At 45.2% G+C, this 72,089-nt stretch overlaps 1 protein-coding gene across 1 annotated transcript; it reads right to left on the bottom strand.

Moving 5' to 3' along the window:
- Nucleotides 1-46,958: 46,958 nt before the first annotated feature.
- On the bottom strand, nt 46,959-48,942 carry LOC100382204 (putative cytochrome P450 superfamily protein). The gene is made up of 2 exons (NM_001174963.1): nt 48,045-48,942; nt 46,959-47,941 (listed from the first exon to the last, which is right to left on the bottom strand). Exons 1-2 carry the CDS (start codon nt 48,921-48,923, stop codon nt 47,303-47,305), a joined length of 1,518 nt encoding a protein of 505 aa, NP_001168434.1. The 5' UTR covers nt 48,924-48,942; the 3' UTR covers nt 46,959-47,302.
- Between the last annotated feature and the right edge of the window lie 23,147 nt (nt 48,943-72,089).

The raw sequence follows: 72,089 nt of genomic DNA, 5'->3' as shown, positions 1-72,089 counted from the left end.
TAACAGTATATTCCTATCATTCAAGGCATCAATCAATTCATTAATTTTGTCTACCTTAGTTCTATCTAATCCCTTGAATAAGCATGAGTAATCTATCTCATCATCATCACTAGACTCATCCTCACTTGAAGAAGCATAAGTACTAGTATTAGGAGTGCTTACTTTCTTCTCTCTTGCCATGAGGCAAGTGTGATGCTCGTTGGGGAAGAGGGATGACTTGTTGAAAGCAGTGGCGGCGAGTCCCTCATTGTCGGAGTCGGACGAGGAGCAGTCCGAATCCCACTCCTTGCCAAGGTGAGCCTCGCCCTTTGCCTTCTTATAGTTCTTCTTTTTCTCCCTCTTATTCCCTTGATCCTGGTCACTATCATTGTCGGGACAGTTAGCAATAAAATGACCAAGCTTACCGCATTTGAAGCATGAGCGCTTCCCCTTGGCTTTGGTCTTGCTTGGCTGTCCCTTGCGACCTTTAAGCACCGTCTTGAATCTTTTGATGATGAGAGCCATCTCTTCATCATTAAGTCCGGCCGCCTCAATCTGTGCCACCTTGCTAGGTAGCGCCTCCTTGCTTCGTGTTGCCTTGAGAGCAAGAGGTTGCGGCTCGTTGATCGGACCATTCAAGGCGTCGTCCACGTATCTCGCCTCCTTGATCATCATTCGCCCGCTAACGAATTTCCCAAGAACTTCTTCGGGCGACATCTTGGTGTACCTGGGATTTTCACGAATATTGTTCACTAAATGAGGATCAAGAACGGTAAATGACCTTAGCATTAGGCGGACAACGTCGTGGTCCGTCCATCACGTGCTCTCGTAGCTCCTTATTTTGTTGATAAGGGTCTTGAGCCGGTTGTATGTTTGTGTTGGCTCCTCGCCCCTTATCATTGCGAACCGTCCAAGCTCGCCTTCCACCAACTCCATTTTGGTGAGCAAGGTGACGTCGTTTCCCTCATGAGAGATCTTGAGGGTGTCCCAGATCTGCTTGGCATTGTCCAAGCCGCTCACCTTGTGATACTCGTCCCTGCACAAAGAGGCTAGCAACACAGTAGTAGCTTGTGCATTTTTATGAATCTGTTCATTAATAAACACAGGACTATCCGAGCTATCAAATTTCATTCCACTTTCCACAATCTCCCAAATGCTTGGATGGAGAGAAAACAGGTGAGTACGCATTTTGTGGCTCCAAAATCCGTAGTCCTCTCCATCAAAGTGAGGGGGCTTGCCAAGTGGAATGGGGAGCAATTGAGTATTTGAACTATGCGGGATGCGTGAATAATCGAAAGAAAAGTTTGAGTTAACCGTCTTTCGTCTATCGTGGTCGTCGTCGTCCTTTTGGGAGGAGGAAGATTCGTCGCTGTCGTAGTAGACAATTTCCTTGATGCGCCTTGTCTTCTTCTTCCTCCTGTCTTTTCTTTTGTGGCCCGAGCCTGAGTCGGTGGGCTTGTCATCATTGAGCTCGTTGACGAAGGTCTCCTTCTCCTTGTCGTTGATCACCATCCCCTTGCCCTTAGGATCCATCTCTTCGGGCGGTTAGTCCCTTTCTTGAAGAGAACGGCTTTGATACCAATTGAGAGCACCTAGAGGGGGGTGAATAGGTGATCCTGTAAAACTTAAAAACTTAAGCCACAAAACTTTGATTAAGCGTTAGCACAGTTAATTCCAAGTGGCTAGAGAGAAGATCTTGCACAATACGATAACCACAAAGAGTTCAACACAGAGAAGACACAGTGGTTTATCCCATGGTTCGGCCAAGTACAACACTTGCCTACTCCACGTTGTGGCGTCCCAACGGACGAGAGTTGCACTCAACTCCTCTCAAGTGATCCAATGATCAACTTGAATACCACAGTGTTATGCTTTTCTTTTCTTATCGCGTTCGCGAGGAATCTCCACAACTTGGAGTCTCTCGCCCTTACACTTGAAGTTCACAAAGAAGCACGGAGTAAGGGAGATAAGCAACACACACAAATCCACAGCAAAATGCGCACACACACGGCCAAGAATCGAGCTCAAAAGACTATCTCAAAGTTCTCACTAGAACGGAGCTCGAATCACTGAGAATGACAAACGAATGCGCAAAGACTGAGTGTGGATGATCAAGAATGCTCTAAGGTTGCTTGATGTACTCCTCCATGCGCCTAGGGGTCCCTTTTATAGCCCCAAGGCAGCTAGGAGCCGTTGAGAACAAATCTGGAAGGCCATCCTTGCCTTCTGTCGTCGGGTGCACCGGACAGTCCGGTGTACACCGGACAGTGTCCGGTGCCCGATTTCCTTCCTTAATTGGCGAAGCCGACCGTTGGCGCACCGGACATGTCCGGTGCATACCGGATAGTCCGGTGCCCCCTTCTAGCCGTTGGCTCGGCCACGTGTCCCGCGCAGATCGCGCGGCCGACCGTTGGCCCGGCAGACCGTTGGCTCACCGGACAGTCCGGTGCACACCGGACAGTCCGGTGAATTTTAGCCGTACGCTGTCGGCGAATTCCCGAGAGTGGCTACTTCACGCCAAGTCGGCCTGGCGCACCGGACAGTCCGGTGCTCCAGACCGAACAGCCTTTTGGCTGTACACAACCAACTTTTCTCTGACTCGATTTCTCCTGTTTCAAGCACTTAGACACAATACATTAGTCCTCAAAACAATGTACTAAGGCTTAGAAACATACCTTTACTCTTGATTTTCACTTTGTCCATCCATGGGTATAGATTCACATTTAAGCACTTGTGTTGGCACTCAATCACCAAAATACTTAGAAATGGCCCAAGGGCACATTTCCCTTTCAGCTGCACTGCAGCCACTAGACATCAACTAGGACACGCTGCGTGAAGCCCGAACTCAAAAGAGGAAGGCTACAAGTACAACCCCCAAGAGTAAGAACTGGACCAGGAGATAAGGGATCTCGAAGCTATCCATCAGCAGGTCGAAAGGAAGAGAGAGAAGATGCTTCGTCTTTCCGATCTTCAGAAGAAGATCGATGAAGCTGCTGAAGAAATACGTCATCTTACTCAAGACGACCAGGACCGAAGACCTCCACAGAGAGAGCTTCGTCAAGATAATTCCTACAATGATGATGATTGGTATGATGATTTCCATCATGGAAAATTTGCTTTTGATGATGCTTCTCCTTTATCAGTAGAACTGCAGGCTACCCCATGGCCCTCATCATACAAGCCCCCCAGCTCCCCATGTATGATGGGCACTCAGATCCGAAGCAGTTTCTGATGAGCTACGAAGCAACTATGTCTTCGTACGGGGGCAATACTGCAGTCATGGCGAAGTCCTTCATCATGACAGTTTGGAGTGTGGCCCAGACATGGTACTCCTCTCTCCGGCCAAGGATAATCACGTCATGGCATAAGCTTAAGAACATGCTGGTCACCAGTTTTCAAGGGTTTCAGACAAAGCCAGTCACTGCTCAGGCCTTGTTCCAATGCACTCAAGACCCTGAGGAGTACCTTCAGGCATATGTCCGAAGGTTCTTGCGCTTGAGAGCACAAGCGCCTACGATGCCCAATGAAATCGTCATTGAGGCCATGATCAAAGGTCTTCGGCCAGGGCCTACAGCTCAATACTTCGCCAGAAAACCCCCTCAGATTCTGGAGAAGCTGCTTCAAAAAATGGATGAGTACATCCGGGCCGACAATGATTTCCGCCAAAGAAGGGAGGAAGCTTACAGATTTTCTGAAATAACTAGGGGCTTCGGAGGAAGAATCCACCCTAGGCATGTCAGATCAATCCACAGCTCCAGTCCGAACGATGACAAAGGAGGCCAGTTTCAGAGGCCACAGCACGGCTCGCAGTCTTCAGGACAGTAGCAAAGCTTCTCCAGGCCACCTGCTCTAAGGGGCCGAGGCGGCAGGGGCTTCGGAGGAAGATATGGGGATCAGCCCAGGAAAACCTATTGCTTATTCTATGGTGAGAACAAGGGCCACGCTACAAGAACGTGTCAGATCACCATTCAGAAGCAAAAAGAGATTGCTGAAGCAGAAGCCCGGCAAAATCAGCCGAAGCAGGTCCTACATACTGCTTCATGCCACTCTCCCTACATACCAGAGTATGTGGGCAATCAACCTGCAGCTTCTATTGCTTCGACAAGCCATTCACAAGCTTCCTGGCCTCAGCTCCCACCACCACCACCACTGCAACCTACTTATACCTGAAGCCAGCAGCCAGAAGGGCGCCAACATTGAGAGCACCTAGAGGGGGGTGAATAGGTAATCCTGTAAAATCAAACACTAAATAGCCATAAAACTTAGTTATAGAAGAGTTAGTACAACTAAGTAGTTTTTAGGCGAGTCCTTATGAACTAGACAATCACAGAAAAAGCAATCACAAGAGACACACAATTTTATCCCGTGGTTCGGCCAAGTAACACTTGCCTACTTCCACGTTGTGGCGTCCCAATGGACGAGGGTTGCACTCAACCCCTTTCAAGTGATCCGATGATCAACTTGAATACCACGGTCTTTTCCTTTAGAGTATGTTTTCCCGTTTGCGAGGAATCTCCATAATTTGGAGTCTCTCGCCCTTACAATTGAGATCACAAAGAAAGCACAGAGTAAGGTTGGGAGAAGCAACGCACACACAAAACAAATCCGCAGCACACACACGCACACAGGCCAAGACTTGAGCTCGAAACGTAGCATAGAGAGTTCACAACTAGAACGGAGCTCAAATCACTAACAAAATTGATCAAATACGCGGAGGCAGAGTGTGGGAGTCTTAGAATGCTTAGTGAATGCTTAGATAACTCCTCCATGCGCCTAGGGGTCCCTTTTATAGCCCCAAGGCAGCTAGGAGCCGTTGGAGACCAACTTGGAAAGCCATCCTTGCCTTCTGTCGAGTGGCGCACCGGACAGTCCGGTGCGCCACCGGACAGCTACTGTAGACAGTCCGGTGCATGATCTCCTTCCAATTTTGGCATATCAGACCGTTGCTCCACTGGGCTGATTGGCACACCGGACACTGTCCGGTGCACCAGCTGACCGTTGGAGCAGTCCACGTGTCACGCGAAGATTGCGCGGCCGACTGGCGCAGGCGACCATTGGCTCATCGGACAGTCCGGTGAATTATAGCCACGTCGCCTTTCTTCATTCCCGAGAGCGACGAGTTCGCCGTGGATGACTCACCGAACAGTCCGGTGCACCACCAGACAGTCCGGTGAATTATAGCCGTACACCGCCGTCGAATCCCGAGAGCGGTGAGTTCATCGCAGACCAGCCTGGTGCACCGGACACTGTCCGGTGCACCACCGGACAGTCTGGTGCACCTAGACCGAGTTGGTGTTGTTTGGCTGCACACAACCAACACTTCTCCCTTTTCTTCTCTTGTCCTTTAGTCACTGTTTCTAGCACTTGGATAACATGTTAGTACATAAAACAATTTACCAAGTCTAGAAACATACCTTTTATCTTGATTTTCACTTCTCACTTTATTTGGCACATAAGAATTTAATTGAATGTGTTGAGCACTTAATCACCAAAACATTATAGAAATTGCCCAAGGGCACATTTCCCTTTCAATCTCCCCCTTTTTGGTGATTTATGCCAACACATCAAAAAGCAACCAAAATAAGTACAACATCAATGCAACTTAGGACCAAATTGTTTTTGCAGGCACATTTCTCTTTCTCAAAACAGACATCGGTTAGTCCTAACACATGATCTCCCTTTAGAAGCTTATGAAGGTTCTTCATCCCTACATGTGCTAGACGGCGATGCCAGAGCTAGCTCATACTAGTCTTAGCCATTAAGCATGCATCTAGATCAGCATTCTCTTTTGAAAAATCAACTAAATAGAGCTTGCCGTCTAATACACCCTTAAATGCTAATGAACCATCACTCCTTCTAAAGACAGATACATCAACATTTGTAAACAAACAATTGTAGCCCATGTGGCACAATTGACTTACAGACATGAGGTTATATCCTAATGACTCTACTAAAAATACATTTGAAATAGAGTGCTCGCTTGTGATGGCTATTTTTCCCAAACCTTTGACCTTGCCTTGATTCCCATCTCCAAATATGATTGTATCCTGGGAATCCTTGTTCTTGACGTAGGAGGTGAACATCTTCTTCTCCCCCGTCATGTGGTTTGTGCATCCGCTGTCGATTATCCAGCTAGAGCCCCTGGATGCATAAACCTGCAAGAAATTTAAGCTTGGGTTTTAGGTACCCAACTCTTGTTGGGTACTACAAGGTTAGTCACAATAGTTTTTGGAACCCATATGCAAGTCTTGTCTCTCTTGCATTTGGATCCCAACTTCCTAGCCACTACTTTTGCATTCTTACATGAAAGAATAAAAGAAGTGTTGCAAGCATGAAAAACAATAGTGGATTCATTGCACATTTTCCTAGGCACATGAGACACAACATTATTCCTCCTAGGCACATGAGACACAACATGATTTCGCCTGCTTCTACCATGAACAAAAGTAGAACTAGAGGCAAACATAGCATGTGAATTATGTGCATCATGATTATAACTCCTATTATAATAAGAATGACTACCAATTTTCCTATCATAAATAAAAGCATGGTTCCTTTTAGGGCTACTAGCCATAGGGGCATTCCCTTTCTCCTTGTTGAGAATGGGAGCCTTTTGACTTGAAAAGTTCTTGGTTTCCCTTCGAACCCAAGTCCATCCTTAATTGAAGGGTGTCTACCAACAGTGTAGGCATCCCTAGCAAATTTCAATTTATTAAAATCATCCTTGCAAGTCTTAAGTCGAGCATTAAGACTCGCCACCTCATCATCCAATTTAGTAATAGCAATAAGATGTTTATTACAAGCATCAACATCAAAATCCTTACATCTATTACAAATAACAACATGCTCTACACATGAACTAGATTTATTAACTTCCTCTAGCTTATTATTTAATTCATCATTTAAACTCCTTAAACTAGAAATAGATTCATGGCAAGCAGACAACTCAGAGGATAGCATTTCATTTCTTTTGACTTCTAGAGCAAGAGATTTTTGAACACTAATAAATTTGTCATGCTCTTCATACAAAATATCTTCTTGCTTTTCCAGTAATCTATCCTTTTCATTAAGGGCATCAATTAATTCATTAATTTTGTCTACTTTATTTCTATCTAAACCTTTAAACAATTCAGTATAGTCTACTTCATCAGATGACTCTTCATCACTAGAAGAAGTATACATGGGAATGTCCCAAATACATACCTTCTTTTCCTTAGCCATGAGATAAGTATGGCGTTCATTGGGGAAGAGTGATGACTTGTTGAAGGCCGAGGCAGCAAGTCCTTCGTCGTCAGAGTCGGAAGAGGAGCAGTCCGAGTCCCATTCCCTTCCAAGGTGCGCCTCGCCCTTAGCCTTCCTGTAGTTCTTCTTCTTCTCCTTCTTCCCATACTTTTCTTGTTCCCGGTCATTATCGTTATTGGGGCATTGAGCTATGAAATGACCAGTCTTACCGTATTTGAAGCAGGAGCGCTTTCCCCTTGTTTTGTTCTTGTTGGAGTACTCCTTGTGTCCTTTAAGCGCGATCTTGAAGCGTTTGATGATAAGCGCCATCTCATCTTTGTTGAGGCCGGCAACCTCCACTTGAGCTACCTTGCTAGGTAGCGCCTCCTTGCTGCTTGTTGCTTTGAGAGCAACGAGCTGTGGCTCGTAGATGGGTAGTGGACCGTTCAAAGCGTCATCCACGTATCGAGCCTCCTTCACCATCATGCACCCGCTCAAAAAATTTCCGAGTATCTCCTCGGGCGTCATCTTTGTGTATCTGGGGTTTTCACGGATAAGATTCACAAGATGGGGGTCAATAACTATAAATGACCTGAGCATGAGTCGGACGACATCATGGTTCGTCCACCTTGTGCTTCCATAGATTCTAATCTTGTTGACTAGAGTCTTGAGCCTGTTGTAGGTTTGAGTTGGCTCTTCTCCCCTGATCATGGCGAATCTCCCTAGCTCGCTTTCCACCAGTTCCATTTTGGTGATCATTGTAGCATCGTTTCCCTCATGTGAGATCTTGAGGGTGTCCCAAATTTGCTTGGCGTTGTCCAAGCCACTAACTTTATTGTATTCATCCCTGCAAAGCAAAGCTAACAAGACAATAGTAGCTTGGGCATTCTTATGAATTTGTTCATTAATGAATACATGGTTATCAGTGCTATCAAAATGCATCCCATTCTCTACGATTTCCCAAATACTAGGATGGAGTGAAAATAGATGACTACACATTTTATGACTCCAAAATGAATAGTCTTCTCCATCAAAGTGAGGAGGTTTTCCAAGAGGAATTGATAGTAAATGCGCATTTGTATTATATGGCATACGAGAATAGTCAAAAGAGTAGTTCTGATTAACCGTTTTCTTTTTTGATGAAGAGTCATCATCATCGTCGTCTCTTGGTGAAGATGAAGAGGCATCGTTGTCGTAGTAGATGATTTTCTTAATGCGCCTCTTTTTCTTCCCGTCCCTCTTCTTGTGACCTGAGCCTGAGTCGGTAGGCTTGTTGTCTCTTGGCTCATTGAGGAGGGACTCCTTCTCCTTGTCGTTAATCACCATCCCCTTACCCTTAGGATCCATCTCTTCGGGCGGTTAGTTCCTTAAGTGAAGAGTACGTCTCTGATACCAATTGAGAGCACCTAGAGGGGGGGTGAATAGGTGATCCTGTAAAATCAAACACTAAATAGCCACAAAACTTAGTTATAGAAGAGTTAGTACAACTAAGTAGTTTTGAGGCGAGTCCTTATGAACTAGACAATCACAGAAAAAGCAATCACAAGAGACACGTGATTTTATCCCGTGGTTTGGCCAAGTAACACTTGCCTACTTCCACGTTGTGGTGTCCCAATGGACGAGGGTTGCACTCAACCCCTTTCAAGTGATCCGATGATCAACTTGAATACCATGGTCTTTTCCTTTAGAGTATGTTTTCCCGTTTGCGAGGAATCTCCACAATTTGGAGTCTCTCGCCCTTACAATTGAGATCACAAAGAAAGCACGAAGTAAGGTTGGGAGAAGCAACACACACACTAAACAAATCCGCAGCACACACATGCACACAGGCCAAGACTTGAGCTCGAAACGTAGCACAGAGAGTTCACAACTAAAACGGAGCTCAAATCACTAACAAAATCGATCAAATGCGCGGAGGCGGAGTGTGGGAGTCTTAGAATGCTTAGATAACTCCTCCATGCGCCTAGGGGTCCCTTTTATAGCCCCAAGGCAGCTAGGAGCCGTTGGAGACCAACTTGGAAAGCCATCCTTGCCTTCTGTCGAGTGGCGCACCGGACAGTCCGGTGCGCCACCGGACAACTACTGTAGACAGTCCGGTGCACGATCTCCTTCCAATTTTGGCATATCAGACCGTTGCTCCACTGGGCTGATTGGCACACCGGACACTGTCCGGTGCACCAGCTGACCGTTGGAGCAGTCCACGTGTCACGCGAAGATTGCGCGGCCGACCGTTGGCGCAGGCGACCGTTGGCTCACCGGACAGTCCGGTGAATTATAGCCACGTCGCCTTTCTTCATTCCCGAGAGCGACGAGTTTGCCGCCGTCGAATCCCGAGAGCGGCGAGTTCATCGCAGACCAGCCTGGCGCACCGGGCACTGTCCGGTGCACCACCGGACAGTTCGGTGCACCCAGACCGAGTTGGTGTTGGCTGCACACAGCCAACACTTCTCCCTTTTCTTCTCTTGTCCTTAAGTCACTGTTTCTAGCACTTGGATAACATGTTAGTACATAAAACAATTTACCAAGTCTAGAAACATACCTTTTGCCTTGATTTTCACTTCTCACTTTATTTGGCACATAAAAATTTAATTGAATGTGTTGAGCACTTAATCATCAAAACATTATAGAAATTGCCCAAGGGCATATTTCCCTTTCAAACATCCACAACAGCAATGTGACTTCAGGGAAGAGTCCGAAGCTCGTATAGTCAACATCACTGTACCAGAATTGAAGCACATTTATTGAGGAATATCCTACTTTTTGAAATACCTTTGTCTTTTATATCACTTTACTTTTTTGTATGAATAACAAGTAATGAAAAATTCAGTTTCAACTTCTTATAATAATGCTTCAAATACCAAAATGAAATATCTTCTTCATAGACTTACGAAGCTCACAAGACGACCCTTAAGATAAAGCAGATTCCGAAGCTCAATAGTCGTTCCCAAGGGAATGCAGAGCCTAAAATGATGAAGCTACAAAAGTCATTCCTAAGGGAGCGCAGCGTAAGTTTTTTGCTCAAAAGCCGTTCTTAAGGGAATGCAGAGCTAAAATTGATGAAGCTACAAAAAAGTCGTTCCTAAGGGAGTGCAGCGTAAGTTTTCTGCTCAAAAGTCGTTCCAAAGGGAATGCAGAGCCAAATACCGCTGGAATATAAGGCGAAGAAGTTCAAAAGTCGTTCCTAAGGGGATGCAGAACTTATACCGCCGAAATAGAAGGCAAAGAAGTTCAAAAGATGTTCCTAAGGGGATGTAGAACTTATATCACCGAAATAGAAGGTGAAGAAGCTCAAAAGACGTTCCTAAGGGGATGCAGAGCTTGTGTGTTACAGTGTGGGTGTGTGGGTATGTGTCTTCGGTATCCTCATCATTTTGCATCATATCATCACATCATTTTGCATAGCATTACATCATACATCATACTGCATTACTGGCACAAGAATTGAATACGAAGCCAATCTTCGGAAAATGCTTCGTCAAAATGAGAATGTACTAAGGCACGAAGTAAGCTTCGGGAAATACAGTTTTATTAGGCTTGAGCCAATCTTCGGAAAATGCTTCGTCAAAATGAGAATGTGCTAAGGCACGAAGTAAGCTTCGGGAAATACAGTTTTATCAGGCTTGTCATAAGAAAGGACCTTTTTCTTTACGAAGCATGAAAAGAAGGGAAGGTGTTTTTTCGCCGAAGGCTCAAAAATGGTATGTGAGTAAATTTCATGCATCGCAAAGAAATAATTTACATATTCGATTCAATATCGCATATATCAAATGTTACACAGTTTCATTACAAAAAGAGGTCTAATCTTCCTTTATTAGTTTTATACATCAAGCTTCTCAAAATGATTATTACAATAAAACCTATTCTTCTCTAAGGACTTTTTCCGCAATTTTGTTCAGTAATTTGTCGACGACTTCGTCGACAATGGATTCAGCCATGCCTATGATATCCAATGATTCCTTCATCTCTGGATCAGCTAGGGGATCATACGGTTCCGGCGGTGGAGATAATTCAGCTGAAGTAGGAAAAATCGGTTAGTCCGAAGCCACAGAGCAAGTACTGAAGCTAAAAAACCAAAAAATAATACCTATACGCCTTTCGCGTTCGACGGCTTCTTCAGCTTGTCTTGCTTCTGCTCGGGCGTCATGGGTGTCTTTTTCACTCTTTTTTATAATTTCATGGGACATCTCTCGGCCACCATTCACCCAGACATCACTGTAAAATTTCCCGCCCATCAAGGTTGCTTCAGCTGAAGGATCCTTCGTATCATCTACGGAGAAGGCAGTTTCGGCCTGCGCTATGGCTTTAATGTGATCGCATCCTACCTTCTCCAAGATGGCTGAAATCCCCTGCGCACTGAAAAACGCGCAAACATCCCCGCGATCACTTAAAATTTCTTTGAAGGTTTCAGCCTCTCCACTTATCCATTCAATAACGCCTTCGGTGTCGCCTCGAATGAAGTTTTCTTCAGTAGAGTAGGCACCCACTTTGGTGAAGCTAGTTTTCAATTTCTTCACACAATCCAAGGACTTCTCGAAGCACCTTTCCTTGGATTAGCGAAGTTCTTCAACATTTTTCTCTAGATGATTTTTCCAATATTCGCTGATTTCTTGATTAGCTTGTGCGAGCGTGCAGTTTTCCTTAGCTTCGGCCAGTTGTCTCCGAAGGTCTTCAATTTTGGTTTTCTAGGCTTCGACCTGAGCCTTGAAGTTAGCTTCGTCTTCCTTTACTTTGTTCACTAGTGAAATTAAGATTTTGTCTTTTTCCAGAACTTCGTTTCTCAGTTCAATCACTTCCGAACGAAGGTTATTAAGGGCCATTGTATAGCCTTCGTCTTCAATATTCTTTTGCGTCCTCAGGGATTACTAAGAATTAAGCCCTGCAAAGAGGAGGAAAGAATTGAGCATGGCAACTAAAATACTCCATTCTAAAATTCAAAGTTAACTTCTATACCTTTATACTGTGTATGCTAGGCTGTGAGCAAGTTCATCCTTCGACAAAATCGAAAGGCCGTCTTCCAGCTTTGGGAATCCTATGCTCTTACCTATCTCCCGGCAAATGAATATTTCTTTGTTATTTGGGAGACAGTACAGAAAATCTTCTTCGTTACTACCATTGAATACTAGGGCCCCCTTCGGATATTTCAATCTTTGGGCGTAGTGTCTAGCTTCTAGAATTTCTTCCTGGGAGAGTTTCTTTCCTGAAGCATGACAGATAATGTAGTCAGTGTTTTTGTTCGAAGCTTCGGGAGCAGGAGCTTCAATTTTTTCAGGTGCAATCTGCTCTGTCGTTTCTTCCTCAGGCGCGACAGGCTCCGTCTCGGTAGGCACTGAAGGCCCAGCTTCGACTTTAGCCTGAGCTTGCGTAGCTTCGGCTTCTGCTTGCCCAGTTTCGGCATCAGCTAGCATTTTGGCAGCTTCAACAATTTTCTTTGTTGGAGCAGTGCTCAAGGCCTTTGTAGTCTCTAGCACAGCATCCAGCATGTTGGCCATCCTCCTCCTCTTGGGAGTTGTGGCAGAAGCCTTTTGCACCTTCGGCAGTTTTGCCTCTGTCGGAGGACTCAGAATTTTTGGCATTTTTATTATTTATTCAACCTTTAGCTCTTCAGCCTTATCAACCTTATCTTCGACTGACTCGACTGTATGCGTCTTCAGCATTACAGTTGGTTCTTCAACACTCTGTGTAATTGAAGCAGCTTGTCTTGCTTCACCAGGTGAAGAGGCTCCTTCAACAAAATCAGGCACCACGGCCGGTTCGATGTACCGCTGCGGGTGGGTCAAGACCTTCATCTTCTTGCCCTTCGGTACACCAGCGGTGGCCGAAGCTGCGGGGGCCGAAGCAATAGTTTTTCTTTTCTTCCCTTGACCCTGCAGCGGGTAGTGATAATCAGGGTATATAAAGCCTATGGCATTAAATACCCTGTTTAATCTTTTCTTTCCTCGGCCCCCGAAGGCTGTGGACAAAGCATTATCTTCGGTCTTACTATATGCCCCAAGTAGTTCGTCGCTGATAGCCTCAATACTTTTTAACCAATCGTCATTTGGCTCATCAAATCGGTCTCTAAACCTGAAAGTATATTTCAGTTCAATTAACCCACCTTCAGTTGATTCAGCAGTAGTATCCTTCGGCATATCCCAGTTTTCCACAAGTGGCCATACTCTGTACGCTATGTGCTCTTGAACAATATCCCTTGTGCCAATGAAGGCACAGACATTGCTAAAAGCCTTCTGGCAAGCTTCATCATTCTGACCAATTACCACCTTCGGCCTCCGAAGGCCGAAGCGAGACCAGATAGGACGTTGGATGATTTCCTTAATATCTTCCCTTTCAATTAAATCATTCTTAACATAAAACCACTCTTCCATCTAGGCTCCAGGCCATCTCTTTCAAAATATGGGAACTGGATGGCTTGCATTGGATCGACTAACGAATCCGTAACAACCGAAGTTGTTGTGATACTGCTCCTTCCCGGTGGCCTTCGTCTCGTACAGGAGCTCGTGCATGCTACAAAAGCTTTTTGCGCTGGGTTCCAACCCTTGGCTTCTCACAGCCCAAACAAACAAACCCATCCTGATTATAGCTTCAGGCATAAGTTGATGAAGAAAAATCTAAAATGTCTTTAGTACTTCAACCAAGAACCTGCTCAATGGAAACCGAAGCCCTGCTTTCAAAAAAGCTTCGGTAGATAACCACCTCATTTGCTTCAGGAACAGGAGCAGTGCTGTCCCCTCCAACCCTCACAATAGTCATGTCGCGGAAGTATCTTCCTCTCATAGCATCAACGTGACTCTGTTTGATAGTCGATTTCCCGAAGATGGTATGGCTTGGTCTCCACGGACGATCTTCAGAATCTTCGTCTCCACTTTCTGCATCATACTCGTCACTGTCGTCGGAATCCTCAGACAATTTAGCCAGTATTTCTCTTGTGATCTTTTCTGTGTTCGTCTTTGCCATGGATTCTAAAACCCAGAAATGAAAGGATCTGCAGCTTTCTTCTTTTCATAAAGCTTCTCTTCCTCAGTTATCTTCTTTTCCTCAGACATCTTTTCCCCAGACATCGAGCAAAAACACATCTTTCAACCGAAGCTCTAGAAACTTGAAAGTCAAGCAAGAGCTATTGAGCAAAAGCCAGAAATTTGAGAAAATAACACAAATAGCCGAAATAGCGCATCAAATGCCACTACTGTGGGTTCATATTTATACGCCCAGAGCCTTGCAACATGGCAGGTCTCGCCTGTCATTGACTATTGCTATTCTAGCAAAGGAAGGTGTTTTTTCGGACCTTCGGCTTAAGGCCTTCGTTCATGTCGCAGTCTAAATTCCTTGTTACAACAAATTAATACTACGAGGGGCTACTGTTGGGGGCCTTCGTCTTCCGAAGGTCCTCAAAACATGATTTAACAATGTTTCCCAAGTGTGACATATGCACAGGTACCTTCGGACTCGGAATAAAACTGTACACAATATGAAAAGCTTGGCCGAGACGAAGGACGATGCAGCTCCGAAGCTACACGCAAGGGAGCTTCGACTTAGTGGCAGAAAAAGGAAGCAACTTAAAGGGGAAAAGGCTATCTAGTCCTCGCTGAATTGTCCTTAAGTCAATAAGAAACATAAAGGGCATGAATGTAATTTTACACAGGCTGCGCCCTGTGCCTATAAATAGATGAACTGTAACACCCCTGGTGTTACTGCCACTAAAACATGAGCATAACATCATGAGCATTAGCATATCATGTGATTGTTACACCTAGAATGCATTCACTAGGCAAAAATTTCAAACAAGTTGTATTGATGTGACTAGTCATGGGTGAAACCCTAGGGTAGGGTACTTAACCCTAGACTGGGCTTCAGAGTGTCAATGAAGCCTAAATGAGAGAAAACTTCAAAACACATTAGAAATGGTCATAAGATATCACCATTAATGGACTTAAGTAGCACCCAAACCCTAGAAGTACCAAAAACCCTAAATAGACCCCTAGAAAAACCCTGGATTGAAACCCTAGGGGTTTATGTGTAAATGTTGCACACTTTTGGACCCTAGTGCAAAACCCCATGGAATTAGAGTACTCTAAAGCATATGATTCACACATGAGAGGATTTCCAAGTCAAAAGATGTGAAATGGGCTTATTTGCAAAAAGCCACTTAATTCCTCTCATGTGGCTAAGTCTGAAAATCAGTGAATATGGCTAACTTTGGAGCTTTGTAGATATAAAAGTACAAAGAATTTGCCTAGGGTTAATACATCAAAGGTCTAGAGCTACTTTAGGTGTACAACTTTGCTTAATTAATTAAGTCTTGTTGTTATACAAAAAGTGGAGTAAATTGAACCCAAAGTTGGGCTGTCAGTCGACCTTATGACTGAATTCTCATTAGCAGTGAAGTTGGATGAACTTGGAGCTCGGTTTTGAGTAAGATTCTGTGGCTATTTGCTGGTGGACACCATAACAAAGTTAGAAAGGGATTATAGGGCAACAATTTCCCTGCTAGACGAAGATCAAGTTGTTATGCAAAATTTGGAGAACGAAGCACTACAAATCGTCCTGTCAGATCAACTGAATAGTATTTGCGATGGTACAGTGTTAGGATCAGATCGCCATGTTCATGTGCCTCACCGTCGGTGACCACGCGCGCGGATTCATGCTATCGACGCGATTCACGCCCGAATTAAATGCGGATAACGATCACGGGGTGAAAGATCTTGCCTCGGATGAGCTTGGAAGTACTGTGTGCATGATGGTTCATTAGTGCACACCGGCGACATGGCCGAGCGGCTGTCACCGGTGTGTTCGCCATTCACCATGAGGGAGCCACGCCTTAGGAAGTTTATCGCGTCGGTATGAGCCGTAGTGACCATCCACCGTCGTAGTTCAGTCGCTTTGCAGTTGCCACGGTAGATCGTCGCCGTAACTCATTCCCCCCTCTCGGCCGCCAGCACAATTCTTCCAAATTAAACACCACCGCTCCCAGTCTCTATAAATTGAGCACGCCATGAGCTCCATAGGGTAATTACCCATCCAAAGCACCAGCACTTGCCTCCAATTGTTCACCAGAGACCACGAATTGCTCATTTCCCCCAAATTGGGTTTCCGCCACCGTGAAAAGGTCCTTGTCGTGGCTAGCTTGATTCAGGTCCAATCTTGTCCTCTGCTCTCTTGTTTTAGCACTCTTACATGCCACTGATGCTCCTCGACCCATTCAATTGAACTAAACTGCGCTAGATCACTAGGAACACTTCTGTTCACCCGTAGTTTGCACTGTCTCTATGGACAGAGTGATTTAGAGCTCGAACTATGAAATTGATCGAGGGGAACACTCGTTAGGTGTTGAATTAGGTCTCAGCCAAGTTAGGGCACTGGCCATTGCTTATCTTGGCCAGTACAGGTTCGCCGGAGTTCGGTTCGTCGCCGCTCGCCGTCGAGGACCTTGTGTTGTGAAGAGTTAGAGCGTGGAGGGCTTCGGTCTAAACGTCAGTGACTGAAGCAACAATGTCGCAGACTCTTTCGGATTGTTTAAAAAGCCAGGGTCTTCGATGCAAAACCGCCGTGCGGGCGCGTTCTGCCTAGGTTGGGCCGGCTCGGGCCAGATTTGGCCCAACACTATTCCTAGTTTTTCTTTTTCTTTTTCTGCCGGAATTAAAGAATTTCTAGAAAATTATAGAAAAATGCTAAAAATGCAAGACCAATTTTACTAGGTTCCTAATTTCCTATAGTATTTAATAAAAATAGTAGTATGATTTTTAGTCCAAGTAGGGAATTATGGAATATTTAAAATAGGCAAAACCCATACTCTTGGAATTTTAGAAATTGATCAATAACTCCAAAAATCACTAAACTTTGTAGATAAACTTTAAATATTATTTAGAAGCCATAGGTAAAGTTTGGTATGATTTGGACAATGTTTGGTACCTAAACCCCAAAACTTAATCTTCTAGTGATACCTGCCCTAAGAATTATAGTTCTGACTCCAAAAACCCTAGTTTCCTGGAGTCCCGTGAAGGAAAGTTGTACTCAAGTTACAACTTGATAAACCATTTCTATTACTGCATTTTCATAAGCATTACATAAGCATTCATGATTATATATGGTTCTTTATAGAAAACGAGGAAGAAATAGAAGTTGAAGAAGCAAGAGCTACACCACCACCACCTGAAGACCCACCTGCCGAGAACTACTTTTATTTTGACATCTGTGGAGCAGAGCCTGACTCACCTATAACACAAGGCAAGCCCCGGTGCATTAGCCACCTCCTTGCTATTTTAAAATCTTTCTCACTTGCTTGATGCATTAGGTGATAGGAGTTGTGTGCTAAACAAATTGCTGCATTCCCTTCCTTGAGAATTTGATTACCTTTCCTTGATCCCCTGTTTTATAAAAAGGTTTTTATTATGCTTAGTCTTGCTCTAGAAAAACAAAATGTTTTGTTTTCAACAAGAGATGATGCTTTAAGTGGGATGGGATGTTTTCAAAATAAAACTTGATGGTGGATCCATCATGGCCGTGATGGCTTCAACATCGGAAAAGATGTACCTCTATCAGGTACCAAACTTTGGGTTGAAATGATAAAGCTGAGACCGGGCGGTTGACTTGCACGAGGAGAGAGCCTCGGTGTAGTGTCTCCGTCTGAGTCGATTAAGGACCGTGTCGATGTGGGCCTACTGACCGAGGACCCTTTAACTGGTCACATGACTCATCATGGGTAAGCTTTGCCTCGGGTAGACTAATACCAGAATAAGATAACACACAATGGGAGTGGAGAGATGGTGAGAGTAGCGTGTACCCTCCATGGCAAGAGGTTGGACGGTGGTGTATCTGTGCTCTCGATGAACCTGGCTAACGAACGGTCCCCTATAACCGACAGCGAAGCCACCAAGGATGATAAATATTAGAAGTAGTATAGTTTAGCTATAATACTAATGTAAGATAGGCAGTCATGCTGTACAATGGAGTCTGTATAATTATATTTTGGTAATGTAAAATGATGGTATATGTTAGCATGGTATATTTATCCCAAATATTTCTTTGCTTCAGATGTCATCTAGAACTCGTGCACATGACAGCGCGGGAACATCCCGTGGTCGAGAGGATACACCCAATCCACCATTGGTACCGCCCACATTGGCCGAGGCTATCGCTGCCTTGGTCACCGCGACCGCTGACAACACCCACTTCCTAAGTGAAATGGTGGGACAACAACTTCAGCAACAAGGCGAGAGGGCTTATCCACAGGGACCCCGCAAAACTTCGTACTTGGATTTCTCGGAAACTCGTCCTCCACTATTCGTCAAAGCAGAAGATCCCCTCGAGGCTGACGAATGGGTTTGGGTCATTGAGCAGAAATTTGGACTCATCTGCTGCATGGAGACCCAAAAGCCGTTGTTCATGGCTCAGCAACTAAGAGGCCCTGCCAGCACCTGGTGGGGAAATTATGTGGCCATTCAGCCTGCCGGACATCAGGTCACATGGGACGAATTTAAATTGGCATTTCGTGAGCACTACATTCCAGAAAGAGTGCTCCATATGAAGCAAGAGAAATTCATGAGACTCAAGCAAGGAGGAGATACTGTTATGTAGTATCTCAACAAATTCAATCATTTGTCCCAGTACGCAATTATCAGGTCAATACCGACTTGAAAAAGAAGAACTGCTTCATGCGAGGCCTCAATGACCGACTACAACGAAAGATGGCCACCTGTCTTGATCTCTCCTACAGCAGGGCTGTCAGCACCGCACTGGCAGTTGAAGCTAAGCATGTGTCACACCCGGCTTTAAGGAACAAAGCTGGGTGCATCTCATACATGCGCCCAAGGAGATAACATATATAATAACAGAGTGCATAGAGAAAAATGTCACAATAAATTCAGAGTACTTATTACATAGCGGAAGTCTTACAAAAATAAAATATGAATATCGCAGGAACTAAAATTTATCATTGGTGCTAGAAAGCTGACTGGGAGACGCCACCTAGATCAAATCGAAAGCCTCGATGTTAGGCGGCTCCTCTTCGACCACCTTTTCTTCTCCTGTGGGGGGGGGTGTGAGACAGCAAGAGTGAGCTCACACATGTTCATCGCTCAACAAGTTGTGGGGAATATTGTGGCATGAACTCACCAAAGGTGGGAGTTCATGAAGTGTAAGGCTGATCAATGAAATAGAGGCTAAAGCTGAGCATTGCTTTTAGAAGTTGGTCAAAATTTTATTAGCAGTTACTAAGTGTAAGTAAATACCAAACCTTAGAAATAATAAGTAAAAGTAATAATAAAATAATCCCAAATGCAATGAAATGACAAATTAAGTTTAGGTTCCATAAGTTAATCATGTGAGTGTCCGAGGCGCTCATGACCGTGAGCACGACTAGTATACCAGTTTTACACTCTGCAGAGGTTGCGCATCTTTACCCACAAGTCGTGTTACCCATTTGCCACGGAGTTGATCAGACCCCATACACCTCTACCAAGGAAGCGAGGCAGGATACCACTACGAGGCCTTTACAAAGTTCCACTAGCTTCAGACTACCCGCTACAGTTTATAGGAAGCTCTAGTGCAGGAATCCCTCGCCTGACCGCCATCGCAGCAAAATCAACCCAAGGACCTCCCTACACTGACCACTCCCCTATTGCCCTTGCCCCTTTCAGGTAAGGTAGTCATCCACTAGCTTTCCTAGTTAATCAGCCAAGGGCGTCCCATTAAACCCTTGTGGTAGCACTGTTTTCCCGGGTGGTTCTCCATGTTCCCATTAACATAATGATCTTATCATGAACAGTAAAGAATAAATAGATAATAAAAAGTGTAATCATGAGTAATAAATATCTCTATACCCAAATCCACATAAAGCAATAGCTTGTACTACCCAAAAATTTAGTAGTAAAACCAGTGGTGAAACAAGGCATATAGATAGTTAAATCTAGGGTATCCTATTGGGTCCCAGCGAAATTAACCTATGCAGATCATTATGATTAATAAGAACATGAATGGGTAAAGAAGTGATCAAGGGCACAACTTGCCTTCAACGAGCTCCTGCTCAGCAGTCTCTACCAGCTGAACCTCAGAATCCTCCGTAGCTTGCTCGTCTACTCGCATCAACACAATACATACATAGCATAGCAAAAATTAACGTCACACCAAACAAGTAAATAAAATACACAGTAATAATCTAGACACTAAAATAAGATCATAGGAACTGGAATCATTAAATTTGGAGTTATATATTTTGAGTTATGAATTTCCAAAGGTTTTATGTATTTAATACAAGATTAAGTACTAGATAAATTTTAATGTGTCTTTCATGTCAAAACAGAGGCACTAATGGATAGACAATAATATTACAAAAAATTAGGAACTGGAATGGATCAATTTGGAGTTCATATGCATTTTCTATGGATTAAACAAATTCTAGCATTTATTTATGCATCAAAAATCAATTTCTATTTATTTTTAATGGATTTTCTAATCTTCTGGACTGGGCGTCAATTACAGGAAAGCGCAGGGGCTAACGCGAAAGAATTTCCCAGACTCATCGCACTATTCCTATGGACGGCGGGTTATTTTAATAAAAATCCGAGGGCTCTTTAACAAATAGTACCCACGAAGGGGTACCCACGGATCTTAGCCGCCCAATCAGATCTCCACGGCCGAGATCAAATCACTTAGCTGAGCTAACCAGTGAGCGCGCGATGGCCGCTGGATTTAAATCGTACAACCCGCAATACCCGCCGCGATGATCGAATATCTACCACTGGATCTCTTACCAACGGTTAGGATCACAAGCACCGAAGGATTATCCTAGCTCTAATCGCAGCCACACATCCGAGATGGACGACCCAGAGAGCGTCTTCCCCCCACGGATTGAGCACGGCGGCGCCGCCCGTGAGCGACGGTGATGGCCCGCCAGAGCACCACGCCGCAAAGCTCCAGAGACTACGTCAACTACCAAGTGCAAAATGAAATTGGAATATGGGCGGAACGGCGCAGGTACTCCATACCGGTGATGCAGGTGCGCAGACGACGAGCCACGGAAGGAGGCGGACGCGCGACAAAATTGGTAAGCCGCTGTGTGAGTCGAGGATGGCTAGGAGGTCTTCAACGGCACGAACGGGTGGGAGAGGTAGCCACATCGCTCGCGTACTTATGCCCCTACCATCCGCTCAGTTAGCGCACGTTGGCCAAGATTCGCGCGGATTTCGCATCCGCCGTTGCCGCGGAGCTACCTGTGCATGGCCAGCAGGGAGTGTTCATTCGTGTGCACGAGAAAAGAGGCGCCGGGCGCGGAATCGTTGCCTGGCATGCAGAGGATTCCCAGAATCACGCGGCACAGTTGGAGCTTAGTCCACAGCGGAATTTGAATCCATGGCCATGCGGCGGCGTCTGGTTTGACCGCGATGGATGCGGGGGATTCGATGAAGAAGATGAGCACCTGACAGGGCGGGCCCCGTGTTGCCAGTGACTCACGGAAAACGCCCAGCGCGCGCGTGAGAGTAATAGGCCACGCAGGGTCTAGTTTGGCTGGGCTGAGAAGAGATTAGGCCCAGGCTCCTTTATCCAATTCCTATTCTCTTTTCCTTTTTATTTTCTGATTTGAATTCCAATCTTGTGTTGAATTTAGTACCCAAAGTAAAGGTAAACTTTAATCATACCCGTATGGTTGGGTTTATATTTTTATAGACTTTGTTTTATATTTTATAATATCTCTATCTTCCTATTCTATTTTCAAATCAATTTTTGATTTAGGGGTTACTTTATGTCCTCATCCCATTATCATTACATTTTATTCATATTATTATTGCTTTTAATGCACAAACAAAAATCCAAAATGATGCAATGGTTTATTTGTGTCGTTGTGAAGTTTTACTCATTTTTAAACATGACCAGTCACATGTGATGATAAATGGAGACGCACATATATTCAAAGGAGACAATTCCTCCTTTTATCCTCCCTTACAATTTGAGCATTACAACATGCAGGCCCAGGGAAGTCAAAGGGCTTCGGAGGTGACAGGCCCAACCAGGGGCCTAAAAAGCGACAAAGGTTGGTGATCCGACCTTTCAATCAAAACCGTTCTTCATCTCGTCCACCCTCCTACCCCTTCAAACAGTCTGTATTCATCCGCCCTGCCATTGCCCCCACTTCAACAACTCAGCCAAGTGCCCCTGGTGCTCGTTTCCCCGCACTCCCGAGCTCATCAACTGGCTGCTTCAATTGCGGGAAGTCTGGACATTTCATCAAAGACTGCCCATATCTGAGGCAGAATAAATCCAATAATCAACAGAACCCCGGGAGTTCAAGTGTAACGCCCCGAATTTTGCAGTTGATTTTTTTTCTTTTCTTTACTCGCCAAAATTCGGGCGTTACCTTTTCTTTTTCTTTTTTCCCCTCGCTAAACCTTGACCTTTTCCAAAGTTCTAGCGGGATTCGGTTTGGATTTCCCGTGTAAGAAAAACCCTAAATACCTTATGTTGTTTGATGCACCATGCCGAACCCTGCATTTCTTTTGATTGCTTTGAAAGCGCAATTGCATTCATGTAGAAAGATCGGATTTCGAAAATGTGGAGAAGATCTTTTCTTTCTTTTTTTTCTCCCTCTCTTTTTCTCTCCTCTTTTTCTCTCTCTCCCGCGCCGTGGGCCGACCCCGGCCGGCCCAAGCCCCTGCGCCCCCCCCCTCTTGGGCCCAAAGCAGGCCCAGCCGCCCCACCCCCCCCTCTTTTTCCCCAAATCCCCTCTCCCTCTCCCTCATTCTCTCCCTCTCTCCCTCCCCACCCAAGCCGCCGCCCCCACCCACCTCCCTGCCCTAGCCGCCGCCGCTGCCCCGACCCCGGCTGCGCGCCCTCGCCGTCGGCCACCCCCCCCCTCGCCGGTGAGCCCCCTCCCCTCCCCCTTCTCCCTCCTCTCTCCTTCCCCCTCCCCTCCTTCTCCCCTTGGCCGCTGGCCCTTGGCCGCGCCCGGCCGCCCGACCGCGCCGCCCGGCCGCCCCCAGCCCCGCCCGCTCGGCTCCCTGGCCGCGCCCGCCGCCCGCTCGGCCCCCTGGCCGCGTCCGCCGCCCGCCCTGGCCCCTGGTCGCGCCCCCCCTGTCCCGGGCCGGTTCAGCCAGCCTCGGCCCCGGCTCAGCCGCCCCCGGCCCCAGCTCGGCCGCCCCCCCCCCCGCGCTCGGCCGCCCCAGCTCGGCCGCCTGCCCCCGGGCCGGTTCAACCGCCCCTAGGGCCGGTTCAACCGCCCCCCCCTCTGTTTTTTTATTTTTTTTTTATTTTTTTATTTTATTTTATTTACTTTCTGTGATCATAATTACTGTATTTTAAGTAGGCTAATCACTGTTCATGCTATGGGAAAATAGGAAGTTTAATTTAAAATTCCGTTATGATATTGATTCACGTAGTTAATTGTTTACCCTGTGCAATGTTGATCAACTAAAAGTGATTATGTTTCCATTAGTATATATAAATATATATAACAGAATTATTTTGTTAAAAACCAATTGTGTCATTAGTGCATAAGATTTAACCCCCTGCGAGACCTTTCCCGTTTCTTTCTAACCATAACAAATGCGTTATCGAATGTCATACTTGATGCATATTCGCTTTATTTGTTATCTTGTATGGTGTACTGTTCTTTTGTATTAAATATGTGGATGTATGTATGTATGTTTGCGCTCGCATAGAGAACGATCCGGTCGAAGAGCCCGAGGAATTCGCAGGAGAAGCCCCTGAGCAGCAGTCGGTTGGTGGAGGCAAGTGTCCTTTGACCTATCTATGTCCTATTCATTCTTTAATTCACCTCCCGCATTACACATTTATACCTAAGGATTGACTAGCTTTTGTTATCCATGTCCTTGTTTACCTATTTGGGTCGGATTATTACTACTTAGTCTGATGCTATTGCTCAACTCTAATCAATGAACATGATGTGATTATCTATGATACGCTGTTTTCCCTTCCCTTATTATAATGTTGTACTTGTGGTATTCAAGGGGGCTCGAGCGGTTTCTCGAGTGCCTCTCCGTAAGGACCTGTTCTATGGATGACCGCCCGGGAAAACAGTGCAACCATGAGGGTGGAATGGGGTGCCCTTAGCTGAATAATTAGAGGATCCGGGGTGTAGTTCACTTAGCCGTCGTGCCGTCAATGGGGCTCGGTGTATGCGGCTCGCTCTGCCAAGTTTGGGTTCGCCCCTTGGGGAGGAGTGCGGTGCATTTAGGAAACCTAACGGGTGGCTACAGCCCCGGGGAATCTTTGTAAAGGCTTCGTAGTGAATCCCTGGCCATTCACCTCGGGAGTGAATAAGGGTCTTGCAAGCCCGGGCCAGAGAGGGAATCACGGCTTGTGGGTAAAGTGCACAACCTCTGCAGAGTGTTTGAAACTGATATATCAGCCGTGCTCGCGGTTATGAGCGGCCAAGGGAGCTCCAGTGATTAGTGGTACTTGATCAGAGACATTGTGGTACAGGTGGTTATGAGATTGATGGTTCTGGTTATGATTATGGTGCTGGTAAGTGGTATTCTTTCCGTTTGGAAAGGGTACACCGGGTTAATAACTTGGGTTAATGCTAAAACTTGGCTTTCTACTAGTAAGTAATAACCTGACCAACTAAAAGCAACTGCTTGACTTATCCCCACATAAAGCTAGTCCACTACAGCCAAACAGGATACTTGCTGAGTATGTTGATGTGTACTCACCCTTGCTCTACACACCAAACCCCCCCCCCCCAGGTTGTCAGCATTGCAACCACTGCTCAGGCGAAGATGAAGCTGTGGAAGGAGACTTCCAGGAGTTCCAAGATTACGACGAGTTCTAGGTGTGGGTTAGCGGCAACCCCCAGTCGGCTGCCTGTGAAGGCCGCGTTATCTACGTTTCTTTTCCGCACTTTGATTTATTGTAAGAACTATATGGACGTCTCAGACGTATGATGTAATCGACTATTTCCCTTATTAATACTATTTTGAGCACTGTGTGATGATGTCCATATTATGTAACTGCTGTGTACGTGAATAACTGATCCTGGCACGTACATGGTTCGCATTCGGTTTGCCTTCTAAAACCGGGTGTGACATAAGTGGTATCAGAGCCGTGCTGACTGTAGGACCGCTAACCTAGAGTAGAATGGTCGTTCTAAGGACTATAGACCTCTGTCCCTACCTTGACTTTGATATCTCTTCAAAAGTTGGTCCTACCGACCAAACCTATGTTCTACTATATACTATACCTTGCTGAAAATCATGTTTTATTCCAATCCTTCATTTACTTATGATTCATTATTTGCTGGTCATATTAATTCTGTTCTTACCCTTTTGCTTGCGATGTCTTTTGTAGATGGCTCGACTTAGACACACTGCACAAAAGTCAGTCATCCCCTTCTTACCCTCCCGCCTTGCTGAGCGTCCGCTTCGCCGTCCCGTGGCCGGACAGTCCAGCCACTTGGAGAGACTACACCACCGCCTGCGTGAGGAGCAGGAGCGTCGACGACAGGAGCAGCGGAGCTCTTCCCTCTCGCTCCACCAGGAGATAGAGTCTGTGAGGAGCTGCTCCCCTGTGCTTCCTCTGGAGCCGCCCCCTGCACCACCACTGGGCGCCCCAGCCTCTGGAGTAGCTGCTGGAGGAGACCCAGACGACGGAGGAGGCGACGACAGCTCGAGCCACGACACCGACTTCTCTGCTAACCCTGAGCCGGAAGGATGGGTTGCTCGACCCATCACTCGCGACGCTGCTCGCGGGTGTCACTTCCACGATGCGCTCGACACCCTGCTACGTCGGGCATTTGACCGGCATACTTGGTCCGTCGAGTATCGCTGTGTGGTCTACCAGCATAGTCGCGGGGTCTACCCGGACCGCTGGGAGGCGACTTGCTTGGTGCGCTGCCCGGAGGACAGTCTCCAGGGTGCAGAGGCCTGTTCAGAGCACTATTCTATCTCTGAGCGGGACTCAGCTGAGGCAGCCATGCAAGATGCTGCACGGCGTGCGCTTTCGCACTACTGCTCGGTTTTCGGTGGGGCAGCTGACGGTCTTGACCTGAAGTATTACCCCCGCCGTTCATCTGGCAGCACAGGAGGCGTGATTGTCTCACCTGTCGGTGAGGGCAATCCTAGGTTGAGCAGCACAGTCAACCTAGCCGCCGTGCTAAACACGGAGCTGGACCATGCACTAGACGAGCTGAGTAGGGCTCGTGCTGAGATCGCCCTGCTGCGGGCTGAGCGCGCGGAACGTCGTTATCTGGACGGTGGTTCCCCCGCTCCCGTTGGGACTCAGCACCCGTACCGCTCACCTCAGCGTGGACACCAGTCTTATGGCAATCCCGCCTGCAAGACCAAGATAAATCTAGAACCATAGATCGTTAGAGTTGGATCTTGTAATTAATACGAAATAAATATATACATGGAAGCTTCAGTCTTAGCGTTAGTCTCGGTCTTAGTTAGTTTTAGTTAGACAGGGTAGTTTGCTATATCCTGTGCATTTATGTTTGTCATGATGAACTATGTTTGGTTTGGATCTTTGTAATGATTGTCACCAGAGTGTGGGTATCCCCTGCATTTTGGTTTACATACTATGTCAATAAAGTTAGTTATATAGTTGGGAAACCCATTATTCTCCTTTCCTCTTTATCTGAGAAGCTGTGTGGTCTGTGTTGGAGATCAGTGAAGATGCTCATCTGTTCAGTGCTGTTGGAGAATTCTATACTCTTTTCTTATGCTGCAAGCTTTGCCAGATCAGTTCTGATGTGTGGTTGCGTTCTGCAGATGTCAGAGAACAGGCGTAGAGGAGGAAGGCGTGCTCAGCAGGAGCGAGCCGCTCCGCAGGATGAGGTGCCCCAGCAGCAGCACCTGCCGCCCCCGCCCCCGATGTCGATTGAGCAGATGTTTCTGATGCAGACTCAGGCAGTTCAAGCCATCGGTCAGACTCTGGCCGCCATTCAGCAGCAGCAGCAGCAGCAACAGCAGCAGGCTCCACCCCAGCCTCAGATGCCTCAGATGCCTAGAGACAAGCGTGCTGAATTCATGAGAGGTCATCCACCAACGTTCGCTCACTCTTCTGACCCCATGGATGCTGAAGATTGGCTGCGCACTGTGGAGCGGGAGTTGCATACCGCTCAGTGCGATGACAGGGAGAAAGTTCTGTATGGTCCCCGTCTGTTGAGAGGAGCAGCCCAGTCATGGTGGGAGTCTTACCTCGCCACCCATGCCAACCCCGACACCATCACCTGGGAAGAATTCAGATGTAGCTTTCGTCAGTACCATGTGCCTGCAGGTCTGATGACAGTGAAGAAGGAGGAGTTCCTGGCCCTTAAGCAAGGGTCATCGTCTGTCAGTGAGTATCGGGACAGGTTTCTGCAATTGTCTCGCTATGCTCCTGAAGATGTCAACACCGACGCCAAGCGACAGTACCGTTTCCTGAGAGGCTTGGTTGACCCTCTGCAGTATCAGCTGATGAACCACACCTTCCCGACATTCCAGCACCTGATTGACAGAGCAATCATGACAGAGAGAAAGCGCAAGGAGATGGAAGATCGTAAGCGCAAGATCAGTGGACCCCAGCCTGGAAGCAGCAGCCGTCCCCGTTTCTCAGGCAATCAACCTCAGCAGTTCAGGCAGAACCAGCGTCCACCTCAGCAGCATCAGCAGCGTCAGCAGTATCAGCAGTTTCAAAGGCAGTACCCTCAGAATCAGTACCAGAACCGTCAGAGCAATCAGTCAGGAGGTCAGTTTCAGAAGCAGAATCAGCAAGCACCTCGTCTTCCTGCCCCAGCAAATCAGCAGAACAGTCAGGCAGCACCAGCTCAGGTTGGAAACAGGGCATGTTTCCACTGTGGAGAGCAAGGCCATTGGGTGATGCAATGTCCGAAGAAGGCAGCCCAGCAGCAGTCAGGCCCCAATGCCCCAGCAAAGCAGAATGTGTCTCAGCCTGGAGCAGGCAATCGCTCTCAGCAGCGCTATAATCATGGAAGGCTGAACCATTTGGAAGCTGAAGCAGTTCAGGAGACCCCCGACATGATAGTAGGTATGTTCCCAGTCGACTCCCGTATTGCAGAAGTGTTATTTGATACTGGAGCAACACATTCTTTCATTACTGCATCATGGGTAGAAGCACATAATCTTCCAACTACTACCATGTTAACCCCCATTCAAATTGACTCAGCCGGTGGTAGAATTCGAGCCGATAGCATTTGTTTGAATGTAAGTGTGGAAATAAGGGGGATAGCGTTTCCCGCCAACCTTATAGTAATGGGTACTCAGGGAATAGATGTCATCCTAGGGATGAATTGGCTAGATAAGTATCAGGCAGTTATCAGTTGTGATAAAAGGACAATCAAGTTAGTGTCCCCACTAGGAGAGGAAGTGGTGACCGAGTTAGTCCCACCTGAGCCGAAGAAAGGAAGTTGTTATCAGATGGCTGTCGATAGCAGTGAAGCAGATCCAGTTGAGAGTATCAAGGTTGTGTCTGAATTCCCAGATGTGTTTCCAAAGGATTTACCGGGTATGCCACCAGAGCGGAAAGTTGAGTTTGCCATAGAGCTTCTTCCTGGAACCGCCCCCATCTTTAAGAGAGCTTACAGAATATCCGGACCAGAGTTGGTTGAACTTAAGAAGCAAATTGATGAGCTGTCAGAGAAAGGTTACATTCGGCCAAGCACCTCGCCTTGGGCCGCCCCTGTCTTGTTCGTGGAAAAGAAAGATGGCACCAAAAGGATGTGTATCGATTATCGAGCTTTGAATGAGGTCACGATCAAGAACAAGTATCCCTTGCCCAGAATAGAAGATCTGTTCGACCAGTTGAGAGGAGCCAGTGTGTTCTCCAAGATCGATCTAAGGTCAGGTTATCATCAGCTCAGGATCCGACCTTCGGACATTCCGAAGACGGCATTCATTACCAAGTATGGTTTATATGAGTTCACAGTGATGTCTTTTGGTTTGACCAATGCACCAGCGTTCTTTATGAACTTGATGAACAGTGTATTCATGGATTACCTTGATAAGTTTGTGGTGGTATTCATTGATGACATTCTGGTTTATTCTCAAAGTGAAGAAGAGCATGCAGACCATTTGAGGATGGTATTGCAGAGATTGCGAGAGCACCAGTTGTATGCAAAGTTGAGCAAGTGTGAGTTCTGGATCAGTGAAGTCCTGTTCTTGGGTCACATAATCAACAAGGAAGGATTGGCTGTGGATCCGAAGAAAGTGGCAGACATTTTGAACTGGAAAGCGCCAACAGATGCTCGAGGAATCAAGAGTTTCATTGGAATGGCCGGATATTATCGGCGATTCATTGAAGGGTTTTCGAAGATTGCGAAACCAATGACAGCGTTGCTAGGCAACAAGGTTGAGTTCAAGTGGACCCAGAAATGCCAAGAGGCCTTTGAAGCGCTGAAAGAGAAGTTGACAACAGCGCCTGTCCTAGTCTTGCCTGATGTGCACAAGCCCTTCTCGGTGTATTGCGATGCTTGTTACACAGGTTTGGGATGTGTGTTGATGCAAGAGGGAAGAGTTGTGGCTTACTCGTCCCGACAGCTGAAGGTTCATGAGAAGAATTACCCAATCCATGATCTAGAGTTGGCAGCAGTGGTTCACGCACTGAAGACATGGAGGCACTATCTGTATGGACAGAAATGTGATGTTTACACAGATCACAAGAGTCTGAAGTACATATTCACTCAGTCAGAATTGAACATGAGGCAACGAAGATGGTTAGAATTGATCAAAGACTATGAGTTGGAGATTCATTACCATCCAGGCAAAGCAAACGTAGTGGCAGATGCTCTGAGCAGAAAGAGTCAAGTCAATCTGATGGTCGCTCGTCCGATGCCTTATGAGTTGGCCAAAGAGTTTGACAGGTTGAGTCTCGGATTTCTGAACAATTCGCGAGGAGTCACAGTTGAATTGGAGCCTACCTTGGAGCGCGAAATCAAAGAAGCGCAGAAGAATGATGAGAAGATCAGTGAGATTCGGCGATTGATTCTAGATGGCAGAGGCAAAGATTTTCGAGAAGATGCAGAAGGTGTGGTATGGTTCAAAGATCGCTTGTGTGTTCCCAATGTCCAGTCTATTCGGGAGTTGATTCTTAAGGAAGCTCATGAGACAGCTTATTCGATTCACCCTGGCAGTGAGAAGATGTATCAGGATCTGAAGAAGAAATTCTGGTGGTACGGAATGAAAAGAGAAATCGCAGAGCATGTGGCTATGTGCGATAGTTGTCGAAGAATTAAGGCAGAACACCAGAGACCTGCTGGATTGTTGCAACCGTTGCAGATCCCTCAGTGGAAATGGGATGAAATTGGTATGGATTTCATAGTCGGATTGCCTCGCACTCGAGCCGGCTACGATTCCATTTGGGTAGTAGTGGACCGCTTGACCAAGTCAGCCCACTTCATACCTGTCAAGACCAACTACAACAGTGCAGTATTGGCAGAATTGTATATGTCTCGGATCGTTTGTCTTCATGGTGTGCCAAAGAAGATAGTGTCAGACAGAGGAACGCAGTTCACCTCTCATTTCTGGCAGCAGTTGCATGAAGCCTTGGGCACGCATCTGAATTTCAGTTCAGCTTATCACCCGCAGACAGATGGTCAGACTGAAAGAACCAATCAAATTCTTGAAGATATGTTGAGAGCCTGTGCGTTGCAAGATCAGTCCGGATGGGACAAGCGATTGCCTTATGCGGAGTTTTCCTATAACAACAGTTATCAGGCCAGTTTGAAGATGTCACCGTTTCAAGCGCTGTATGGAAGGAGTTGCAGAACTCCGTTGCAATGGGATCAGCCTGGAGAAAAGCAAGTGTTTGGGCCAGACATTTTGCTTGAAGCCGAAGAGAACATCAAGATGGTTCGAGAGAATCTGAAGATAGCGCAATCAAGGCAGCGAAGCTATGCAGACACAAGAAGAAGAGAGCTGAGTTTCGAAGTCGGAGACTTTGTCTATCTGAAAGTGTCACCGATCAGAGGAGTCAGAAGGTTCGGAGTGAAAGGCAAGCTAGCACCCCGCTACATTGGTCCGTATCAGATTCTTGCAAGACGTGGAGAAGTGGCCTATCAGCTCAGTTTGCCAGAGAATTTGTCTGCTGTGCATGATGTCTTTCATGTGTCTCAGTTGAAGAAGTGCTTGCGTGTGCCAGAAGAGCAGTTGCCAGTGGAAGGTCTTGAGGTCCAGGAAGACTTGACCTACGTTGAGAAGCCAGCTCAGATCCTTGAGGTTGCAGATAGAGTCACCCGAAGGAAGACCGTCAGAATGTGCAAAGTCAGATGGAGTCACCACTCTGAGGAAGAAGCAACCTGGGAGCGTGAAGATGATCTGATGGCTAAGTACCCTGAGCTCTTTGCTAGCCAACCCTGAATCTCGAGGGCGAGATTCTTTTAAGGGGGATAGGTTTGTAACGCCCCGAATTTTGCAGTTGATTTTTTTTCTTTTCTTTACTCGCCAAAATTCGGGCGTTACCTTTTCTTTTTCTTTTTTCCCCTCGCTAAACCTTGACCTTTTCCAAAGTTCTAGCGGGATTCGGTTTGGATTTCCCGTGTAAGAAAAACCCTAAATACCTTATGTTGTTTGATGCACCATGCCGAACCCTGCATTTCTTTTGATTGCTTTGAAAGCGCAATTGCATTCATGTAGAAAGATCGGATTTCGAAAATGTGGAGAAGATCTTTTCTTTCTTTTTTTTCTCCCTCTCTTTTTCTCTCCTCTTTTTCTCTCTCTCCCGCGCCGTGGGCCGACCCCGGCCGGCCCAAGCCCCTGCGCCCCCCCTCTTGGGCCCAAAGCAGGCCCAGCCGCCCCACCCCCCCCCTCTTTTTCCCCAAATCCCCTCTCCCTCTCCCTCATTCTCTCCCTCTCTCCCTCCCCACCCAAGCCGCCGCCCCCACCCACCTCCCTGCCCTAGCCGCCGCCGCTGCCCCGACCCCGGCTGCGCGCCCTCGCCGTCGGCCACCCCCCCCCCTCGCCGGTGAGCCCCCTCCCCTCCCCCTTCTCCCTCCTCTCTCCTTCCCCCTCCCCTCCTTCTCCCCTTGGCCGCTGGCCCTTGGCCGCGCCCGGCCGCCCGACCGCGCCGCCCGGCCGCCCCCAGCCCCGCCCGCTCGGCTCCCTGGCCGCGCCCGCCGCCCGCTCGGCCCCCTGGCCGCGTCCGCCGCCCGCCCTGGCCCCTGGTCGCGCCCCCCCTGTCCCGGGCCGGTTCAGCCGGCCTCGGCCCCGGCTCAGCCGCCCCCGGCCCCAGCTCGGCCGCCCCCCCCCCGCGCTCGGCCGCCCCAGCTCGGCCGCCTGCCCCCGGGCCGGTTCAACCGCCCCTAGGGCCGGTTCAACCGCCCCCCCCCCCTCTGTTTTTTTATTTTTTTTTATTTTTTTATTTTATTTTATTTACTTTCTGTGATCATAATTACTGTATTTTAAGTAGGCTAATCACTGTTCATGCTATGGGAAAATAGGAAGTTTAATTTAAAATTCCGTTATGATATTGATTCACGTAGTTAATTGTTTACCCTGTGCGATGTTGATCAACTAAAAGTGATTATGTTTCCATTAGTATATATAAATATATATAACAGAATTATTTTGTTAAAAACCAATTGTGTCATTAGTGCATAAGATTTAACCCCCTGCGAGACCTTTCCCGTTTCTTTCTAACCATAACAAATGCGTTATCGAATGTCATACTTGATGCATATTCGCTTTATTTGTTATCTTGTATGGTGTACTGTTCTTTTGTATTAAATATGTGGATGTATGTATGTATGTTTGCGCTCGCATAGAGAACGATCCGGTCGAAGAGCCCGAGGAATTCGCAGGAGAAGCCCCTGAGCAGCAGTCGGTTGGTGGAGGCAAGTGTCCTTTGACCTATCTATGTCCTATTCATTCTTTAATTCACCTCCCGCATTACACATTTATACCTAAGGATTGACTAGCTTTTGTTATCCATGTCCTTGTTTACCTATTTGGGTCGGATTATTACTACTTAGTCTGATGCTATTGCTCAACTCTAATCAATGAACATGATGTGATTATCTATGATACGCTGTTTTCCCTTCCCTTATTATAATGTTGTACTTGTGGTATTCAAGGGGGCTCGAGCGGTTTCTCGAGTGCCTCTCCGTAAGGACCTGTTCTATGGATGACCGCCCGGGAAAACAGTGCAACCATGAGGGTGGAATGGGGTGCCCTTAGCTGAATAATTAGAGGATCCGGGGTGTAGTTCACTTAGCCGTCGTGCCGTCAATGGGGCTCGGTGTATGCGGCTCGCTCTGCCAAGTTTGGGTTCGCCCCTTGGGGAGGAGTGCGGTGCATTTAGGAAACCTAACGGGTGGCTACAGCCCCGGGGAATCTTTGTAAAGGCTTCGTAGTGAATCCCTGGCCATTCACCTCGGGAGTGAATAAGGGTCTTGCAAGCCCGGGCCAGAGAGGGAATCACGGCTTGTGGGTAAAGTGCACAACCTCTGCAGAGTGTTTGAAACTGATATATCAGCCGTGCTCGCGGTTATGAGCGGCCAAGGGAGCTCCAGTGATTAGTGGTACTTGATCAGAGACATTGTGGTACAGGTGGTTATGAGATTGATGGTTCTGGTTATGATTATGGTGCTGGTAAGTGGTATTCTTTCCGTTTGGAAAGGGTACACCGGGTTAATAACTTGGGTTAATGCTAAAACTTGGCTTTCTACTAGTAAGTAATAACCTGACCAACTAAAAGCAACTGCTTGACTTATCCCCACATAAAGCTAGTCCACTACAGCCAAACAGGATACTTGCTGAGTATGTTGATGTGTACTCACCCTTGCTCTACACACCAAACCCCCCCCCCCCCCCCCCCCCCCCCCCCCCCCCCCCCCCCCCCCCCCCCCAGGTTGTCAGCATTGCAACCACTGCTCAGGCGAAGATGAAGCTGTGGAAGGAGACTTCCAGGAGTTCCAAGATTACGACGAGTTCTAGGTGTGGGTTAGCGGCAACCCCCAGTCGGCTGCCTGTGAAGGCCGCGTTATCTACGTTTCTTTTCCGCACTTTGATTTATTGTAAGAACTATATGGACGTCTCAGACGTATGATGTAATCGACTATTTCCCTTATTAATACTATTTTGAGCACTGTGTGATGATGTCCATATTATGTAACTGCTGTGTACGTGAATAACTGATCCTGGCACGTACATGGTTCGCATTCGGTTTGCCTTCTAAAACCGGGTGTGACATCAAGCCAAGGCAAGGGAAACACGACAAATAATGCAGCAGACAAGAATATGAAGAAAACTGGGCGAATCTACTATACACAAGTGGCCACTACACCGGAGGGAGAGTCAGTTATGATGGGTACGTTTCTCGTGGCCAATCACCCTGCAGTCATTCTATTTGATTCTGGTGCTTTGCATACATTCATAAGCAAGAAGTTTGTGGAAAAATATTGCATTCCCTGCATCGAATCAAGGGAAGGGTTTATAATTCATTCGCCTGGGGGACAAATATTCACTAAAGAAGTGGCTTTCCATGTGCCCGTAACATTGGCTGAACGGGACTTCCCCACAAACATGGTTGTTCTGAAAGGCCAAGATATAGATGTAATTCTGAGCATGAATTGGTTAGCCCAGCACAAAGCTATCCTCAACACTGATTTGAGAACCATCAGGTTGAGCTATGGCCAGGAAGAGGTTCTCTTGTCCATCCCCGTAGCTATTCTAGCTAAACTATTTGGCAGTGTCTATGAAGCCATAATATCGGAAATCCAGGATATTCTGGTAGTATGTGAATTCCCGGACGTCTTTCCAGAAGATCTGCCTGGATTACCTCCAAAGAGAGATGTAGAGTTTGTGATTGAATTGAAGCCTGGTATGGCTCCTGTTTCTAGAAGATCATACCGAATGCCTCCAAATGAATTGGCAGAGCTCAAGACTCAATTGCAAGATCTGCTAGAAAAGGGATTCATCCGACCTAGCTCGTCACCTTGGAGTTGTCCAGCAATCTTCGTCAAGAAGAAGGATCAAACGCTTCAAATGTGTGTGGACTATAGACCCCTTAATGAGGTCACAATCAAGAATAAGTACCCTCTTCCCCGGATTGATATCTTGTTTGATCAGCTTACCGGAGCCTAGGTATTTTCCAAAATTGACCTCAGGTTGGGCTATCATCAGATCTGGATCCGACCCAAAGATATACCTAAGACCGCATTCACTACGCGGTATGGATTATTCAAATATCTGGTTATGTCTTTCGGATTAACAAATGCTCCTTCCCACTTCACATATCTGATGAACTCGGTATTCATGCCTGAGTTGGACAAATTTGTGGTGGTTTTCATTGATGATATCTTAATATATTCCAAGAATGAAGAGGAGTATGCTCAACATCTGCGGATCGTATTAACACGCTTAAGGGAGCATCAACTATATGCTAAATTCAGCAAGTGCGCGTTTTGGCTGGAGGAAATTCAATTTCTGGGACACGTATTGTCTGCCAAGGGGATTGCGGTTGATCCCAGCAAAGTCAAGGATATTTTAGAGTGGAAACCACCAACCACTATACATCAAGTTTGAAGTTTCCTTGGACTGGCTAGTTATTACCGTCGATTCATCCCGGATTTCTCCAAGCTTGTGAAGCCAAGCACAAGTTTATTGAAGAATGATACAAAATTTAGCTGGTCTTCAAGATGCAATGAAGCCTTCGAGCAGCTGAAGTGTTATTGACCACTGCTCCGGTGTTAGCTCAACCAGACATTGAGAAGCCTTTTGATGTGTATTGTGATGCATCAGGCAGTGGTTTAGGATGTGTCTTGATGCAAGAAAGCCGAGTAATAGCGTATGCCTCAAGACAGTTGCGCCGGCATGAGGAACATTATCCAACTCATGACCTGGAATTAGCCGCTGTGGTTCATGCCCTAAAAATATGGCGTCATTATCTACTGGGGAATATCTGTCATATCTATACTGACCATAAAAGCTTGAAGTACATCTTTACCCAGTCAGAGCTAAATATGAGGCAGAGGAGATGGCTTGAGCTGATTAAGGACTATGACTTGGAAATTCACTATCACCAAGGCAAGGCCAACGTGGTGGCAGATGCATTAAGTCGCAAGGCTTCCTGCCATTGTCTTACGATGAAAACCTCTGACATCACATTATGCCAAGAAATGGAGAAGTTAAACCTGGGAATGATTCAACTTGAAACCTTAAATCACTTGAAGCTTGAGTCGGTTCTACTGCAAAGGATAGTTGATGCCCAAAGAAGTGATGAGGGTATGAAACACATTCATGAGAAAATACAGGCCGGTAAAGCAAACTGTTTTAGAAAAGATGATCAAGGCATTGTATGGTTTAACAACCCTATAGTTATGCCCAAGAATGATGAAGTCCGCCAGCAAATTTTAGATGAAGCACATCTTAGTCGCTATTCTATTCATCCCGGAAGCACTAAGATGTATCATGATCTAAAGCAGCATTATTGGTGGACCAAAATGAAGATTGAAATTGCACGCTATGTGGCGAAATGCGACACTTGTAGACGTGTCAAAGCCATGCATATGAAAACTGCTGGTCCATTACAACCTTTACCTATCCCAACTTGGAAATGGGAAGACATAAGCATGGACTTCATTATGGGATTACCCAGAACAGCAAAAGGATATGATTCTATTTGGGTTATAGTTGATCGACTTACCAAGATAGCTCATTTTTTGCCCGTCAAGACGGAGATAGCTCATTTTTTGCCCGTCAAGACGGATCATCCAGTTGCTGTCTATGCTCAGTTATATATTGCTCGTATTCTTAGTCTGCATAGAGTTCCAAAGACCATAGTGTCGGACCATGGGCCGCAATTTGTAGCCAAGTTTTGGGAAGCACTGCACAAGTCCCTAGGTACCAAATTACTTCACAGTTCGGCCTATCATCCTCAAACTAGTGGGCAGACTGAAAGAGTAAACTAGATACTCGAATACATGTTGCGAGCATGTGTTCTGGAATTCCCACAGAAATGGGATTTGTTTACCATTGGCGGAGTTTTCATACAACAATAACTATCAAGAAAGCATCAAAATGGCACCTTTTGAAGCTTTGTATGGACGATGATGTCGTACTCCATTAAACTGGTCTGAACCAGGAGAAAGATGGTTTTTCAGACCTGATATGGTAAAAGAAATGGATGAGAAGGTCCAATGAATTATATATAATTTGAAGGAAGCTCAAGCTCGCCAAAAGAGTTATACAGACAAACAACGCAAACCCTTGTACTTTCAAGTTGAAGATTATGTCTACCTAAAAGTCTCACCAATAAAGGGTGTATCACGTTTCGGGGTAAAAGGGAAGCTTGCACCCCGGTACATTAGTCCTTTTCCTAACAATGTGGACTAGTGGCCTATCAACTTCAACTACCCGAAACATTGTCTGCAGTGCACAACGTGTTCCATGTATCCCAATTGAAGAAGTGTCTTCGGATTTCAGATCGAACAGTTGAAGTAATGGATGTTGCCTTAGAACCAGACTTGACATATTCAGAACATCCTATTCGAGTCTTGGATCAAAAGGACAGGATTACCCGAAGAAAAACTCTCAAGTTTTATAAGATACAATGGAACCAACACATATAAGATGAGGCTACTTGGGGAACTCAAGACTTTTTAGAAAAAAATTTCCTAGGATTTTTAGCTTCAATACATTATGAGATATGTACACTTGTTGTAATAGATAAATAAACCCCATACCACCCCTACCTTGTACAAGAAATAAGGAAATAATGTTATGACACGTTTCCTTTTCCATTACTTTCCCTAGGACTTTTAAATCTTGGGACGAGATTCTTTTATGGGGGGAAGGATGTAACACCCCTAGTGTTACTGCCACTAAAACATGAGCATAACATCATGAGCATTAGCATATCATGTGATTGTTACACCTAGAATGCATTCACTAGGCAAAAATTTCAAACAAGTTGTATTGATGTGACTAGTCATGGGTGAAACCCTAGGGTTGGGTACTTAACCCTAGACTGGGCTTCAGAGTGTCAATGAAGCCTAAATGAGAGAAAACTTCAAAACTCATTAGAAATGGTCATAAGATATCACCATTAATGGACTTAAGTGGCACCCAAACCCTAGAAGTACCAAAAACCCTAAATAGAACCTAGAAAACCCTGGATTGAAACCCTAGGGGTTTATGTGTAAATGTTGCACACTTTTGGACCCTAGTGCAAAAACCCATGGAATTAGAGTACTCTAAAGCATATGATTCACACATGAGAGGATTTCCAAGTCAAAAGATGTGAAATGGGCTTATTTGCAAAAAGCCACTTAATTCCTCTCATGTGGCTAAGTCTGAAAATCAGTGAATATGGCTAACTTTGGAGCTTTGTAGATCTAAAAGTACAAAGAATTTGCCTAGGGTTAATACATCAAAGGTCTAGAGCTACTATAGGTGTACAACTTTGCTTAAGTAATTAAGTCTTGTTGTTATACAAAAAGTGGAGTAAATTGAACCCAAAGTTGGGCTGTCAGTCGACCTTATGACTGAATTCTCATTAGCAGTGAAGTTGGATGAACTTGGAGCTCGGTTTTGAGTACAATTCTGTGGCTATTTGCTGGTGGACACCATAACAAAGTTAGAAAGGGATTATAGGGCAACAATTTCCCTACTGGCCGAAGATCAAGTTGTTATGCAAAATTTGGAGAACGAAGCCCTACAAATTGTCCTGTCAGATCAACTGAATAGTATTTGCGATGGTACAATGTTAGGATCAGATCGCCATGTTCATGTGCCTCACCGACGGCGACCACGCGCGCGGATTCGTGCTATCGCCGCGATTCACGCCCGAATTAAATGCGGATAACGATCACGGGGTGAAAGATCTTGCCGCGGATGAGCTTTGAAGTACTGTGTGCGTGATGGATCATCAGTGCACACCGGCGACGTGGCCAAGCGGCTGTCACCGGCGTGTTCGCCATTCACCGTGAGGGCGCCATGCCTTAGGAAGTTTATCGCGTCGGTATGAGCCGTAGTGACCATCCAGTGACCGCCGTAGTTCAGTCGCTTTGCGGTTGCCACGGTAGATCACCGCCGTGACTCATTCCCCCTCTCGGCCGCCAGCACAATTCTTCCAAATTAAACACCACCGCTCCCAGACTCTATAAATTGAGCACGCCATGAGCTCTGTAGGGTAATTACCCATCCAAAGCACCAGCACTTGCCTCCAATTGTTCACCAGAGACCACGAATTGCTCATTTCCCCCAAATTGGGTTTCTGCCACCGTGAAAAGGTCCTCACCGTGGCTAGCTCGATTCAGGTCCAATCTTGTCCTCTGCTCTCTTGTTTCAGCACTCTTACATGCCACTGATGCTCCTCGACCCATTCAATTGAACTAAACTGCGCTAGATCACTGGGAACACTTCTGTTAAGTTCGCACTGTCTCTATGGGCAGAGTGATTTAGAGCTCGAACTATGAAATTGATCGAGGGGAAACGCTCGTTAGGTGTTGAATTAGGTCTCAGCCAAGTTAGGGCACCAACCATTGCTTATCTTGGCCGGTACAGGTTCACCGGAGTTCGGTTCGTCACCGCTCGCCGTCGAGGACCTTGTGTTGTGAAGAGTTAGAACGTGGAGGGCTTCGGTGTAAACGTCAGTGACTGAAGCAACAGTGTCGCAGACTCTTTCGGATTGTTTAAAAAGCCAGGGTCTTCGGTGCAAAATCGCCGCGCGGGCGCGTTCTGCCTAGGTTGGGCCGGCTCAGGCCAGATTTGGCCCAACACTATTCCTAGTTTTTCTTTTTCTTTTTCTGCCGGGATTAAAGAACTTCTAGGAAATTATAGAAAAATGCTAAAAATGCAAGACCAATTTTACTAGGTTCCTAATTTTCTGTAGTATGATTTTTAGTCTAAGTAGGGAATTATGGAATAACTAAAATAGCCAAAACCCATACTCTTGGAATTTTAGAAATTGATCAATAACTCCAAAAATCACTAAACTTTGTAGATAAACTTTAAATATTATTTAGAAGCCTTGGGTAAAGTTTGGTATGATTTGGACAATGTTTGGTGCCTAAACCCCAAAACTTAATTTTCTAGTGATACCTGCCCTAAGAACTACGGTTCTGACTCCAAAAACCCTAGTTTCCTGGAGTCCCATGAAGGAAAGTTATACTTAAGATACAACTTGATAAACCATTTCTATTACTGCAATTTCATAAGCATTACATAAGCATTCATGATTATATATGGTTCTATATAGAAAACAAGGAAGAAATAGAAGTTGAAGAAGCAAGAGCTACACCACCACCACCTAAAGACCCACCTGCCGAGAACTACTTTTATTTTGACATCTGTGGAGCAGAGCCCGACTCACCTATAACACAAGGCAAGCCCCGATGCATTAGCCACCTCCTTGCTATTTTAAAATCTTTCTCACTTGCTTGATGCATTAGGTGATAGGAGTTGTGTGCTAAACAAATTGCTGCATTCCCTTCCTTGAGAATTTGATTACCTTTCCTTGATCCCCTATTTTATAAAAAGGTTTTTCTTATGCTTAGTCTTGCTCTAGAAAAACAAAATGTTTTGTTTTCAACAAGAGATGGTGCTTCAAGTGGGATGGGATGTTTTCAAAATAAAACTTGATGGTGGATCCATCATGGCCGTGATGGGTTCAACATCGAAAAAGATGTACCTCTGTCAGGTACCAAACTTTGGGTTGAAATGATAAAGCTGGGACCGGGTGGTTGACTTGCACGAGGAGAGAGTCTCGGTGTAGTGTCTCCATCTGAGTCGATTAAGGACCATGTCGATGTGGGCCTGCTGACCGAGGACCCTTTAACTGGTCATATGCCTCGTCATGGGTAAGCTTTGCCTCGGGCAGACTAATACCAAGAATAAGATAACACGCAATGGGAGTGGAGAGATGGCGAGAGTAGCGTGTACCCTCCATGGCAAGAGGCTGGACGGTGGTGTATCTATGCTCTCGGTTGGCATGAACCTGATCTGGTCTTAAGAACCCCGGTGGCGAGTTGACATATGCAAGGGTTAAGTGCTACATATGTCGTGTGATTGGAGATCCTCAGCTGAGTATTAATCGATTCGGATCGCCGTTACTTCTCGGACATGAAGACTTGGTCACTGACTTACACGTAGCATTCCAGTGAACAGAAGGGTTGATAAAAAATTGGCTAGTATAGGCCAAGTGCTTGAACTAGGTTAGAAAGAACTCTAGATTCAGGTAATGACTTAACTTGTTAATAAAGCTAGATTTTAAGGATCCACTCTTAGTAAGCATTTTTGCAAACAGAGTATTGATTATTGATTAAGCCTTACCTTGGCTCCCTCAAGCCAGCATACCCTTGAGAGTCTTTTATTTTGACGGGTAAGACTTGCGAGAGTACACTCCATACTCAGGGTTTTCGAACCCATGTTGTTGTAGGTGAGGAAGCAGCAAATTTTTGTTGCTTTTGTTCCAAGGTGGTGCCTAAGGAAGAAAACTAGGAGTGAAGCCTCGGGAGGAAGTGTCCTCCTTTAAAAACTTTTACTGTTAATTGGGAGGGGTTTTTGCCTCCCAGGGTTTGTAATAATATTACTCCAGCACTCTTATATATTTTTACTGGTCTGTAATAATAATACTCTTTCTATACTTTAATATAAAATAAGTTGCTGTAACTGCTTCCGCATATCCGTTCTTCCGATGTGTTGTAATATCTGCATGACGGGTGAAACGCTCTTAGGAAAAAGGTAAGAAATATAGATACCGAACTTGTCAAGTGGTCAGGTGCATCTATAGGGTTGTCCAAAGTCTGTTAGACAAGGACAACTGTAGGTGGGCCTAATGACTTGGGAGGTTCCGTCACATGAACAGTATCCCCGTACTGTTCACGCTGACTTGTATTCGTTGTACGTCACGCTTGGACTTTTACCTTTTGTCAAGCCGAAGGTACAAATGTAATTGAATATTGTTTCTGTTTATCCATGATAATAAAGAGAAGTACATATTAATAATGTCATATGATTATTCATGTTGTCTTTTATATTTCATATGCTTCTTCTTTCATTAACATACACTGCGATGATGAAGGTATGTCCTTCATGACCTTTGTCTGAAGATCATTATATCCTAAGGGAAATAATGGTTCGAAGGACGAAGGGCATTAACCTTTAACATTTTGTGTTGCCTTGTTCTTAACTCATAGCATTTGAGAACAAGTCCCCAACACCGTACAAGTCCAAACTCGCCACTCTCGGGTTTTTCCAACACTGCTCCGCTATAATTCACCGGACTGTTCGGTGTGCCACCGAACTGTCCGGTGTGACAGCGGAGCAACGGCTCTTCGATGCAACAGTCGACTGCACAGTGCCCCTGACAGCGCTATAGTTTGCGGCAAAAGTCAGAGCAGAGGTCAGAGGCGCACCGGATAGTGAACAGTAGTTGCCCGGTGCGGCACCGGACTATCTGGTGCCACCAGAAGTCAGCGCTCCAACGGTCGACTACGTCAGAACCCTAACGGTTGGGTGTCGTGGCTGGCACACCGGACTGTTCGGTGCGCCCATCGACAGCAGCCTACCCCAACGGTTGTTTTGGTGGATGAGGGCTATAAATACCCCTCAACCACCACCACTTCAACCATCCAAGCATTCAGCACTCTTCATTCAATACAAGAGCAAAGTGCAACACTCCAAGACACAAATCAAAGCCACCGATCCAATCAAAGTCTCCAATTCAATTGTTTTCGGACTTGTGAGAGGATCGTTCTTGTGTTTCTTTGTTGCTTGGTTGGCTTTCTTCTTTCTCTCATTCTAATTCTCAAAGCCTTGTAAGCGAAGCAAGAGACACCAATCGTGTGGTGGTCCTTGCGGGGTCTAAGTGACCTGGGAAATCAAGGAAGAAAGCTCACTCAGTCTAGGTGACCGTTTGAGAGAGGAAAATGGTTGAAAGAGACCCGGTCTTTGTGACCACCTCAACGGGGACTAGGTTCTTTAGAACCGAATTTCGGTAAAACAAATCACCGTGTCATCCGCTTTATTTTCTCTTGATTTGTTTTCCCCTCTCTCCCGGACTCGAATTTAATTCTAACACTAACCCCGGCTTGTAGTTTGTGTTTTAAAGTTATAAATTTCAGATTACGCCTATTCGCCCCCCCTCTAGGCGACTTTCAATAGGTAGAGAAGTGTAGTCTTGGCTAGACTAATTACTTTAATTTACTTTTGTTTTAGCTATCCATAGCATTTAAGCTCTAAAGGAACTTTCACATCTTTCTAGTACACTCTCTTGACCTTACAACCTCGAACTAGGACTAGATCATGAGCCATCAGCAATTCTAGCTTTGATGGACTTGACTTATTAAAATGGGTGTTGAATTACAATCAAGCTACTCTTAACATATTTAGTGCTAGGATAGTGAGATGGAACTAGGGTTAAATAATGATCCATTACCAGAGGTACATCACATCTAACAGATCTCCTTTTGGTTATAGTATCAGTACACGTCTACATTTGAATTACCGCTGTAGGAATCTTTTTATGTTGTAACACACGTGCACGCATGCACACATACACATATCTCTACTATATTTAAGTGGGAAAATCTTCCTTCACGTCGTCCCAACATAATGATCACGCACACCCTCTATCTGCCTCCGTTGTCCACCCTCTGTCCAATGGGTGCGAGTTTGTTTTGCAATTTTGGCACTTGCTACATTAGGCTTCAAACTATTGGCATCTCGAAGATGTCAATTGCTTTATTAGCATTATAATCCCATGCTCTTTGAACATTTGGCATCCAAAGCTGCTGATCGTCATTAGGTGGTGTGCTCTTCCCTTCGTGCTCTCGCTCTATTCTTTCGTTTGCTCAGTCTACAAGCTTCGTCGTGCTTATACCAGAGGCATCACTGTCCTTGTGCGGCTAGGGTTCATCAATGGAATTTCTTGGACACTAGAAAAATAGTGTTCAAACCCCTCTATCCTATAAGCTATGGCAACAGGATACATATACTACGGCCCAATAAATTGCTTGATATAGTACTGCATCAAATGTCTGAAACACTCCCTTTTTAGTTTCAGGGAAAACCGTGTTCATTACTTTTTTCAAATCTTTGCAAGCATCTAATCATAAAGCAAGCATCAGAAAGCTACTAATAACCTTGTGCAATTGTTGAAAGAACCAAGTCTAGTTTTCAGTAGTTTCCACCTCGAAGAAACCGAATGCTTTGGGATGCATCTAGTTTTGGCCATCAACACCTACTGCACAACATAGGTGTCCATTCCACCTGCCGTTCAAAGCACCACAGTGAACACTTAGATATGGTATGTACCGCTCTATGAAACTAGTGATGCAAGGTCTAAGGGCACAAAAGGCAGTCCCTCATCCATTTTGACATCCAACTCAATAATGCTGTCAGGTGACTTCTTCATAACTACTTCTCTCCAAGGCCATAGGAGTGGGAAGCTGTCTTCCCAACTACCAAATAATTGCTTTAGAGCTTTCTCTTTGCTATGCCAAACTATATCATAACCAATTGTGCATCCAAATGTATCTTGCAAAGTTGTTTACAGCTCCTTAGCACCCATGTGTGGTTTCTTCATTAATAGTGGAAGAGCACGCGTCGCTACCCAACCACCTGTTGATGTGGTGGTCTTTCTTTTACCTCTCGAAGTACATGTGTGCTCATTGTTCAAGACAATAACCTAAAAAACATAAGATATATTAACACTATTGGTTCGTACCAGTAAATACGTACATGAGCCAAACTTCTAAAACTGTACCTGAATAGTGGGTGATCCTTTCATCTCTGGCCTCGCATGAATGCTCCAAGCACAATTAGGGCCTCTACAATACCCTCTGAATCAAGTCTTGTTTGTAGCCTCAATGCCAAGCTCAAATTCTTTGTTTATGACATACCACCTAACTGCAAGTCTAAACTGCTCCATTGTTGCATAGAAGCTACTAGGCTCCACAACAGGATTGTTCATGTCATATACAATTCTTCCATCATCTAACACTGAATCAGAACATGGCATGGTTGCTGATTCACCACCTTCTAAATCTCTCCTATTACTTCATACAACATTACGAGTTAATTTTTCTTCCCTTTGATCAAATACCATCTCATCCTTAGTATGCAAACCAAGTTGGATATACAATGCTCGTTCACTAGCAACATCCTGTCTACCTTCCTCGGTCCACCTATCTTCAACTTCAATTGAATCCCAATCAACAAATTGACTTGTATTACAATTTTCTTACCCAACAAACTCATAATTAGTAGTTACTTAGAACAAACTAAGTAGCATCACAAAAAATAATACTCACCTCAGCAGACAGCAACACATGTGACAATATCATCCTGCTCGATACAAGCCAAACTCTAATCCTGCTCTATCGGAGACACATACATTGCCACTGCTTCCACGACATCCTCGATCCCTAATGTAGTTTTGCATATTACAAAAAACATTACAAAAATCAACATACATAATATTGAGCCATTGCAACATAAACAAAAATGTTATGCTGCTATGTGTGAGGGCCGACCATTTTAAGCATACTGTGGGAAGCATCCATGAGCTCGCCAAGGCAACTAGATCTACAGTCGAGGGGAGCAACATCGATGTGGAATAGGAAGATCACGGTGACCGTTAGTGAGCTGTGGTAGTGAGGAGCATCAACAACATGACATCAACCTGATGGCGACGAAGAAGAAGAAAGACCGATAATGAGGAAGAAGAAGAATGTCGACGAGGAGGAAGAAGAATGGCGGTGGTGGGGTTGGGGGGGGAGACAACGGTCACCTGGTCCAAGCACGGGTGCATCTGGTGCACGGGCAAACGGAGCTCGAGGATGGAGCAAACGGAAGAATGGAGCGAGGGGCACAAAGGGAAGAGCATAACACCTAATGACGATTAGTAGCATCAGATGCCAAATGTTTAAAGAGCGTGTCATTATAATACCAAGTTACCAACATAGCAATTGACGTCTTTGGGATGCCAATATTTTGAAGCCCGATATAACGAGTGTAAATTGCAAAAATCTCAACGGGCCCCTTCTAGCCCCTTTCTGCACGCAAGCAAGGTTCTTGCCCAATAAAAAAGGCGCGAAAGAGCCGGGTACTTAACTGTCCTTTCTAACCAATTAAACTCACATTAATTTGTTTTATGTGGATAGATGTTGTAAATATATATATGTAGTGATAATTTTATAATTAGAAAAATATAATCGTTATCGGGCCAAGATGACATGGACCAATTTTATATCATGTTGGACCGGGCCACAACACTATTAAATTGATTGTGGACCACGTCACTATTAAATGTGATATGCCTTCTAGACCGGGGACGTGACACTATTAGATCGTGTTTACCGGCCCGGATCACGACACTATTAATGGGACGTGCCTATTGGGCCGAGCAACAACACTATTAAATGAGTTGTGCCTCAGGCGGGGCCACAAGGCGAAGCCTATTTGACCATCTATAGTTTAGTACCTTCTCTCACACTCCTTGATCTCACGAGCATGAAAAAAAAACAAGATAAAAACTTTATCTTGTCTCGCCTTACACCACATACCTCGTTGTCCAGAGTCTTTAGGGTAAAATACTTGGTGCACCATGAGGTGCAGTCGAATCTATGTGATCCGACCCTAGGGAAGCGCCACCGCATGTTCAAATTCGCATGAGGCGCATCGCCTTATCCACCACGCCGATAGAATCGACACCGCTGCCCATCTAACTTTGCAATGGTTTGGCTCGATCTATAATCTATGGGTTTAGATTGTTTTTAAATAAATATCCCATTAATTAAGATCTACCTATATGATATTAAAGACAAACTAACTACTTATTAACTAGAAAGCTGTAACACTAACATTACAATCATATTGGATGAGTGGCAGTATGAACAGTTCTCGTGCCTAATATGGCTAAATCGTTCGGTACTCTATTACATGAACAATCTTCCACTGTGATAGCTGCTAGCCTGCTACCTTACATTCATCTCTTTATTCTGGCCCAAGACTATAAATGTGAAAAACCAAACTATCCAACTTAATCCAGGGAGAATGAACTCAAGTACTGCGGTCAACAAGAGACCGATTTCTTTCTGCAATTGAGTGTTCTTGTGCGTTTTTTTTTGGGTAAGGTAATCTGTGTTCTTGAATTTTGTTTGATCCACAACTTCTCAATAGATAAACCTCGGTACTCAGGGAGGCAGATCAAATTCCTTGTGCTACTGCAGTAATGTCTGAACGAGCGTCCTGCGCTTGGGGACTAGGACGAGCGGAATCCGCCGCGGCGTCGTCAGCCCCGGCGCCTCGCCCATGTCGAGGTCCTCCAGGCGCATGCCGGCGGGGAGCTCCCATTCGAAGTGGTGCAGGAGGCTGACGAGCGCGAGCTCCAAGACTGGCAGCGCGAAGTTGATGCCGGGGCAGATCCTCCGGCCGGCGCCGAACGGGATGAACTGGTAGTCGGTCCCTCTGAAGTCCACCGAGGGACTGCCGCCCACGAACCGCTCTGGGCGGAACTCGTCCGGTGCGTCCCACACAGCAGGGTCCCGCCCGATGGCCCACACGTTGACGAAGAGCGCCGTCTTGGCCGGAATCTCGTAGCCCTGCACAACCGCGGGCGTTGTTGATTCGTGCGGGACGAGGAGCGGCGCTGGTGGGTGGAGCCGAAGCACCTCTTTGAACACTGCCCTCAGGTACTCCATTTTGTTCAGGTCCGGTTCAGCGATGGTCGTCTGATCGGCGCTGACGACTCGCGCTATCTCGCCTTGGAGCTTGCTCATCACCCGCGGGTTGGCAATGAGTTCGGCCATGGTCCATTCCAGCGTTTGGGATGATGTTTCAGTTGCAGCAGCTATCATGTCCTGCAGACTCAAGAATCGAGTACGGATGAGATGAACAATATTGGATTATCGGCAGTAAACATTTCTTGATGAGATACTGGAAGAGCGTTTCTGCGAAGATAACCTCGATGGTAGCTTTGATGCGATCGTCTGTGAGCTCGAGCCCATCTGCGCCTTCTTCCCGCAGCCGGAGCAAGACATCCAAGAAGTCCTCAGCCTCCTCCCCTGCGTCGCCACACCCCTTTTCCTTGTGTGCGGCCACTATATCGGACAGGAACTTGTCCCACGCCTCGGCCATGTCTTCGATCTTCTTATCGAGGCCCGTCGCCCATCTCACAAACCTCGCCGGTGCGTCCGGCAGCACGTCTTCGGGTTGGAAGCCCGCCATCAGCGCTGCGGAGTTCCCCATCAGCTGTTTCAGCTTCTCTGCTGTTGCCCCAGCGGCACCGGTGGCCGCGCGGGTGACCACCGCGTTGGTGTAGCCGTACAGGAGCTCCCTCATCTCCACGGCCTCCCCAGCCTCCGCGGTGCGGCGTGTCCGTGCGACGAGCGCGGCTACCTCGGCAACCCGTACGGGCGCGAAAGATTCCACGCGCCGCGGAGAGAGGAGGTGGACCACCGCGATCTTCTTGCCCCGGCGCCAGTTCTCGCCGTAAGGCGCGAACGACACGTTGCTGCACCCATACATCAGCTTATCCCCTCCCACGCTGCGTGGGCGGGAGGCGAAGGCGAGGTCGTGGTTCTTGAACAGATCCGCGGCCACGGCCGCAGTGGACACGACCAAGGTCGGCCTACGCCCGAGTTGCAGGAAGAGGAGACCGCCGCCGCCGCCATAGCGAAGCTGCAGCTCTAGCAAGGATCGGTGCGCGAGGCGGCCGATGAGGTGAAGGTGGCCGATCAGTGGTAGCGACGGCGGAGACGGCGGGAGCTTGCTGCTCCTGCGGTTGTTGATAACGTAGAGGAAGACAATAAGCGCGCCGGCGGCGAGCAGGTAAAGAGGCATTGTTTGTTTTCTGCTCTCGTGAGTGGTGACCAGTCTATTGCTGCGGGGAAAAGACTGGATTTTGTTCGGCTTTGGGCTAGAGATGAAAAACGGTCAGTAAATAAAAAAACTATTTATGTTTATATATTTTTATTGAAAATAAAACAAAAACAGTAACTCTAGAGACAAAAAATGGTATCAGTATTTTGAAAATATCGAAAAGGGAGGTTTGGTACGGAAAATATAACTATAACAATCGAAATCTAAAATTCAATCGATATTTATCAACATAAAGTTATCTCAATATAACAAAGTTGACAAAGATCATAAGTTCAGTATTCACAATATAACAAATTCATAATTCATACTATTTTTTCAAGTTCACAATATTACAAATTAATGAATATCATAAGTTCATAGACTTGAAGTTCAAAAGTTAGCAAGTTCATAATATAACAAGCTCCCAATTCACCATAGTAGGATCAATGCGAGTACGAAATGGATAAAGTACGATTATATTTTTAAAATTTATAGGTTATATATCTTTACAATATAAAATCTATTGTACAACACAAGTGCACCTACGTCTTTTACCCAAGCAGAGTAGCAGACCATGGCTCGAATCCCTTCCACCTCTTATTTTAACGATTTTTACAAACACGGCAGGCGATCCACCCTATTGGGCTTCATGGGCCTATTTTGTTTTCGGTAAATTCAAAGAATTTTTTATGGTAAATTTTGATGATGAAAAGAGCGCCACATGTTCTCTAACTTGAACTCAATTTTATTAAGCTTGTTGTGGAAGCTCTTCATGACGAGAGAGGATGAGGATCCTAAGTCCCTGGTGGTAATTGAGGCAAGTGCCAATGTCAGTCTTGGAGGTGAAAACCCGTAAAGTGTTCTTCTCTCATATGAAGCCCTAGACTCCTCTCGTATGTAGTTAGGATTTTGTCTCTTTTGGTTGTTGCGCCATCATCGTAGTCTCTCCATCTATTGCATCTGGAGAGGAGGGAGACGATTGCTCCTAACTTCCACAATGGTCGTCTTCCATCAAAGTCAAGCAGTGCTATGTCTCGGCGCATTCATCATCATCTACTTTGAGCTCTTCCTCAGTCACTTATTAATGACTTTGTACCATTAGCAGCAACAACATCTTCACCACCAAGGTATATAATATAGTCACGAAAGCTTAAAGGACAGTACAGATCTAAGCTCTCATTTAACGTTGTCAATATTTTTTATTAAGATATCAAGAAGCATGAAAGTTTTCCCTATCCTCCTTGGAACGCATCACAAGGATGCCTATGCAAGAGCCTAACTCTCATTCGGTGAACTCTATGGATGGTCTCAAGCTTTTCCCATGTGCAAGTTGGTCTCTAGAACAGCCTTTTCCAAACCACTCCCTAGCGTATTCACAATCAAGTTTTGGCCGAAACTGCATGAGACTAGTTCCCTCTAGTACAATATAGCAGCCACACCACAAATGCAATTGGCATGATATCACAAGAGTACAAGCCACTCCGAGCACAACCATAGTGCGTGCAAGCACCAAGTGGCAAGTGGTTTACAAACAACAATAAAAATTGCGCCTAAACCTAGAGCGAGCAGTATAAGCGGTGGTTTAACTAACTTAAGCACTTTACAAAGCATTCACACTAATTTTCTTGAGCACTTGGGTGTCCAAAGCTACTATAAATGAGCCTCAACTCACTATATATGTTCCTCGTCTCCCACACCACTCAAATAGCCTGTTGGGTTCCTATTTATAGCCCCCATGGAGATATATATGATGTGTTTGGTTCTACTTTATAAAAAATATTTGCTACTAAAATTCTTAAATCTCAACTAAATAGGTACAACAACAGAATATGTTCCTAAAAATCTACATATTCCTCTAGTTGAATTCAGCATCACCTCCTACCCTAGATTTTTTAGATTCCTATCAACCATGTTACTAAACTATCATGCTCTTATAGGATCCATATTTGATAGTTGTTTCAACCAAGCATATTTTAGCTTTCGCGCAACCATCAACTCGCAACAACTTTCTCACAGCTCACAACTATAATCATATTTTTTAGGAATATACAGTTGAACCAAATAGACCCATAGTCGTTACACCCTCAACAACCTTCTCTATGCACCATTTGATTGTCTAACATTTGGTCATTAGCCAATGCATCAGAGTCTGATGACTCTTAACAACTAATGTGTTAGCACTAGTCATTGCTAATCGATGGGTCATTCATTTATAGTGCATAGTCTAATTGTAATACCCAATTTGTAAATATTGAGAAAAGAGTTGATCTCCTTATACATTTTGTCTCTATTTATTATAACATGTGAATAGCTATATTTAAGAGTGAATAATTAGACAAATGACACCTAAATAATTTATGCATCATGCTGGAGTTTATGTGTTTGTGCATCTATAGATAATAATAATAATAGTAATAAAAATACAATAATGTCTAAACAAGGATTTAAGACCTAATGTGCAAATTAGAAATTGGAAATAACATAGAAAAGGAAACCTTATGAAATGTAAAGAAAATAAATACATAAATAAATGAAACCTTTTCAAACTTGTATCTTTAATTTATACACTTGACTTGAGTACAAAATTCACAACAATATTTGAGTTCAAATTGATGTTCAAATTTCAAAGAAAGGAAATCAGAAAAAGAAAAAGAAAAGGAAAAAGGAAAAATATAAAATAGCGCATTGGACCAATCTTGTCGTGGTCGGCCCACTCTCCTCTCAGCGTGGCCCATGTGCTCATGGTGGCGTCGACATACTGGGCCCACTGGTCGGTCTCTCTACGGCCGCTATGCTGGTGCCGCGTTCGTGGACCTGGTGACACACTGGCAACTGGGCCTGCGCGTCAGCCACTCATGTGCACGCTCCCAGTGAAAGGGAAATGTACCATTAGGGCAATTTCTATTATGTTTTGGTGATTAAGTGCCCAACACATTTAATTGAGTTCCTATGTGCTAAATGAAGAGAGAAGTGCAAATCAAAGAGAAGGTATATTTCTAGACTTAGTACAGTTGTTTTTGAATACTAATGAAGTTATCTAAGTGTTAGAAATAGAGAAAAGAAGAAAAGAAAAGGATTGCAAAAGACTGGATGTGTACAGCCAAAGATCAGCTCGGCCTGGCACACCGGACAATGTCCGGTGTGTCCGGTGCACCAGGCTAATCCGCGTGAATAGGCTGCTCTCGGGACTCGACGACGGCGTATGACTATAATTCACTGGACTGTCCGGTGGTGCACCGGACTGTCCGGTGAGTCGTCCGCGGCGAACTCGTCGCTCTCAGGAAGAGGATCAGCGGTGTACGGCTAAAATTCACCGAACTGTCTAGTGGCGCACCGGACTGTCCAATGAGCCAACGGTCGTCTGTGCCAACGGTCGGCCGCGCAATCTTCGCGCAACGCGTGGCAGCTCCAACGGTCGGCAGGGGGCACTGGACAGTCCGGTGCGCCAACTGACCCGGAGCTGCAATGGTCGTCTGTGCCAGAAAAGGAAGGAGACCAGCACCGGACCGTCTACAGTGACTGTCCGGTGGCGCACTGGACTGTCCGGTGCGCCACTAGACAGAAGGTAAGGATAGCCTTCCTTGTTGATCTCCAACGGCTCCTAGCTGTCATGGGGCTATAAAAGGGACCCTTAGGCGCATGGAGGAGCTACACAAGCATTCACTAAGCATCCTAAGGCATCCAGATTTCGTTCCCGCGCATTCGTTTCATTGTGTTTGAGATTTGAGCTCTATTCGAGTCAAGGACTCCTTGTGTTGTCATTTGAGCTCAAGTCTTCTCGTGTGCGTGGGTGTGCTGCGATTTGCGTCTTGTGTGTGTTGCTCATTCCAACCTTACTCCATGCTTTCTTTGTGATCATCATTGTAAGGGCGAGAGGCTCCAACTTGTGGAGATTCCTCGCAAACGGGAAAATGATATAAGGAAGAAAAGCCGTGGTATTCACGTTGATCATTGGATCACTTGAAAGGGGTTGAGTGCAACCCTCGTCCATTGGGACGCCACAACGTGGAAGTAGACAAGTGTTACTTGGCCGAACCACGGGATAAAATCGTGTGTCTCTTGTGATTGCTCTCTCCTTGATTGTTTGTGTTCTCAAGAGCTCGTTTCAAGCTACTTAGCCGTTCTAACTTTCATAACTAAGTTTTGTGGCTCTTAGTGTTGAATTTTATAGGATTACCTATTCACCCCCCTCTAGGTGCTCTCAATTGGTATCAGAGCCGTTCTCATCACGTAAGGGACTAATCGCCCGAAGAGATGGATCCTAAGGGAAAGGGGATGGTGGTCAACAACAAGGAGAAGGAGTCCATCTTCAATGAGCCGAGAGATGACAAGCCCGTTGACTCTGGCTCGAGTCACAAGAAGAAGGACAGGAAGAAGAGGCGCATCAAGAAGATCGTCTACTACGACAGCGGTGAATCTTCTTCTTCACCAAGAGGCGACGACGATGATGACTCGTCTAAAAAGAAACCGGTTAATCAAAACTTTTCATTTGATTATTCTCGTATTCCATTCAATTCTAATGCTCATTTACTATCAATTCCACTTGGGAAACCTCCGCACTTTGATGGAGAAGACTACTCATTTTGGAGTCACAAAATGCGTAGTCACTTATTTTCTCTCCATCCTAGTATTTGGGAGATAGTTGAAAATGGAATGCATTTCGATAGTACGGATAATCCTATGTTTATTAATGAGCAAATTCACAAGAATGCACAAGCTACCACTGTTTTGCTAGCATCGTTGTGCAGGGATGAGTACAACAAGGTGAGCGGCTTGGACAATGCCAAGAAAATTAGGGATACCCTCAAGATATCACATGAGGGAAACGACGCCACCATGATCACCAAGATGGAGTTGGTGGAAGGCGAGCTAGGGAGATTTGCGATGATCAGGGGAGAGGAGCCAACACAAACCTACAACAGGCTCAAGACCCTGGTCAACAAAATTAGAAGCTATGGAAGCACAAGATGGATGGACCACGACGTCGTTTGACTTATGCTAAGGTCATTCACGGTAATTGACCCCCATCTTGTAAACCTCATTCGTGAAAATCCCAGGTACACCAAAATGACGCCCGAGGAGATACTCGGAAAATTCGTGAGCAGGTGTATGATGGTAAAGGAAGCGTGATACGTGGATGATGCTCTTAATGGCCCTCTACCCGTCCATGAGCCTCAACCCGTTGCTCTCAAAGCAACAAGCAGCAGGGAGGCGCTACCAAGCAAGGTGGCACAAGTTGAGGCTGCCTAGCTAAACGAAGATGAGATGGCCCTAATCATCAAGCGCTTCAAGACCACACTAAAAGGACGCAAAGAGTACCCCAACAAGAACAAAGCAAGGGGAAAGCGCTCCTGTTTCAAATGTGGTAAGGCTGGTCATTTTATAGCACAATGCCCCGATAATAATAATGACCAGGAATAAGAAAAGCATGGGAAGAGGGAGAAGAAGAAGGCTTACAAGAAGGCGAAGGGCGTGGCGCACCTTGGCAAAGAATGGGATTCGGACTGCTCTTCATCCAACTCCGAAGATGAAGGACTTGCAGCCTCAGCCTTCAACAAATCTTCGCTCTTCCCCAACGAATGCCACACTTGCCTCATGGCTAAGGAGAAGAAGGTGAGTGTTCGAGATTCCCCTAAGTACTCTACTTCTAGTGATGAGGATTCCTCCGATGATGAAGTAGATTACTCTAGTCTATTTAAAGGATTAGATAGAGCTAAAGTAGAAAAGATTAATGAACTAATTGATGCTTTAAATGAAAAGGATAGACTTTTAGAAAAGCAAGAGGATATTTTGTATGAAGAGCATGATAAATTTATTAGCGTTCAAAAATCTCTTGCTCTAGAAATTAAGAGAAATGAAATGTTATCCTCTGAATTGTCTGTGTGCCATGAATCAATCTCTAGTTTAAAGATTTTGAATGATGATTTAAATGCTAAGCTAGAGGAAGCTAATACTACTAGATCTTGTGTAGAACATGTAGTTATTTGCAATAGATGCAAGAATTTTGATATTGATGCTTGTGATGATCATCTTGCGTCCATTTCTAAATTAAATGATGAGGTGGCAAGTCTTAATGCTCAACTTAAGACTTGCAAGATTGATTTTGATAAATTAAAGTTTGCTAGGGATGCCTACACAATTGGTAGACACCCCTCAATTAAGGATGGGCTTGGTTTTCAAAAGGAAGCCAAGAACTTAACAAGCCAAAAGGCTCCCATTCTCGCCAAGGAGAAAGGGAAGGCCCCTATGGCTAGTAGTTTTCAAAAGAATCATGCCTTCATGTATAATAGAAAATTTGCTAGTAATTCCAATTATAATAGGAGTTATGATAATAATGCTTTTGATTCACATGCTATGTTTGCCTCTAGCTCTACTTTTGTGCATGGTAGAAGTAGGCCTAGAAGAAATCATGTTGTGCATCATGTGCCTAGGAGAGTGTGTAATAAACCTTCCACTATTTACCATGCTTGCAATACTTCATTTGCGCTTGTATGTAAGAATGAAAAAGTAGTTACTAGAAAGTTGGGATCCAAATGCAAGGGAGACAAGACTTGTATTTGGGTTCCAAAGGCTATTGTAACTAACCTTGTAGGACCCAACAAGAGTTGGGTACATAAAACCCAAGTGTAAATTGCCTTACATGTTTATGCATCCGGGGGCTCAAGCTGGATTATCGACAGTGGATGCACAAACCACATGACGGGGGAGAAGAAGATGTTCACCTCCTACGTCAAGAACAAGGATTCCTATGATACGATTATTTTTGGAGATGGGAACCAAGGCAAGGTCAAAGGCTTGGGCAAGATAGCCATTTCATCCGAGCATTCTATATCCAATGTGTTCTTAGTTGAATCGCTCGGGTACAACTTATTGTCTGTGAGTCAATTATGTAACATGGGTTATAATTGTCTATTTACCAATATTGATGTTTCTGTCTTTAGAAGGAGTGATAGTTCATTAGCATTTAAGGGTGTATTAGACGGCAAACTCTACTTAGTTGATTTTTTCGAAAGAGGAGGCTGATCTAGATGCATGCTTAATAGCTAAGACTAGCATAGGCTGGCTGTGGCATCGCTGTCTAGCACATGTTGGGATGAAGAACCTTCATAAGCTTCTAAAGGGAGAACATGTGTTAGGACTAACCAATGTATGTTTCGAAAAAGATAGACCTTGTGCAGCTTGTCAAGCAGGGAAACAGGTGGGAAGCACTCATCACAACAAGAATGTGATGACAACATCAAGACCACTGGAGCTTCTTCACATGGACCTCTTCGGACCCGTTGCTTACCTTAGCATCGGGGGAAGTAAGTATGGTCTTGTTATTGTAGATGATTTTTCCCGCTTCACTTGTGTGTTCTTTTTGCATGATAAATTAGAAACCCAAGGGACCCTAAAGCGCTTTCTAAGGAGGGCTCAAAACGAATTTGAGCTCAAGGTGAAAAAGATAAGAAGCGACAACGGGTCCGAATTCAAGAATCTGCAAGTGGAGGAGTATCTTGAGGAGGAAGGCATCAAGCACGAGTTCTCCGCTCCCTACACACCATAGCAAAACGGTGTGGTAGAGAGGAAGAATAGGACGCTCATCGACATGGCAAGGACGATGCTTGGAGAGTTCAAGACACCCGAGCGGTTTTGGTCGGAAGCTGTGAACACAGCCTGCCATGCCATAAACCGGCTATATCTGCATCTCCTCCTCAAGAAGACCTCCTACGAACTTCTTACCGGTAATGAAAGTCGCCTAGAGGGAGGGGGGGTGAATAGGGCGAATCTGAAATTTACAAAGTTTAAGCACAACTACAAGCCGGGGTTAGCGTTAGAATTAAAATCGAGTCCGAGAGAGAGGGCGAAAACAAATCACAAGTAAATAAAGAGTGTGACACGGTGATTTGTTTTACCGAGGTTTGGTTCTTGCAAACCTACTCCCCGTTGAGGTGGTCACAAAGACCGGGTCTCTTTCAACCCTTTCCCTCTCTCAAATGGTCACTTAGACCGAGTGAGCTTCTCTTCTCAATCAAATGGGACACTAAGTCCCCGCAAGGACCACCACACAATTGGTGTCTCTTGCCTCGGTTACAATTGAGTTGATCACAAGAAAGAATGAGAAAGAAAAAGCAATCCAAGCGCAAGAGCTCAAATGAACACAAGTCACTCTCTCGCTAGTCACTATTTGATTGGAATGATCTTTGGACTTGGGAGAGGATTTGATCTCTTTGGTGTGTCTTATATTGAATGCTATAGCTCTTGTAAGGTGTAGGAAGTCTGAAAACTTGGATGATAATGAATGTGGGGTGGTTGGGGTATTTATAGCCCCAACCACCAAACTAGCCGTTTGGTGGAGGCTGCTGTCGCATGGCGCACTGGACAGTCCGGTGCGCCACCGGACAGTCCGGTGCGCCAGCCACGTCACCCGACCGTTAGGGTTCGACCGTTGGAGCTTCTGTCTTCTGGGCCACCGGACAGTTCGGTGGTGCACCGGACAGTCACTGTGCACTGTCCGGTGCGCCTTCTAGCGCTGATCTGACTCTAGTGCGCACTGTAGCGCATTGAATGCGTTTTGCAGACGACCGTTGGCGCGAAGTAGCCGTTGCTCCGCTGGCACACCGGACAGTCCGGTGGAGCACCAGACAGTCCGGTGAATTTTAGCGGAGCGGCTCCCAGAATTCCCGAAGGTGAGCAGTTCGGAGTTGAGTTCCCTGGTGCACCGGACACTGTCCGGTGGCGCATCGGACAGTCCGGTGCGCCAGACCAGGGCACACTTCGATTGTCTTTTGCTCTCTTTGTTTGAACCCTTTCTTGGTCTTTTTATTGGTTTGTGGTGAACCTTTGGCACCTGTAAAACTCATAATCTAGAGCAAACTAGTTAGTCCAATTATTTGTGTTGGACAATTCAACCACCAAAATCAATTAGGAAAAGGTGTAAGCCTATTTCCCTTTCAATCTCCCCCTTTTTGGTGATTGATGCCAACACAAACCAAAGCAAATATAAAAGTGCAGAATTGAACTAGTTTGCATAATGTAAGTGCAAAAGTTGCTTGGAATTGAAACCAATATACTTATCTCAATAGATGTGCATGGATGGTTTTTCTTCTTATTTAAGATTTTGGACCACATTTGCACCACGGGTTTTGTTTTGCAAATTCTTTTGTAAAATTCTTTTGAAAAACCTTTTGCAAACAGTCAAAGGTACATGAATAAGATCGAAGAAAGCATTTTCAAGATTTGAAATTTTCTCCCCCTATCTCAAATGCTTTTCCTTTGACTTAAACAAAACTTCCCCTAAATAAAATTCTCCTCTTAGTGTTCAAGAGGGTTTTGCAAGTTTTGAAGATACTATTTTCTTCCTCTTTTGAACACAATAAGATATTAATTTAAAAAACTTCATTTTTAAAATTTAGTGCGGTTCTTTTGTTTTGGGCTCATACTTTCTCCCCCTTTGGCATGAATCGCCAAAAACGGATACTTGAGTGAGATATAAGCCCTTGTTACTACTTTCTCCCGCTATGGTAAATAACATATGAGTGAAGATTATACCAAAGTTGGAGAGTTGTGCGCAGCTACGACGAAGGATGAATGATTCGATGGAGTGGAGTGGAAGCCTTATCTTCGCCGAAGACACCATTTCCCCTTTCAATCTATGACTTAGCATAAGGTGCACTTGAAAAACACATTAGTCATAGCACATGAAAGAGATGATCAAGGGTATAGATATGAGCTATGTGTGCAAAGTATCAATCAAAATTCCTAGAATCAAGAATATTTAGCTCATGCCTAAGTTTGGTAAATGTTTGCTCATCTAATGGCTTGGTAAAGATATCGGCTAATTGTTCTTTGGTGTTAACATATGCAATCTCGATATCCCCTTTTGTTGGTGATCCCTTAGAAAATGATACTGAATGGCTATGTGTTTAGTGCAGCTATGCTCAATGGGATTATCCGCCATGCGGATTGCACTTTTATTATCACATAGAAGAGGAACTTTGGTTAATTTGTAACCATAGTCCCTGAGGGTTTGCCTCATCCAAAGCAATTGCGCGCAACAATGGCCTGCGGCAATATACTCAGCTTTGGCGGTAGAAAGAGCGACAAAATTTTGCTTCTTTGAAGCCCAAGACACCAGAGATCTTCCCAAGAACTGGCAAGTCCCTGATGTGCTCTTTCTATTAATTTTACACCCTGCCCAATCAGCATCGGAATAACCAATTAAATGAAATGTGGATCCCCTGGGGTACCAAAGGCCAAACTTAGGAGTATAAACTAAATATCTCAAGATTCGTTTTATGGCCCTAAGGTGAACTTCCTTAGGATTAGCTTGGAATCTTGCACACATGCATACGGAAAGCATAATATCCGGTCGTGAAGCACATAAATAGAGTAAGGAACCTATTATCGACCGGTATACCTTTTGATCGACGGATTTACCTCCCGTGTCGAGGTCGAGATGCCCATTTGTTCCCATGGGTGTCTTGATGGGCTTGGCATCCTTCATCCCAAACTTTGTGAGAATGTCTTGAATGTACTTCGTTTGGCTAATAAAGGTGCCCTCTTGGAGTTGCTTGACTTGAAATCCTAAGAAATATTTCAACTCCCCCATCATAGACATCTCGAATTTTTGTGTCATGATCCTACTAAACTCTTCACATGTAGATTCGTTAGTAGACCCAAATATGATATCATCAACATAAATTTGGCATACAAACAAATCATTTGCAAGTGTTTTAGTAAAGAGAGTAGGATCGGCTTTTCAGACTTTGAAGCCATTTGCAATAAGAAAGTCTCTTAGGCATTCATACCATGCTCTTGGGGCTTGCTTGAGCCCATAAAGCGCCTTAGGGAGTCTATAAACATGGTTAGGATACTCACTATCTTCAAAGCTGGGAGGTTGCTCAACATAGACCTCTTCCTTGATTGGTCCATTGAGGAAGGCACTTTTCACGTCCATTTGATAAAGCTTAAAGCCAAGGTAAGTAGCATAGGCAAGTAGAATGCGAATTGACTCGAGCCTAGCTACGGGTGCATAGGTTTCACCGAAATCCAAACCTTCGACTTGTGAGTATCCCTTGGCCACAAGTCGGGCTTTGTTCCTTGTCACCACACCATGCTCATCTTGTTTGTTGCGGAAGACCCACTTGGTTCCTACAACATTTTGGTTAGGACGTGGAACTAAATGCCATACCTCATTCCTCGTGAAGTTGTTGAGCTCCTCTTGCATCGCCATCACCCAATCTGAATCTTGAAGTGCTTCCTCTACCCTGTGTGTCTCAATAGAGGAAACAAAAGAGTAATGTTCAGAAAAATGAGCAACACGAGATCGAGTAGTTACCCCCTTATGAATGTCGCCGAGGATGGTGTTCACAGGGTGATCTCGTTGGATTGCTTGGTGGACTCTTGGGTGTGGCGGCCTTGGAACTTGCTCATCTTCCTTGTCTTGATCATGGGCATCTCCCCCTTGATCATTGCCCTCCTCTTGAGGTGGCTCATCCTCTTGATCTTCTTCTTCATCATCTTGAGCCTCATCCTCATCTTGATGCTTGCATGGAGGAAGATGGTTGATCTTGTGCTTGATGGGCTCTTCGGATTCCTTAGGACACACATCCCCAATGGACATGTTCCTTAGCACGACGCACGGAGCCTCTTCATCATCTAATTCATCAAGATCAACTTGCTCTACTTGAGAGCCGTTAGTCTCATCAAACACAATGTCACAATAAACTTCAACTAGTCCAGTGGACTTGTTAAAGACTCTATATGCCCTTGTGTTTGAATCATATCCTAGTAAAAAGCCTTCTACAGCCTTAGGAGCAAATTTTGATTTTCTACCTCTTTTAACAAGAATAAAACATTTGCTACCAAAGACTCTAAAATATGAAACATTGGGCTTTTTACCGGTGAGGAGTTCGTATGATGTCTTCTTAAGGATTCGGTGTAGATACAACCGGTTGATGGCGTAGCAAGCGGTGTTGACCGCCTCGGCCCAAAACCGATCCGAAGTCTTATACTCATCAAGCATGGTTCTTGCCATGTCCAATAGAGTTCTATTCTTCCTCTCCACTACACCATTTTGTTGTGGTGTGTAGGGAGAAGAGAACTCATGCTTGATGCCCTCCTCCTCAAGAAAGCCTTCTATTTGTGAGTTCTTGAACTCCGTCCCGTTGTCGCTTCTTATTTTCTTGATCTTTAAGCCAAACTCATTTTGAGCCCGTCTCAAGAATCCTTTCAAACTCTCTTGGGTTTGAGATTTATCCTGTAAGAAGAATACCCAAGTGAAGCGAGAATAATCATCCACAATAACAAGACAGTACTTACTCCCGCCGATGCTTATGTAAGCTATCGGGCCGAATAAATCCATATGGAGGAGCTCCAAAGGGCTATCAGTCGTCGTGATGTTCTTCTGTGGATGATGAACACCAGCTTGCTTCCCTGCTTGGCATGCGCTACAGATCCTGTCTTTCTCAAAATGCACATTTGTTAGTCCTAAAATGTGCTCTCCCTTTAGAAGCTTGTGAAGATTCTTCATCCCAACATGAGCTAGTCGGCGATGCCAGAGCCAACCCATGTTAGTCTTAGCGATTAAGCAAGTATCGAGTTCAGCTCTATTAAAATCAACTAAGTATAGCTGACCCTCTAATACTCCCTTAAAAGCTATTGAATCATCACTTCTTCTAAAGACAGTAACACCTGTATCCGTAAAAAGACAGTTGTAGCCCATTTTACATAACTGAGAAATGGAAAGCAAGTTGTAATCTAAAGAATCTACAAGAAAAAACATTGGAAATGGAATGGTCAGGTGATATAGCAATTTTACCCAATCCTTTGACCAAACCTTGATTTCCATCCCCGAATGTGATAGCTCGTTGGGGATCTTGGTTTTTCTCATAGGAGGAGAACATCTTTTTCTCCCCAGTCATATGGTTTGTGCACCCGCTGTCAATGATCCAACTTGAGCCCCCGGATGCAGAAACCTACAAAACAAATTTAGTTCTTGATTTTAGGTACCCAAACGGTTTTGGGTCCTTTGACATTAGATACAAGAACTTTGGGTACCCAAACACAAGTTTTTGATCCCTTGTGTTTGCCCCCAACATACTTGGCAACTACCTTTCCTGATTTGTTGGTTAGCACATAAGAAGCACAAAGTTCTAAATGAAACATTATGATCATTTGATGCTTTAGGAGTTTTCTTCTTAGGCAATTTAGCATGAGTTGATTGCCTAGAACTAGATGCCTCACTCTTATACATAAAAGCATGATTAGGGCCAGAGTGAGACTTCCTAGAGTGAATTCTCCTAATTTTGTGTTCGGGATAACCGGCAGGGTATAAAATGTAACCCTCGTTATCCTGAACCATGGGAGCCTTGCCCTTAACAAAATTTGACAATCTTTTAGGTGGGGCATTAAGCTTGACATTGTCTCCCTGTTGGAAGCCAATGCCATCCTTAATACCTGGGCGTCTCCCACTATAGAGCATGCTTCTAGCAAATTTAAATTTCTCATTTTCTAAGTCATGCTCATTAATTTTGGCACTAAGTTGAGCTATGTGATCATTTTGTTGTTTAATTAAAGCTAAGTGATCATGAATAGCATCAACATTAATATCTCTACATCTAGTGCAAATAGTAACATGCTCAACAGAAGATGTAGAGGGTTTGCAAGTATTAAATTCAACAATCTTAGCATGCAATATATCATTCTCATCTCTAAGATTGGAAATAGAAGCATTGCAAACATCTAGTTCCATAGCCTTAGCAATCAATTTTTCATTCTCATTCTTAAGGCTAGCAAGAGAGGTATTCAATTGATCAATCTTAGCAATTAAATTGGCGTTATCATTTCTAAGACTGACAATTGAATCATCACAAACATCAAGCTTCCCAACCTTAGCAATTAAATTGGCATTCTCATTTCTAAGGTTGGAAATAATATCATGGCAAGTGCTTAGCTCACTAGTTATTTTTTCACATTTTTCAACTTCTAGAGCATAAACATTTTTCACCTTAACATGCTTCTTGTTTTCTTTAATTAGGAAGTCCTCTTGGCTATCCAAGAGTTCATCCTTATCATGAATAGCACTAATTAATTCATTTAATTTTTCTTTTTGTTGCATGTTTAAGTTGGCAAAAGAGTAAACAAGTCATCCTCATTATCACTAGAATTAGCCTCATCGCTAGATGTTGCATATTTAGTTGAGGATTTTGATTTTACCTTCTTCCTTTTGCCGTCCTTTGCCATGAGGCACTTGTGGCCGACGTTGGGGAAGAGGAGCCCTTTGTTGACGGTGACGTTGGCGGCGTCCTCGTCGGAGGAGGAGTCGGTGGAGCTCTCGTCGGAGTCCCACTCCCGGCAAACATGGGCATCGCCGCCCTTCTTCTTGTGGTACCTCTTCTTTTCTCTCCTCTTTCCCTTCTTGTCGTCGCCCCTGTCACTATCACTAGATAATGGACATTTTGCAATAAAATGACCGGACTTACCACACTTGTAGCGCACTTTCTTGGAACGGGGCTTGTACTCTTTCCGCTTCCTTTGTTTGAGGATTTGATGGAAGCTCTTGATGATGAGCGCCATCTCCTCATTGTCGAGCTTGGAGGCGTCGATGGGGATTCTACTTGGAGTAGAATCTTCTTTCTTCTCCTCCGTTGCTTTGAATGCAACGGGTTGTGCTTCGGGTACGGAGGAGGATGTGCCTTGCTCGATGATCTTTTTGGAGCCTTTGATCATTAGTTCAAAGCTCACAAATTTTCCTATTACTTCCTCGGGAGACATTATTTTGTATCTAGGATCACCACGAATTAATTGAACTTGAGTAGGATTAAGAAAAACTAGTGATCTTAGAATAACCTTGACCATTTCATGGTCATCCCACTTTGTGCTCCCGAGGTTGCGCACTTGGTTCACCAAGGTCTTGAGCCGGTTGTACATCGCTTATGGCTCCTCCCCTTGGTGAAGCATGAATCGACCGAGCTCCCCCTCGATCGTCTCCCTCTTGGTGATCTTGGTCACCTCATCTCCTTCGTGCGCCATTTTGAGGACGTTCCAAATCTCCTTGACGCTCTTCAATCCTTGCACCTTGTTATACTCCTCTTGACTTAGAGAGGCGAGGAGTTTTGTGGTGGCTTGTGAGTTGAAGTGCCAGATTTGGGCAACTTCGTCCGAATCATAGTCTTCATCCCCTACGGATGGTATCTGTACACCAAACTCAACAACGTTCCAAATACTAGTGTGGAGTGAGGTTAGATGATGCCTCATTTTGTCACTCCACATGTTATAATCTTCACCGTCAAAAATCGGTGGCTTGCCTAATGGAACAGAAAGTAATGGAGTACGTTTAGAAATGCGAGGGTAGTGTAGGGGAATCTTACTAAACTTCTTGTGCTCATGGCGCTTAGAAGTTACGGACGGCGCGTCGGAGTCGGAGGTGGATGGCGATGAAGAGTCGGTCTCGTAGTAGACCACCTTCCTCATCTTCTTTTTCTTTTCGCCACTCCGATGCGACTTGTGAGAAGAGGATTCCTTCTCCTTCCTTTTGTTGCGGGACTCTCCCGATGGAGCCTTCCCGTGGCTTGTAGCGGGCTTGTCGCCGGTCACCATCTCCTTCTTGGCGTGATCTCCCGACATCACTTCGAGCGGTTAGGCTCTAATGAAGCACCGGGTTCTGATACCAATTGAAAGTCGCCTAGAGGGGGGGTGAATAGGGCGAATCTGAAATTTACAAAGTTTAAGCACAACTACAAGCCGGGGTTAGCGTTAGAATTAAAATCGAGTCCGAGAGAGAGGGCGAAAACAAATCACAAGTAAATAAAGATTGTGACACGGTGATTTGTTTTACCGAGGTTTGGTTCTTGCAAACCTACTCCCCGTTGAGGTGGTCACAAAGACTGGGTCTCTTTCAACCCTTTCCCTCTCTCAAACGGTCACTTAGACCGAGTGAGCTTCTCTTCTCAGTCAAACGGGACACTAAGTCCCCGCAAGGACCACCACACAATTGGTGTCTCTTGCCTCGGTTACAATTGAGTTGAACACAAGAAAGAATGAGAAAGAAAAAGCAATCCAAGCGCAAGAGCTCAAATGAACACAAGTCACTCTCTCACTAGTCACTATTTGATTGGAATGATCTTTGGACTTGGGAGAGGATTTGATCTCTTTGGTGTGTCTTGTATTGAATGCTATAGCTCTTGTAAGGTGTAGGAAGTCTGAAAACTTGGATAATAATGAATGTGGGGTGGTTGGGGTATTTATAGCCCCAACCACCAAACTAGCCGTTTGGTGGAGGCTGCTGTCGCATGGCGCACTGGACAGTCCGGTGCGCCACCGGACACTGTCCGGTGCGCCAGCCACGTCACCCGACCATTAGGGTTCGATCGTTGGAGCTTGTCTTCTGGGCCACCGGACAGTCCGGTGGTGCATCGGATAGTCACTATGCACTGTTCGGTGCGCCTTCTGGCGCTGCTCTGACTCTGGCGCGCACTGTAGCGCATTGAATGCGTTTTGCAGACGACCGTTGGCGCGAAGTAGCCATTGCTCCGCTGGCACACCGGACAATCCGGTGGAGCACCGGACAGTCCGGTGAATTTTAGCGGAGCGGCTCCCAGAATTCCCGAAGGTGAGCAGTTCGGAGTTGAGTTCCCTGGTGCACCGGACACAGTCCGGTGCGCCAGACCAGGGCACACTTCGGTTGTCTTTTGCTCTCTTGGTTTGAACCCTTTCTTGGTCTTTTTATTGGTTTGTGGTGAACCTTTGGCACCTGTAAAACTCATAATCTAGAGCAAACTAGTTAGTCCAATTATTTGTGTTGGACAATTCAACCACCAAAATCAATTAGGAAAAGGTGTAAGCCTATTTCCCTTTCAGGTAACAAACCCAACGTTTCTTATTTTCGTGTATTTGGGAGCAAATGCTACATTTTGGTGAAGAAAGGTAGACATTATAAATTTGCTCCCAAAGTTGTAGAAGGGGTTTTACTAGGGTATGACTCAAATACAAAGGCGTATAGGGTCTTCAACAAATCCTTGGGTTTGGTTAAAGTTTCTAGCGACGTTGTATTTGATGGGACTAATGGCTCTCCAAGAGAGAAAGTTGATCTTGATGACGTAGATGAAGATGATGTTCCGACGGCCGCAATACGCACGATGGCGATTGGAGATGTGCGACCACAGGAACAACAGGAGCAAGATCAGCCTTCTTCCTCAACAATGGTGCATCCCCCAACTCAAGATGATGGACAGGGTCCTCAAGAAGAAGTGCGTGATCAAGGGGGAGCACAAGAAGAACAAGTCTTGGAGGAAGAAGCACCACTGGCCCCTCCAACTCAAGTCCGAGCGACGATCCAAAGAAATCACCCCGTCGATCAGATTCTGGGTGACATAAGAAAGGGAGTAACAACTCGCTCATGTTTAGCTAATTTTTGTGAGCATTGCTCGTTTGTCTCGTCTATTGAGCCTTTCAGGGTAGAAGAGGCCTTGCAAGATCTAGACTGGGTGTTGGCCATGCTGGAAGAGCTCAACAACTTCAAGAGGAACGAAGTTTGGAGCCTGGTGCCACGTCCCAAGCAAAATGTTGTGGGAACCATGTGGTGTTTCGCAACAAGCAAGACGGGCACGGGGTGGTGACAAGAAACAAGGCTCGACTTGTGGCAAAAGGTTATGCCCAAGTCGTAGGTTTGGATTTCGAGGAGACTTTTGCTCCTGTGGCTAGACTAGAGTCTATTCGAATATTATTAGCCTATGCCGCTCACCACTCTTTCAGGTTGTTTCAAATGGATGTGAAGAGCGCTTTCCACAATGGTCCAATCAAGGAGGAGGTGTATGTGGAACAATGTGACGGAACCTCCCAAGTCATTAGGCCCACCTATAGTTGTCCTTGTCCAACAGACATCAGACAACCCTGTAGATGTTCCTGAATCACTTGACAAGTTCGATATCTTTTCTTACCTTTCCAGGAACGTTTCACCCATCTTGCAGACATTACAGAACATCGGAGATATCGAAAAGCGGAAGTGATTACGTAAACTTACATTTATTTAAAAAGTGAGATCAAGTTGCTTATTACAGACCAGAGTTATCGAGTGCTGAGTAGTATTATTACATAACCATGGGAGGCAAAACTCCTCCCGAAAAGTCTTTACATAAAAGTTTCTTATGGAGGACCATGTCCTCCCGCATCTTCACTCTTGTTTTTCCTCATGTGGAACCACCTTGGTACAGAAGCAACAGAAATCTGCTGCTTCCTCACCTAAAAACAACGAGGGAATAAACCCTGAGTATGGAATTACTCAGCAAGTCTTACCCTACTAAAGAAAAGACTCTCAAGGGTATGCTGGTTATAAGGGAGTCAAGGTAAGGTATCTCAAGATCAAAGACTCTGTTGTTGCATAAATGCTTACTAAAAGTGGATCCTTAAAAATCCAGTTTTATTGTCAAGTTAGGTAAACTTACCTACATCTAGAGTTCTTTCTAACCTAGTTCAAACACTTATCCTGAACTAGCCAAGTTCTTAATTCTTCCTTCATCTTCACTGGATTGCTACGTGTAAGTCAGTGACCAAGTCTTCATAACCGCGAAGGTACGGCAATCCGAATCGATTATACTCAGCTGAGGATCTCCAATCACATGACATATGTAGCACTTAACCCTTGCATATGTCAACCCGCCATCGGGGTTCTTAAGACCAGATCAGGTTCACGCAAACCGAGAGCACAGATACACCACCGTCTAGCCTCTTGCCATGGAGGGTACACGCTACTCTCGCCACCGCTCCACGCCCATTTCGTGTTATCTTATTCTGGCCTTAGTCTGCCCAAGGCAAGGCTTACCCATGACGAGGCATGTGACCAGTTAAAGGGTCCTCGGTCATCAGGCCTACATCGAGACGGTCCTTAATCGACTCAGACGGAGACACTACACCGAGACTCTCTTCTCGTGCAAGTCATCCGCCCGGTCTCAGCTTAATCATTTAAACCCAAAAAACTTGGTACCTGACAGAGGTACATCTTTTCCGATGTTGAATCCATCACGGCCGTGATGGATTCACCATCAAGTTTTATTTTCAAAAACCTCCCTCCCACTTTGCCAATCATCTTTTGTAAAACAAAACCTTTTATTTTTGCTAAAGCAATACTAAGCATAGTAAAACCTTTTATAAAAACAGGGTTTCAAGGAAGGTAATCAAGATCAAGGAAGATAATGCAGGAATTGTCTAGCAACCAACTCCTACTACTTAATGCAACAAGCAAGTGAGAAAGATTTTAAAAACATCAAGGAAGGTGGCAAATGCACCGGGGTTTGCCTTCGTTAGTAGGTGAGTCAGGCTCAGGCCCGCAGATGTCAAAGTAGAGACAAGTCCCTGCCTGAGAGTCCGAAGGTGGTGGTGCCTTCTCTTCAGTTACTTCAATTTCTTCTTCATTTTCTAAACATAACCACATATATGTATATAAGAATGAATGTCATGTAATGCTCATGAGAGTGCAAAGATAATAAGAACTTATTATCTAAGGTCTTGAATACAATTTTCCTTCACGGAACTCCAAGAACTTAGGGTTTCCGGAGTCAGTAAAGGAGTTCATAGAGCAGGGGTGGGGGGGGGGTTTGGGTTCTAGTTATCAAACAAGGTCCAAATCAACCCAAACCCTACCCAATGCTTCTAAATAATGTGTAGGGCTCATAAAAAAATTTGGACATTTTTGGAATTATCATATGTTTTCTAAAAAGCTAGAACTAATGCTTTAAACTACTTTAAATGCCTTAAAATTCTTTATTTAACCTAAAAATCATGAAACTATTTTTATTAAATACTATGGAAAATAAGAAGTCTAGGAAAATTTGTTTGACATTTTTAGGATTTTCTCCAATTTTCTACAAGTTATTTGGTTCTCGAGTAAAAAGAAAAAGAAAAGGTAGCAACAGTAGTGGGCTGATTTCAGCCCAGCCGGCCCAGATCCGTGCAGAAGCGCGCCCGCGCGTGCGCCCGCTCTGGTGGCTTTGCGAAAAGGACCTTGGGGTTTTGATTAACTAGAAACAAGTTTCTTTACTGTTCTTCTGTGTCACTGACAGTTTGCAGTATAGTCCCTGGATTTCTATTTCTCTACACCGACTGGCCCTCGACGGCGCTCAGCACGGAGAGCTCAACTCCGACGAGGTAGACCGGCCGGAGGGGGCCAAGACCGGCGCCTAGCTTCAGACTAAACCAAATCTAGGACTTAGAGAGTATTTCCCGCAACCTAATTGCACAAATGGTGACCTATTCAAGCCTGCCCACGAGAACCGCGAAGGCCATGAGCATTTGATCGCGTTCCCGTTGATTGATGGTCTCTCAGCTCGAATTGGTTACTCGGTAAGCATCACAGAGCTATGCAAGTGCTCAAACGAGGAAGAGAGAGGGATGAACTGACCGGAAAGGGGGCTGGCCACGGGGAGGTTTGTTTCACAGTGTTCTTCGACTGATTTGGGGGAAATCCCAAATTCGAGCTCTCGGTTGCAAGACTGGAGGCAATACTGGCTGATGTAGTGCGTGATGATATTGCGAAGCTAATAGTGGGCTTAATTTATAGGTTCAGCGAGCAGTGACCGTGAATTTGGGCACTGACGCGCGGCGGCCGGAGGTGAAGACAAACGCGAGTGCGGTGAATACGTGTGCAATGTCGTGGCAGTAATTCCGATGGTCGACGGGAAGCTAGAGGGAGTCACGGCGATGCGATGGCAAGGTTGGGACACGCGGAGCAAGGCCGGAGAACGGCGGTTCACCGGTGAGCTTATCGGCTCAAGCCGCAGGGTAGAGGGGAAGTGAGGGGGGATCACCGAAGTGGAGTCCAGCTCACCGGCGGCGAAGATTCCCTCCCCGCGACGTTATCCGTTAGTCTCCAGCATGAATCCGGGCGGCGGCAGCATGAATCCTTGCGTAGGGAGGTCACCGGCGACGAGCGAGCAATGCTGGCAGTCTGATCTTTATCAGGCTACTGTACCATTGAAGTGGGATTCAGTTGGCCTGACAGTCAAACTTGGAGCCAATTTTTCTCTCGATTTCCAATGACCACTCATGCCAAGCTCTGCAGCAAAGTTGTAGATCAATATGCCATCTACAACATTGCCATATGGTGTTGCCACAAAAAGCCATTAGATCATACTCGAAATTGGGCTTGAAGTTGATGTCAGTTCACTGTTAGCCTGATTTCAGACTTTTAGCAGTCTGACAACCCACTTTGGAGCATGATTATCTTCAATTTATTCTTAACAACTGAGCTTACATCCTTAAGCAATGTTGTTCACCTTTGTTTAGTCTACAAGTTTGATGTGGTAACCTAGGACAAAAACCCTGTAGTTTGAAAGCTACAAAGCTCAAAAGTTGAGCTCTTAACACTAAAATTCAGACTTAGGATTAAATCTCAATTAGGGACCTTTTTGCAAATGAATCCAAAACTTAGGGTTTGGCTTGTAAATTCACATATGGGTGACCCAAATGACTTAAGATACTTATTTAACTTGGTTTTTGCACTTTAGCCCAAAAGTGGACTAATTTTGCACATAAGCCCCTAGGGTTTGGTTTTAGGGTTTTCTAGGGTTCCAATTAGGGTTTTTGGTATCTCAGGGGTATAAATGTGATTCAAATTTATTCTTGGGACCATTTTATGACCCTTTCCTTTAAGCTTTTAGGTTTTCTCAATTTGGGGTTATGTTTTACTCCTTTAATCCCCTTTTAGGGCTAAGTTCCCTATCCAGGGTTCTATCTGCAAAATACAACTTGTTTGAAATTTTTACCTAGTAAATGCACTCTAGGTGTGTCAAACATATGCAATGCCTATGTTTATGATGTCATGCTCAAGTTTTAGTTATAGTAACACCAGGGGTGTTACAAACAACCCCCTAGCTTTGAGGATGACAGGTACCCCGACCATGTGTGTAAGCTCTCTAAGGCGCTCTATGGACTTAAGCAAGCCCCAAGAGCATGGTATGAATGCCTTAGAGATTTCTTAATTACTAATGCTTTCAAGGTTGGGAAAGCCGATCCCACTCTTTTCACTTGTGATGGTGACCTTTTTGTGTGCCAAATTTATGTCGATGACATAATATTTGGTTCTACTAATCAAAAGTCTTGTGAGGAGTTTAGCAGGGTGATGACTCAAAAGTTTGAGATGTCGATGATGGGTGAGTTGACCTACTTCCTTGGGTTCCAAGTGAAGCAACTCAAGGATGGCATCTTCCTCTCCCAAACGAAGTACACTCAAGACCTTCTCAAGAGGTTTGGGATGAAGGACGCAAAGCTCGCAAAGACACCGATGGGAACCGACGGGCATGTCGACCACAACAAAGGAGGTAAGTCTGTTGATCAAAAGGCATACCGGTCTATGATAGGTTCCTTGCTTTATTTATGTGCTAGTAGACCGGACATTATGCTTAGTGTATGCATGTGTGCTAGATTTCAATCCGACCCCAAGGAATGTCACCTTGTGGCCATTAAGCGAATTCTTAGGTATTTAGTTGCTATGCCTTGCTTCGGGATCTGGTATCCAAAGGGGTCTACCTTTGACTTGATTAGATATTCAGACTCCGATTATGCCGGGTGCAAGGTTGATAGGAAGAGCACATCAGGGACGTGCCAATTCCTAGGAAGGTCCCTGGTGTCTTAGAGTTCAAAGAAACAAACATCTGTTGCCCTATCCACCGCTGAGGTCGAGTATGTTGCCGCAGGACAGTGTTGCGCGCAACTACTTTGGATGAGGCAAACCCTCAGGGACTTTGGCAACAATCTGAGCAAAGTCCCACTCCTATGTGACAATGAGAGTGCAATCCGCATGGCGGATAATCCTATTGAACACAGCCGCAGTAAGCACATAGACATCCGGCATCACTTCCTGAGGGACCACCAGCAAAAGGGAGGTATCGAAGTGTACCATGTTAGCACCGAGAACCAGCTAGCTGATATCTTTACCAAGCCATTAGATGAGAAAACCTTTTGCAGGTTGTGTAGTGAGCTAAATATCTTAGATTCGCGTAACTTGGATTGATCTATAACATACATGTGTTCTATGCCTTTGATCATGTTACTTTATGCATTTATATTATTTGTTGCTTATTTATGGTGCTCAAGTTGTGCAAGGGATCCCCGGACCTCACAAGTCCATGTGTGAGTGATGCACATATTTAGGGGGAGATGTGCTACAACATG

This window comes from Zea mays, chromosome 2, assembly GCF_902167145.1.
Source record: "Zea mays cultivar B73 chromosome 2, Zm-B73-REFERENCE-NAM-5.0, whole genome shotgun sequence".
NCBI classification, from domain to species: Eukaryota; Viridiplantae; Streptophyta; class Magnoliopsida; order Poales; family Poaceae; genus Zea; species Zea mays.
Note: the sequence above shows the minus strand (reverse complement) of the source record. Positions and strands in the feature narration are given on the sequence as shown.

Excerpts from the sequence above, each read along its gene's own strand:
- LOC100382204 (NM_001174963.1), bottom strand. The coding sequence starts at position 48,923 with ATGCCTCTTTACCTGCTCGCCGCCGGCGCGCTTATTGTCTTCCTCTAC. Across the intron at positions 47,942-48,044 it reads GCATCAAAGCTACCATCGAG|GACATGATAGCTGCTGCAAC; the intron begins GTTATCTTCGCA and ends TTGAGTCTGCAG.